This window comes from Amaranthus tricolor, chromosome 13, assembly GCF_026212465.1.
Source record: "Amaranthus tricolor cultivar Red isolate AtriRed21 chromosome 13, ASM2621246v1, whole genome shotgun sequence".
NCBI classification, from domain to species: Eukaryota; Viridiplantae; Streptophyta; class Magnoliopsida; order Caryophyllales; family Amaranthaceae; genus Amaranthus; species Amaranthus tricolor.
Window position 1 is genome coordinate 13,229,540 of NC_080059.1, and position 53,115 is coordinate 13,282,654.

A 53,115-nucleotide genomic window follows, 5' to 3' on the forward strand; every position below is an offset into this window, starting at 1 on the left:
TTCAGCATAATGACGTATTCTATCCTCTAAGATATCTTTCTCATCTTTTAAAATCTTTTCAATTTGAAACATATTAAGAAGAGTTGTAATTAATTCATCTTTTGAGCAGGTGTTAAGATAGTCACGTACCTCTTTATGGTTTTGATCTATGTAATCATCATTATTAGCCATAAGACATACATGAGCTTGTCCATCTTCACTTTCAGATTCGGATGATCCTTTCGAATCACTCCAAGTTGCAACCATCGCTTGTGTCTTCTTGTTCTTTTTGTAGGATTCCCTTTTCTTCTTAGGACAGTCCTTTACAATATGTTCTGTAGATCCACACTCAAAACACGCAAGTTTGTTAGTCTTAAATTTTGAATTAGAATTAGAAGACTTACCTTTATTTCTGGATTTAAATTTTTTAAATCTTTTTCGCATCTTCATAATTCCTTCAAGACCTTTTGTAATCAATGCAAATGGATCTTCTTCATCATCGCTTTCTTCATCATCACTTGAAGATTCATGACATTTCTTAGCTTTTAAAGCAAGATTTTTCATGGAAGGTATTACATCATTTTCTCCATCATCATGTAGCGTAAGTTCATGAGTTGTGAGTTTTCCAAGGAGATCGTCAAATGATAGAATTCTCCAGTCTTGAGCTTCCTCAATGGCGGTGACTTTTGGACCCCATTTGGATCTTGGAAGACACCTCAAGACTTTCTGAACCTTTTCTGCATTAGTAAAATTTTTGCCAAGAGAATTCAAACTGTTAGTAATCAAAGTAAAACGAGTAAACATTTCATTTATATTCTCATCATTTTTCATCTTAAACATTTCGTATTGATGCATAAGGATATTGATCTTTGTTTCCTTTACTTGACTTGTTCCTTCGTATGTCACAACCAACTTGTCCCATATTTCTTTAGCACTTGTACATGAAGAAACTCGATTAAACTCAGTACCATTTAAAGCACAACATAATTGATTCATTGCCCTATAGTTTTTGGAAACCCATTCCAAATCAGTTTGTGAATATTCGGACTCAGACTTTAGTTCATCATTTCCTTGAGCGTCCTTTTTCATAAGTATCTTAGGTCCTTTAGTTATGATCTCCCAAAGTTCCATATCTTGATCAATCACGAACATTTTCATCAAAGTTTTCCAATGTGAGAAATTTGTACCGCAAAACAAAGGTGGTCTTGAGCACAAACGTCCTTGAGCAAACAACCCTTCTCCTATTGGATCCATCACAAGATATTACTCTTTTTATGTGAAACTCAGCTCTGATACCAATTGAAAGTTAATAGGAGGTTGAATACTCTCTAGAGAGGGGGTGAATAGAGAGTTTGGGCTATTTAAAATTTTGTCTGGAAACGTGTCTCAAGAGTTTGAGGAGTCTGTCAAAAATGTTTTCTGGAACAGTTTTGAGTCAATTCGTAAACAATAACGTATGTGCGGAAAATAAACTTTAAAGTATAACACACGATATGTTAACGAGGTTCGGTTCTAACCAACCTACTCCCCGCCTATGGGTTCTCTTTCAACCCGTAGGATTTTAACGCCTTTTATTAATCCGACTTTAATACAAACAAGAAGATCTCACTATCTCCTCACACCACGTTCTTCCCCTTGAAGAACCGTATTACAAGTCCCTTTAATAAAAGCAAATCCCAAATCTCACAATAGAGATTCACAAGTTGAACACTTTGAAAAGTATTTTTGGTTAGGCGTATTAAACTTAATCTAACTCTTTTTGAACTCTTAAGCCTATTACAAATGTAAGAGTTAGATGAACTAAGAATTACAACTCTTAAAAAACACTTAGAGAATTTCTAAAGAAAGAAAGTTATAAGAAGAGGTGCATAGAGATGTATCCTTAATTCTGAAATGAAGCCTCATATATATAGTGTTACGCCTCAACACATCTTGAAAAACAAGAAGGCTCCTATCCGTTATTTTCTGTTGAAGTGGTCATTCTGCGCCTGTCCTCAAGATCTTGAGCTTACCATCAAACTGACGTGTATTGAAAGCTAAAATAATTTCGTTATTGTGTGCTGTAATTTGTCTTTAATATCCAATGCTATGTTACCACGTTAGTACTCATACAAGATATTGAAAACTAAACACAAACCAGATTTATCAACGTTTAAATAATCATTCAAATTAATTCCTATTTTTAGTATTAATTCAAATAGTCATTTTCTATTTTTAGTGTTAATTCAAATATCATCTTATTAATAGAAAACTCTATAATTTGCATAACAACTAATTAAACATCAAATATAGCCGTGTACTATAATTAACAAAACATGTGTACCTTGTACTATATTTAATCATCAAATTAATTTAAGCACATATTTAAATTCAAGTTTAAATATAAAACATTTGAACGTTTAAGATAAAACGTGTAATGAAACATTCAAACTTAATTTCAAATAATATCAAAGATAATTTTAATGAACCTTGACCTATTAAAATATTTCAAATATAATTTCAAGGAACATTGACTTGATTATAAGCGTAATTATCTTCAAGACTTTGAAACGTATTTCAAGACTTATAAAATCAACTTTAAAATAAACTTAAGTTTTTTAAGCATATTCCAATATCTTCGAACTTTAATATATATATCACTTATCAAATGTATATCAAATATGATTTTAGACTTACTTAAACAACTAAATGTAATTACTTAATTTATTTGTTTAATCAATATGTGTTTTGAATTATCATCATTTAAGAGAATTGATTCTTCAAATTCCCCTTATCATTATTTAAGAGAGTTGAGTCTTCAAATACATCACAATTCACCAAAATATACACAATAATATATATAAACCAAATAAATGCAAGCAAACAATATATCAATTTTAACCAACACCAATATACATAATCGAACGGTGCTTCAAAACTAGTTTATACATTATCCAACACACTATATCGATATCCCGTATATATTATATAGAAGTACATGTATAAATGAAGTAGTTCATACATAATCCAAAAATATCAAAAGACATCTTCGGTTGGATTTAATATTCCTAATCTTTAAAAGTTGTCATCTTTTTCATTGTGTTGCCAATTTTTTTTAGTAAAATTAATAAAATGCCTTTAATTCTACTTTTAAAATTATAAAATCAACCATTATTATTATTATTAAACTAAAATTACTAATAATAATTAAATTAAAATAAAAATATTAATTTTAAAAAAGAGAACAATTTTCAAAAATCGGAAAATAAACCTAATCACACGTTTTGTACTGAAATTTGATACATATTCACTCTTTTGACGATAACATGTGATAGAAATATCACATTAATGCAACTTTTACGGCATTAGAACCTAGACTTCAAGATTTTTCCAATGATATATTATATGCCCAATTCCGATAACCGAGCGAGAGTTGATGATCATTTAAAGTTTGCTTGCGCTAAAATTTGATACATGTTCAATGTTTTGGCGATAACTTTATATAGAAAAATTGCATTAATGCAAGGTTTGCGACATTAGAAACTTCAAGAGTTTTCCAATGACATTATATGTCCAATTCCGATATGCGAGAACTGACGACCGTTTAAAGTTTGCAGTGATTTTTAGTACATTCAATGGCGTAAAACACGCGACCAGACAACGTTAAGTCGCGGAAAATACGTGACTCCACCATGGTCCGGTCACGTATTATACGCGACTCAACCACGGTCCGATCACATGTTTTACGCAACTATACAGTGGAGCGGTCAAGTGTTTTACGCGACTAAATATACTAAAAATCGCTGCAAACTTTAAACGATCTTCATTTCTCATGCAGTTATCGGAATTGGGCATATAATATATCTTTGGAAATATTTTGAAGTCTAATTTCTAATGCCGTAAATATTTCATTAATGCATTTTTTCTATAAAAAGTTATTGCCAAAAGATTGAATATGTATCAAATTTCAACACAAGCAAACTTTAAACAATCGTCATTTCTCGGTCGGTTATCATAATTTTCCATATAGTATATCATTGGAAAGATCTTGAAGTCTAGATTCTAATACTACAAACGTTGCATTAATATGATTTTCCTATCAAAATCTATGGCCATAAGAGTGAAAATGTGTCAAATTTCAACCCAAGCAATTTATTTTTGAAATTAAAGATCGTTATCTATGCTTACCGAATCTTTTTAGTGATCATTTTCATTTTCCATAGTGTTTCGATATTGAATTATAGTTCGCTTAGTGTTTTTACAGAGATGTTAAAGAGATAAAGTCATGAAAAGTCATTAAGGAAAAACTTACAAATTCATTATATAAAGGATAACGACTGTAGCAAATCAAAGTCCATCAATGTTTCAAAATTGGGAGAAAATTTTATTTATGACTTGTTTTGTCCAAAGACATCAACAACATCATACTAGGACAGCTTTTTTGTGGATTGTATCTCAAGCCATAACTCAATCTTATTTGCAATGCTAGTTCATCCTCAACAATGTTGGCATGGGTGCACCTTCCTCACAGAACAAGCAATCTTTCAATCCACCCTTCAAAGGTAAATCCTTAGTCAAGCAATGTCTTAATCAAATTTGAATTTTAATTCTTAGCTCCTGGTTGTGTTTTTATTTTATGTTTATTAGAGTCGGTCCTTTTATATTTTCAGTATTTAATTTTAATTAAATAAACAAAAAAATGTCATGTTATTTTTAAGTATTCTAAAAGTCATAAGCAAGCAAGTATGGAAGAACAAGTTCAAGAAAAAGCAAAGATGGAAATCAAGTCAAGCACGACAACAAGGAAGTTTTTTTCAGCAAGTCACGGGCCATGATTAGGCGTGTGGAATGCATGCTCAAAGTCATCACCTTTTAAGTCCTTTTTAGTCCATATTAGATAGGTAGTTATTTTATGTAATCAAATAAAAAAAATCAGAAATTTAGGTAGTTATTTTTGGGTAGTTACTTTCGGTTTTTATTGTAAGTTGCTGGAAGTTTTCGGTTTTGTACTAAACAATAATGGGACGGAAGTTACGTGAGAAGTTACTAACGTCATGGGCGGTTACCAAGAGGTTACAACCAGCCAAAGTGGTAACTACCACATGCCAAAACGGCCAGTGATAACCCACGACTCTCTAGTCGAGTTTTTAGTTAGTTTTTTTCGCTTTGCTTTCGTTTATAAATAGTTCAATATGTATTATGTTTTTCAGAGTTGAATTAATGATGAAGAAAAAACCGAAACAACTTTGTTTCAAAACCTCGTTGTTTGTATAATTCTTGGATTAGAGTCGTATTTGCAAAAGTTCTTATGCTTAGTTTAATTGGCGCCTACACTTGTGTCTTAAGAGCGTCGTTACTTGCTACATAGATTTATAGTGAGTATCGAATTTAGCCATTATCATTTCCTTCTTTGCTGTTTCGAAAATCAATCAAAAAAAACAAAAAAACAAAAATTAATTTCCTTCCTTTCAAAATTCACCATTAACATTTCTTTCATCGTTTTTTCCTTCGTTCCTTTGTTAAAGCTTGTAAGAACCCTTAAATTATAGACGATCTAACATCAATGACGCAATGAAATGAAAGCGACTTTTAATACTGCCCTTAGTTTCACCAAATTACTAACGCCCTTAGGCTGGGGGGCCTAGCAAGAATATCAAAAGAAACGTTTGGTTTTGACATGTGACGAAAGGGGTTGGGGTTTGACCGGTTCATTTCCATGCAGGGGTTTGGGTAAATCAATGAGTTGGGGGTGCTAAGAGCTCGGAGCTAGGTGCTAGGTGCTAGGTGCTAGGTGCTAGGTGTTAGGTGCAGCTATTACTCGATCCTTTCATCATTTTCATTGTAGGGCATTTGGAATAACCACCATGATCCTGTGTTTCTTATGCATGTTTCTTCCTTTTTAGGGGCTGCATACTTCATTCCTTAATTTCATAGGTAACCACTTTTGGAACTAAAACAACAAAGAGCTTTGAAAAAAAATCGATTCTTATTTGTCGCCACTTTTTTCATTTTATCGCCACCCTTCGAATGAAATTACGAATTTGCCCTTGGAATTTAAAAAATTACAACTTTGCCATTGGACTTAAAATTTCTTATTTTTATAATAATAATAATAATAATAATAATAATAATAATAATAATTAAAAAAATAAATTAAATATAATAATTAAAACAAAAATAAAAATTTAATAATAATAATAACAATCACAATAATAATAATAATAATAATAATAATAATAATAATAACAATAATAATACAAATAAAATTAATAAAATTTCTTGAAAAAAAATAAAAAAATAATACCAGTAGCACAAAAAGTGCGACTGCACCTAGGTCGAGTCACACAAAACGTGCGACTGTACCTAGGTCGAGTCGCACAAAACGTGCGACTGTACCTAGGTACAGTCGCGTGCAACTGGTATTTTTTTTTTTGAATTTTGAATTATTAAATTTCTTTTGTTTAATTAATTTATTTTTTAAGTTACTTTTATTTAAATAATAATAATAATAATAATAATAATAATAATAATAATAATAATAACATTTAAAAATATAAATTAAATATAATAATTAAAACAAAAATAATAATTTAATAATAATGATAATAACAACCACAATAATAATAATAATTTTAATAATAATAATAATAATAATAATAATAATAATAATAATAATAATAATAATAATAATTATTATTATTATTATTATTATTATTATTATTATTATTATTATTATTATAACAACAAAACTAATAATGCAACTGGTATTTTTTTTTTTGAATTTCGAATTATAAAATTTCTTTTGTTTAATTAATTTATTTTTAAGTTACTTTTATTTAAATAATAATAATAATAATAATAATAATAATAATAATAATAACATTTTAAAAACTAAATTAAATATAATATTTAAAACAAAAATAATAATTTAATAATAATAATAATAACAACCACAATAATAATAATAATAATAATAATAATAATAACAATAATAATATAAATAAAAATAATAAAAAAATTAAAAAAAATACCAGTGGCACAAAAAGTGCGACTGTACCTAGGTCGAGTCGCACTTTTTGTGCGACTGGTACTAATTTATTTTTTTTTGAAATTTTTTTGTTTAATTAATTTATTTTTTAAGTTATTGTTATTTAAATAAATATTGTAATAAATTATTTTATTGTAATAGTGTTATTAACTCCAATGACAAATTTGTAAATTTTTAAAATTCAAGGGCAAATTCGTAGTTTCATTAGGAGGGGGTGGCAATAAAATGAAAATGGTGGCGACAAATAGTAATGCCAAAAAAAAAAGCCACACAACAATTAGATCAATATTGGGTGTTTGATGAATTAATTTTTGGAAAATTTTATGGGGTGACCTTTATTTTTTGGCTTTTTTATAAATATTTTTAAATTTACTTGGTGATCTTGAGTTTTCACGTTTTTCATGTAGTAAACAAAATGTTAAATTTTTGGTTGAATTAAGTACTTATTCTAGTTAATTTTGAAATATGTGGCCAATTAAAGTGGTCAAGACGTTTGTTTTTTTAAAAAAATGTCATTATGTTGGATAAAAATAGTGTAAAGTTGATAAAAAAAACTTCCTTTTTATGTAGCAAGTGAAAAAGTTAAAAGGCCAAGGTCACCACGTGGATTGAAAAACATGTTTGTCTTAGCTTCCACTTAAAAAAGCCTAAAGTTCAGAGTTACCACATGGATTTCTCCTAATTTTTTGTTAAATTTTGGATTTTGGCTTATAGATGGTTAAAGAGATTTTTTTTAAAAATAGGCTTTAAGTTTGTTAAATAAAATTGAATCTTAAGGCAAAATAATAACAAAAAAAATAGTCTTAGCATGTTAGTTTTTATCATTGATTTTTTGACTTGTTGGTTTAGTTTTTTTTCCTTAATAAACAAACAACAATTAATACTTAACTTTACTTTTTAAAAAGTTGATTTATCCAATTAGTTTAAAAAGCCAATAAATACAAGAGTCATTTTATATTACCTCCTTCTTATTGGCAGCATCCCTTTTCATTGGTTAATCATATAATTTATTCTTGTATATATATATTTTTTTTAAATATACCTTTTTGATCGTACGCTACCGTATGACCACACCATAAAAAATAATATTCACAACCGAGTCACCATAATACTAGTGAAGTTAAAATGATGAGGAAACAATAACTTTTTATGGACTTTTAGTGTCAAGGATCAATACAACATGTCCTAATAATGTTAAGTCAATCGAGCAATAAATTGAACACAAAGCTACAATCGTCCTTATTGATGGTATCGTAATCACCTGGGAATCAGTATCAAAATAGTCAATCATTTTCTTTTAGGTAAACTCTCTAATTACGATTCTTGCTTTAAACCTCTAACTCTATGCTTCTATGGGATCTTATTTTCTTTGTTAATATCATCTTGTTAGATATTCAATTAGACCTCCTAAGTAGATCATATAACTCCTAAGTATGATTAGACATCATCATAACATATTGTAGATATAATGTAAAACGACACATATCTTTTTTCTAAGACTCTTATTATCTGAAATTATTTGATTGGATATCATTGCTTAAATATAGTATTTATTTAAGGAATTTTTTTGATTGGACATTAGTCTAATGCGCCAAACTGTTACCACATATTTAAGATTTTTTTTTAATATGAAAAATATTTAAATAAGATATTTAAAAATAATTATTATAGCGATAACTATGTGTGAATGGAAACATTTGAATAAGATAAAGATAATATTTAATTGGATCATGAACCAAAACTAATATTTTTTATATTAATTTATATTAAAAAAATTATGCGTTGCTTGAGTTTCCGTACTAATACACTATAATTCATTGTTAATAGTCTCTTTTCAACTTGATTACACTACACAGTGTTCCAATTACTACCGTTAAATATCAATAAACGTACGTACCATATAAATGTTTGTTGCTTTTACAAGCCACACATTATGAGAACATAAAAACTTTATATTTGTAGGGATGAAGCCATAACACAAAGTACTAACAGCTTGTTTGGTAAGTAGAAATAAATGGTAGTAATGGAAATGAAAAATAAGTGTAATTTTGGTTGAAAAATCTCTTGATTACTTTGATGATCATGCTTGTTCAACTTTAATCATCTCATTTTTTTTTCATAAAATTCATTTCAATGCATTTCTATTGAGAGATGTGGTAATGAAAATTTATAAACAAAATTTTTTTTACAAATTTTCATTACAATAGGAATGATATAAAATTTTTGATCAAATTTTATCGTATAAATCATTTTCATTACCATTATTTATTACCACTAACAAAAAAAATGACGAGTTTTCAAATAAATATTAAGGACAACTTAATAAGGGATGTGGTTCAGTAATGGGCGGAAGGGAATAGTAAATACTCCAATTGGTGGACATTAATGTAGGAGATGGTCCATCTGAAAATTAATAATCCTATTAATAGGGCCTTAGGGCTATAGGCTACTACTGACTACTGTCTACTGTCTACTGTCTACTGCCTAGCTAGTTTGGTGCTGTAAAAAAGGACTAAGCTAGTCTGTGGACCGCTAAAGACACACTGCTTGTTGTGGTTATAACTTATAACGTCACAACTTGACTTGCCGGTGGATTTGGTTACAAAACTTTGGTCTTAGTTTTCTAAGGAAAAAGGACAAAACATACTTCATCATACTATTATACTATCATCCATTAAATTACATTACATGCACACCAAAATCTTTGTTTCTGCCATTAACTGACACCTCATCATCTTTTACCATTCCTATATTTTGTGTGGACTTAATTTACAATATTTTAGTGTATACTAAGCTTAAAAAATATTAAAATAGTATGTGTTTTTACTTTATAAGTGCAATCATTGGTAATTAATTGAAAACGACGATGTATTAGAGTTCGAACAATGTGTTTCAAACTCCAATATTACCAAGATCGAGTGTATGAGGTTTTGTGACAAACAAATTACGCTATCAATAATATCGATTTTGTAGGAGAAAATAAAGCAATAAAACGACACAAAGATTTAACGAGGTTCACCCAACTAAGGCTACGTCCTCCAGTGTGTAGTATCTCTTATATTATCAAAAGGAGTTCAAAGAACTCTCAAATATGGAGAATTACAATAGAGAAGAGATATAGGCTAGTGTTTGGCTTGGGGTGTATTTTGTGGATGATTACAATGTGATTGAGAGCTCTCTATTTATAGGAGAGATCACACTAAGTTACATTAAGTACATTAAAGCTATGATTAAATGATAATGAAACATCCCTAAGTACATGAAGAGTCATAAAACAACATTCTAGAGTATCAGAGATTTCGCTCGACCAAAACAGGAGTTCGCTCGGTCGAGCGGACTTCAAGAAGCTTCTGGTTGCATTCTGTCTGCTCGCTTGACCCAACCTGGAGCTCGCTCGGTCGAGCGGCTCTTAAGAGACTTCTGACAGTATTGCTCGACTTGCATAGTAGAGCATCTTGAATCAACCTTTCCACTTCTTCATTAAGTCCCATAACTCTCACACTTCATTACCTTATTAATCCATACTTAATCACCATCATAAATCAATCATCAAAACTTAACTTAATATACCCACATTAACACATTCATGAGATTCCATCCCAAAGGTCACACATGAATGCACCTCATCAAATGTGCACTCAAGTCACACCAATCACAACATTAATAATTATCTTCTATTATTAGGTTGATACACTCTCAAATAGTACTTCCTTCAATTTTTATTACTTGCAACTAAACCTATTTTAGCATTGTTCATGATTTTATGATATTATATATATTGCGGGTATTATAAGAGAAAAATATGTAGTCAAGTGAGATCTTATTTTATTTATCACGTCGCATATTTTTATCATATTAAATTTTTATAATTTTTAGTTGTGTATAACTATAGAAAAATCGGACGAAGTATGACTTTACATGGTAGGCAACTCTATGATCGAGACGTACAAGATTAAGCTAACATCCCATTTTTCATACACATCACAAATCACATTTTTCTAAAATGAGTAAGCTAACATTTTGAAATTAGAATCGTGACAATCTAAAAGCTTTACCAAGCTTAGTTCCTGCAAAATGATTTGAGACTTTATATTGAAATGAAAAAACTAGTGTAATTTTGGTTGAAAAATCTCTTGGCTATTTTGATGGCCATGCTTATACAACTTCAATCATCATATTTTTCTTCATAAAATTCATTCCAATACATTATCATTAGGAGAAGTGGAGTTAGATGGTAATAGAAATTTATAAACAAAAACACTTTTTGTGATCAAAGTTTCATTACCATGGGAATGATATGAAACTTTTGATGAAATATTACACTATAAATAATTCCCATTACTACCATTTAGTACCATAAACCAAATGGGCCGTTAGAGGTTTAGCAAATGAAAAACTGTTCACATAAATTTATCTCAATGAGTGAGTTACCGCAAGTGCACGGTGCTGTAGCACATACGGGTCGAACACAAGGAGCAAGGGTATGCTATTTTCTTTATGTATTTGTCGAATATAAAAGGGGGTTGTTAAAAACAATAACAAAAAGATATGAAAAAGAAATAAGTTTTAACAATCAATGATAAAAAGTGGGTTGGGTTAACTCATTCATGGTGACTATTCAATGGTGATACACTAGCTTTTAAGGGTAAATAAAAGGTAGCGAATCGCGCTAAGGAGAGCAATCCGATCCTTGATCGTGCTTGGGATTGCCTCCAAGCTCTTCACCATCCTCACTCTCGTGAGTGAAGATGAAGGGCTCGGGCTATAAATTATCCGCTACTTGCTCATCCTTCTCTTCTCTCGTAGATGAAGGATAAAGCCTTTAGATGAGAGGGTGGGTGCAAGGTTCAATCCTCATTGATCCCTCACACCCGATTATATCCGTTGATCAAAGATTAGACTACCCGAAATCCAACTCTCGCTAGTATATTAGAAGCAACCATGACAATCCTTGACCAATGGGTAGAATAACCCCTTATCTAAGCATTTAATCAACCCAAAATCAACTCGAGTTTCATCATCATCAAGCCATCACAAGAGTTGAGTTAATCCCAACCCTAGAAAAATATGCACTACTCATTCTAATAATTAAAGACATCACTATGGGTGATATATTAAAATATTGAATGTCAAATAAACACAAGAACAAAAATAACAAAGCTACTAAACAAAAATAGTAAAAACCAAAAAAAAGCATAAAAACAAAAATAAACTATCAATAATAACTAAGAAGTATTAGAAGATACCTACAAAAGATGAGAACAATTGGAGAACAAAGATAAAAAAGAAAAAACCTACAAAAATATTGAAGCTTAAACCTTCAACAATGAAGGTTGATGAAGAAGAGAAGCCCTAACCTGCAGTAAACCAATAGATTGAACAACTATATAACTAAATTAAACTTTAATTGAAGTATGTTTGTGATTTTCAATGTTGATTGTAGAAGATAAAACCCAGGGTTTAAGAACAAAGAAGAAAATAAACTAAAAGCATAAAGATGATTCTTTAAAATAAGCTAGAACAAGTAATGTAAAAGTTAAGGTAAAAGATAGAGTGTTCTCATATTACAAAACCTCTCCGTTATATAGTAGTGCTCAAAGATGAAGGGACCTAGGTCTTCCAAACAGAGAATAATCCCTTAAATGACGTAAAAGGGCCGTTAAGAGAGCAGTGAAGCCAAAAAGCCCATCTTCGAAGAGAGAATGATCGGTCATTCCATATTCTGATCTATGTTGGCTTCATGGTGCTGATGCAGTTGAGGGAACTATTGGTCGTTCCCTTGGGAACGATCGGTCGTTCAACATTTTAAACTCAATCCTTTAAATTGTTGTTCAAGTTTGAGGGAACGAGTGGACGTTCTCTTGGGAACGGGTGGTCGTTCTCTTTTCTGATCTTCATTCTACAACTTGTGGCTCAAGGTTAGGGAACGAGAGGTCGTTCCTTGGGAACGGGTGGTTGTTCCACTTTTTGATCTTGCACAATAGAGGACGGGGTTGTTATACTGGAAACGGGTGGTCGTTGTCTTACTGAAATCTTGTTTTCTTCCTTATCTTGGCTTGGATTCTATCTTTTTATAATCAGCTCGATCTCATTCCTCCCTCGAGACCTTCGGGGTTTAGGAACCACCATCCCTAGCATGCTTTGGCTCGAAAATATGTGCAAAACCTGCAAAGACATGGGCAAACACATGCTACCCTCGAAGAGGGTGGAAATCCAACAAAAAGACATATAAATAAATGAAAATCGAGTGCAAACAAGCCATAATAAGCTACAAGGCAAGGGCAAATTAAGGGTTTATCAACTCCCCCTATGCAGGCGCTTGCTTGTCCTCAAGTAAGAAGTGCGACTAAACAGGAGACCAAATTAAGCAATGTTGATGAAAAAGAAAACTGATAAGAAACAATCATGGTGAGTGATGAGATGATCATGTAATGCAACTTGCAAGAGTTAGCTAAATAAAGAAAAGATGAATGATGAGATGCCCAACAAAAGGCCACAAATGAGGTGAAACGATGGGTACACTCTAGGGTTCATGGATCCATTGACTTGAAATGAAGACTCGAAACGTCTTTCGGCTAAACTATAAGGGAACCACACACTAAACCAACAAACCAAATTTGAGCCGAAGCTCCCAAGCCAATCCAATGGTTCCAAACAGACCTCACTCTATGGGATGTGGAGATTACACTCCGTGTTTCGGTTGACGCTCTACACTCCAACCTATGGCTTGTTGAGGGGAAAGAGCCTCTAACGCAAGAACAATTCTAAGTTTTGCACCTCGGTACCCCTAGGTCTCAAAGGACAAAAGACTTCTTTTTGGAAGGATGGACAGTCCTACAAGGATTAGGTAAATGGAGGTTAAAAATGGGGTAAGGTGAGTGTGAGTATGAAGTATAGAGAATAAGAGGTTTCTTCCTTGAAGCATGAATGCCAGAAGGAAAGGGGCTTCAAAATAGGATTGCAATGTAAATTGATTGACCCAAATAATGTCCAAATAACACATGCGTCACACACTTGGCATTTACATAAGCCCTAAATTATTATTGTTTTTGTAACTATATGTATGTGGATAAAACTTTCCTTTTTCTTTCTTTTTATTTTCTTTCTTTTTTGTTTTTTTTTTCTTTTTCTCTTTTTTTTTATTTGAATAAGCAAAAGGTGCTACTATAAAACAATTGCTACTTTGAAGGTGAGTAGCAATGACTCTAAGGCTTTTAAGCCAACAAATTTGTGCTCAATGAAGGAACAAAACACAAAAGGAGAACTACAACCGCGTCACCATGTTTGAATACATAATTGATGACCAAATATATGAACAGAGATAACATCAAGAGAATATATGCCAAGTGTGTTAAGCTTATCAAACCAATGCAAACCATCAACCAAACTAACTTCCATAAGAAATAAAGGGATGTAGATGTAGTGGTGGGAGGATGAAAAATGATAAGGGAATGAAAGGAATGGGGGAATAAAAATGGGCTATGAAGGCAAAGTGGGGTAGGTGTCCATCGCAAAGCAAAGAATTCATACATTACCCCAAGTCCCAAGGATCATGCCTAGTACGCTACCCTTCCTTATTCCCATCAAAACAATAAAGCACAATTGAGCAAAATTATCCAAGGTTCGCTTCCTTCACTAGGTTGGGGTGTCTGTTTGGCCACCAAGGCGGCGTCACTATCCCAAGCAAAGTATGGTTCCACAAGTAGTTACCTCGGATTCCACTTGCTCCAAGTCAAGGGAATGAAGCCGCAAGTCATAGAGTGATACCCATAGAACCTCAAGAACCTCCTAAAATCCTAGCCTATCTAGACATGCATGCGCCACCATTAGTCCATTTTTGGGCATCATAAACACCCCAAAACAGCCCCTACCAGCTGAGTATATCCCTTTCCCATGTCCCTTTAATTCTTGCTCATCCTCCCTCCTTAATACACACTTAATGTTCATGCATGTGAAATTTATGAATTTCTATTATGTAAAAATGCGTAAAAAGGGTGTTTTATTATGTTTTTGTAAAGTTTTTGTTGTGAATAAATTTTGTGTGGGCTTAGGAACTTTAGGAGTATATTTAGTATGAATTTACAGTAGATAAAAGTTAAAAAATCATTGAGGTTCATTTCCATAAAATTATTTCATTTAAATGGTCATTTATGGAATTTTAAGTAATAAAACTTATTCTAATATATTAAAAGTGGTTAAATATATTATTAATGGTTAAATTAGTTAATAAAATAATATTATTATGTCTCCTACAAGTTTGAACCAGAACATAAACTTTTGGTATTTTTCTATGATTTTTTACTAAGTGTTGGCTACTTACCGAGAAAATGCGAAAATGTTAAAATATAAAATAAATACTAAATGGACCATTTTGAATTTGAAATTTGATCATTGGATAAGTTTATAAGACCATTTATTGACCCTTGTGAATTTTAAGTAAAACGGTAAATCCAAAACCGATAAAATATAAAATAAATACTAAATGGACTATTTTGGACTTGAAATGTTTATGAGACACTCTCATATACAGTAGGATTATATGAGGACCCTTGGAAAAATTTCCGTGGACATTTAAAGACATTAATAATTTTATGTCGGTTTATCGGTAAATTGGACAAACAACTTCGTTAAAATGCATAGGCTCGTTTTTCTTCAACTTTCTGGTCTAAAACTAACTTGATATAGCTTTTGGACCTCTAATATATTTTTGTAATATTTTTATTGGTCATTATGAATTTTTAAATAAATTTACATGTTTAATAGATGTATAAAAATTTTTCCTTAAGTTTTATAAGTTTATATAGTCTTGTAGAAAACTTATACAGCCCTTAGAACCTTGTCATAATTTGTAGAATTCTCTTTATTTGAGAATCTCTTAATTATTGAATAGCAAATGTGTTGACTTTTCCTTAAGAGGATGTTGGCTTGGAGTTTGACCAGACTAAGGTTTACTAATAACAATGTGAAATAGATAACATAGAGTCTTCTTTAAAATTATGTTTACTTGAATGAATGACTCTGATAGTAAGGAAATGTCGAACCACGGACCGGCGTGTAATCTGGCACCTGTGTTTCCCGACACGTAGAAATGCGGGGTTAGACAAAGGGTTTGAGAGAGTCCCATCCTGTAGAAGCTCGAGCAAAAAAATTGGTGGAGTGACGGCTCCCATCACAGTTAGAGTGTGGAACATGTTTCTCCTCTAACCAAGCCCTTACATATATCAGATAGTCATGATTATATGTGTTGTGCAAATGTGATTTTTGGGTCTAAGTAGATCTATTGGATGAACCTTAAAGTTACCAGGTGTAGGTAACTGTAGTCAATATGTTATTTACATTCATGTGATAATGGTGAAAAATGGTTGAAAATATTCGAAAACTGAAAATGAGAAACGAGAACTGAGGAATTTAAAATCAAGGCTTGAAATGTACTTTTGCGTATCTTGTGAATTTATTATGATTGTCATAGTATTATATTGTTGAGGAGTTTGTACTCGGCGTTAGGCGCTGATTTCGATTCAAACGGCTGTCATTCCTACCATGGAGAATGCCGCAACATTTACTGTATATCGAGAACTTAGCTGCTTTTTTGTACCCTTCATGATGAATTGATGATGATGTATCTCTTTTTATTTTAAACAAACAATATTTCTTATCGGATGTAATATTTTACTGTTTTATTTTAAACAAATTTTAGTTTATATGATTTGAAGTTTTTTAACAGTTCGGCATTTGAGACTTCCGCAACATTATTGTATTAGACATTATTATTATTATTATTATTATTAAAAGTTAATCTTGTATTGAGAATGCTGCTACTATTACAGTTATAATACAAAAAACCAGATTCAAGAATACATGTATTTGATAAATCATTAAACCCAACAAAGCCATTTAATGCTTAGTCTTCTTCTTGTTACTTTGAAGTATAGTTTGTCAAGGAACCATCTCAACCAAAAGCTTAAGCTTATAGTTAAGGCCCTAGGATATGTTATATACTCTAACACGCCCCCTCACACGAGAGCCCATTGGGCTAGAAGTGTGGATGCGCATAGGCGCTGAATATTACACTTTAAATGAGCTGCCTGAGACGTATTCTATAATTTTGGACAACTATGGTTTATGTAACTAGGCAATTCGCAATAGTAATAACAAACTAAATTCTTATAGAGTTAAAGTTTCAAAACAACTAAATTAGGTAGATCAAGTAAAATAGAGTTACATTTTGTAGATGATCCCTTAATGATAATGTACCTGACACCACATATGAAGGCTGAGTAAGTGTTATTTTAAGAGTGATTTGTTTGTCATTGATCGACTTCGTCATGCATAAAGCTTTTAAATTTCTCCATAAACCCAACGACGTATCTTGAACAACAAATTCTATGATAGTTTGATTATCAAGACTCAATAATATTGTAGAGTGTGATTCCTCCTTCATTGTCCTGAATTATGCATCAATAACACCTGATTAAGATTACCCATCTTCCTTATCACCCTTTTTCCCCCGACAATTTTACTGTTAAGCCTTCATCTTTATGCGTCATAACCAAAAACTATTATTGCTAGTAAATTTCTCAATTGTTGGTTGATCTACCTGCCATTATTTCCTCCAAAAATTTACCAAACAAAACACTCAAAAAAACCGCTTTAAAAACTAATGCCAATTGTTGTGCGAATAGCAACAGTGTGACCGAGATCACTAATTAAGAGATAAATAATAAAACAGTAATCAACCATGTAAAAGAGAAAAGCCACAAAATTGTACAAAGTGATTTCTTATTTTAATATAAAAAATAAAAAGCAATCTTAATTAACAAAAATAGGATAATCAATCCTAAAAATAAGAAACCAATTCTAATTAGAATAGAAAATCTTAATTTCCATCAATGTTATGATGTTGCAAACTTTGAATAGATGAAAGTATTTTTTTTTTATTAAGCTAATCTTACTAATTATGAATCAAATACTATATATTATTTTTGTAAATTAGGTGGAAAAAAGATAATATTGTCATCATTGAAATGTTTCGTTTTAGTATATTAGTATTGTTGTCTTATTAAGATGATGAATGCTGTGACATTTTAGTGAATGCAGAATTTGAGTATGTTTAACATATTTGATTATAGGACCCCAAGAAATAAGACGCTTCAATATTAAATTTTATAGTATATTATATTATATGTTAAGTGTCTAAAGATAAAAAGTTGTTGAAAAATATTATAATTTCGGAAACCACAGTGACCTTCAAAGAATTTGTCAATTTTTGCTCCTCTTGTGATTGTGGTCGTTATAGTTGTTGGTAAACTTTTATTGAATTTTTTTTACATTAATTTATTGTGATTTAATACGCCATCTGTTATAATAACATATAAAGTTTTGACATTGTAGTTAGTATCTAGTAACATCTTATTGTTGGTCAATAAATTTTGCACATTAATGGGAAGTGAAAACGTAATGGAAAAGAAATTGATAAATAGGGGTACGGGTAATGGTAGGGGTTATGGTTATTTGTTTTTTGGTATAATTATGTAAGGAAAACACTTTTTTATGTTTCCCTTACTTATTGTTTGGTTTTGATATGCTTTTTATGTTAAATACTTGTTTAAATTCTTATAGTGACATTGTAATTAAGATAACAAATAAACAATATATATCAAAAATAAACTATAGCCCCACATTATCCAACTTTTTCCATGTATTAACCACCGTTTCCTTGATAAAATTCAACATAATTCAAGTCTAAACAAAATTAAACATAACTACAACACTTTAACTAACAAATACTTTGATTTTCATAATGCAAAAGTGTGTAAACTAGAAAATAAGCACCTAACCACAAGCACAACCACTAATGACAATCGTTTTGCTCATGTCTTTTTAGAAGACCGTTTCACTTTCTCTTAAAAACATCGAGCACATACTATTTCTTGAGGTTTGAATGGGCTTGATAAAAAATATGGAGCTTGTGTTCTTCGGCAATGAGAATTTTAGCTACCTCCAAAGCTTTAGAGGGTGAGACGCCATCTAATTACATAACCTTTTCCAAAACTTTGTATACTTTCTCATCCATCTTCTGCTCTCTCTCCTCAGCTTTAGCCCCCGCTATAGCCATCATGCCAAGATTAACATTAATGTTATCAATAATTTCCCGAAATAACTTGTAGCATCATGGACAGAAGAAATCAATCATCAATGTCACTTTCAAGAGTATTCTTTCCCTTAAATTCCTTGAGCTTGAGTTTTTTCAAAGATGTTGAATTATCATTCTCTTGTTTAATCGAGCGCTTCTTGGATTGTACGGAGTGAGTAGTCGACTAACTTCTTGAATCTGCATCATCCTCATCACTATCTATGAAAATTGACTTCTTTGCAACTTCAACATCTATGTAATTAATTGCTCCCACAAAAGACTCACTCTGATCACCCGTGGCCTTACCTTTAGCATAAATCTCCTCAAGGATGTCATAGTGTGAAAAGATACTCCATACAATCCTTTAGCTTTCTTATGAACCTATTCCAAAACAAGAATTATAAAGTAAAAACTTTGGCATAATTTATGTTTAAGCTTAATATCATATTATATGGTATAATTTCAGGAACAGCAAAATGCAAATCTCTAGCAGAAGGATGTCATGGCAATCTTAACAGTTTTACATCAGCCATACATTGTTATAACAATTGTTTGAAAAGGTATAAATCAAGCAAACAGATTAATCCAATAGACCAAATTGCACCGACTAGTAAGCCTATGACACAATAACATAGTAGCCTAGAAAACTTTTACCTTTGCCCATTCATCAAACAACGCTTTCCCTACTTGCAACATCTTCTTGTCAACATCCCACCAAAAACCCGAAGTAGATAACATCTCAGCTAGTGCGCTGTACTTCTCTGACCAATATTTTATTCTTGATTCAATGTGTGAAAAAGCCTTCAAACCACAACTAGGAAGCTCACCATTAATCAATTCTTCCAACCTATTCATGTAATCATTTTTAAAACCACCCTAACCTTTCCACTTAGGATGTCTAAAAGCACTTGATTCTTGGTGTAAATATTTTATTCGCATCGAATCTTCTTAACATGTCCAAAGCGCTTATTCTTGTTCCTCCCTCTACTACATCCCTTTTGGCTAATGGTATTCGCCTCCATATCAAGTACCTGCAAAATCCATATAAAGTGAACACAAATCATTTGTGTATGTCAATTCACAATAATTAGGATGTAACAGTAAACTAAAGTTCAACACATAATTATCAGTAAATCTATTGGTACGATTGTGTGGCAGAAGTAGCAATCAAACAATCAAACAATCAAATAATCACTTAGTACAAACCTTGTTAACTCTTGCCCTCCAATCATCAAACAAATCTTGAGCTAATGTATTTGTATAATTAGTCCATCGATCAGAAGTAGTGATTGTAGTAATATATTCAACTTCATCATCAGAATCGTCATATCGTCATCACCCAAACCCTCTTCTTCTACATCATTTGTAGGCATCACTTTCCTAATTATATTATGAAGTAAACAACAAGCCATCACAATGTGACCTTGAGATCAAATTGGGAAAAAAAGGGGCTTTCATCATCCTTTAAGTAGCCCAAAACACCTTTTAATTACATTTCTTGTTTGGGCATGCTTCATATTGTAATATTCTTCTGCAGTTTGCGGTTGTCTATCTGTCCACATCTTAACATGATATAGTTGCCCTCTATATGGAGCAAGAAAACTCTTAAAATTTGTATACCCCCATCAACCAAATAGTAGTTACCTTCAAATTTTTGAAATTAAACTATTAAAGTCTGTTTTATTAACTATATAATTCTTCTTTTTATACACATAGGTTATATTTACCTCTAGGAACCCTAAAGCCATTTGGCCTAGAAAGAGCATTGCGAAGGACACGAACATCATGAGCAGAGCATTCCTAACCCGAAAGAACGTAGATAAATTGCATGTTGGGTGTACAAACACCCAACAAATTCATAGCAATAGTACCTTTTCTTGTTCGATATTTTCCACGATCTTGGGAATGCACTGTTACATTTATAAATACACATAACATTATATTTAAAGGCCACAAAATACATTAAGTCGGGTACCCAGAGACCCGTTAAATTAGAAAAAAAAATTATTTCTCTAAAATATTATTATTTTTTTGGCATGTTAGTTATACTTAGTAGGAACCAATTAACAAGTAAAAAACTTTTTAAAGAATCCTTATACTTAAGTCTATAAACTTATTGTGTAATTAACTCACTTATTACATTAGTCAGTTGCTGATCATGTCCTCCCTTTTAGATCTGAATCTCAATCTTGCTTCGATTAATCCCAATTATGACACAAAATTTTCATTTGCTATATTAAAAAAAAATTATGAAGCAAATAATGCTTAATGTGGTGTTGCGTAAAACTCAACCACAAAAAAAAAAAAAAAAAAAAAAAATCAACATAATTAAAACCGGCTATCCGCAGTTACGACCTGATCATATTGAAGTCGACTCACTCACTTGGGCTTTTTTAAATAATGTTAGGCTTTGCGAGTAAATGTCTAAGAACTTAGGTGGGTTTCGTTGATTTTTTTTTGGAGAAACTCGTATTTTATTACCTCTCAAAGGCACCAAGTGATTTCAGAACATTTGTAAGGAAATTAAATTAAAATAAAAAAAACCCTTTTATTCCCTTCTCACATGAAATCCCAAGAGGCCAAAACCCACACTGTATTGTAACATATATTAAAGTATTATAAAATAACAAATGACATCTCATAATAACTTTACCAAATGTTATTTTTTAATAGGATAATTTATTTTTCATACATGTCATTTTTTTTTAACAAAAAAAAATTACAAAACAATTGATAAAATTAAGATGTAATATTTCTTAAAATCTTTGGTTGAACGTTAAATTAGCAATAATCCATTTATTTTTAGACTAAAAAAATAGATCACAAATTTTAATAAGTATGATATTCAATATTTTTGTGCAATTTTTTTATTTATTTTCGAAACATAATAAATAGAGTAGCAATCTTGCAGTGCAATACTGATTATTTGAAATTTATTTGTGAAATTTATCCTTGATGAGCAGTATTTACTTTTGGAAGTAATTTACAAAATTTTTTGCACGATGTTTGTTAAGATGTAAAACAAGTAATAACATCATTCTTACTTATTTAAAATTAATTTTCTGCAATTTACCCATATCAATTGTATTTATTTAATAAATTCAAAGTTGTATTATAAATCATATGTTATCAATTATTATGAACCCTGAAAGACATTTAATGTTAAAAATCAAACCTTGATAATAATATAGACTTGTACTTTTATTTAAAAATAACATATTTTACATACGTAAACGTTTAGAATTCTTTGCATTGCACAAATTTCTACACTAATAAGATTATATTTTGTATGATTTCTTGAAAACTTATTGCAAGTGAAATGAGGTGTTCATTCACTAAGTGGTACAAACATGAACAAATTGATACAAGAACAAAGACTCTACATTAAGTAAAGGAACAAAATCATTCACAAAACCTCACCCCTTTTCATAAACCTCAAACTTTCTGTAAATGTGTACAAACTCAATTTATTTTATAATCTATCAACAAACAAAACCAACACATACACATACATATCTCCTATACAAACATTCTGAAGCCTCACTCTGAATCTTCATTCTTCTGTGTGATATAGAATTCATCGGCTCTCCTCCTTCGATCAAAATACTCGTAACATTTCTGCACTCAAACCGACTCAGACTTAGCCTTCTCATTGGTGATCGAAGGCCCATCCGAAGATTCTAAATCGTGTCCTTCACAGTTAACAAACTTCAAGTACCGTTCAATTTCACTATTCTCTGCACTACCATGTCTAAAGTGACGAAACCACCTTGTACGCGCCTTAGGTGGCCTGTCACTGATGGCAATTGCTATGTCATTAGGGAACAGATTTCGGAATACAAAGGCGTGTAGGAGAGTTGACACAAGCAAGGCTGCAACTATGAGTATAGAAAGAACAGTTAGTACAATGGACAAGGCTTTTGTCATCCAATTTGTGACTTCGTTCGAGTATCTAATAGTTGCAATGGCTATCGCGGTCATAGGGAAAGTGTACGCCCACCATGATATTGAGAATTTGAATCCTCGAAAGAAATTGATCCGAACGACCTGTTTCAAACATGTATAGGGGGGGGAGAATTAAACCCGAGCAAAAGGAGGTTAAAATTACATCCGTTTAGTTGTACTAGTTTCGATATTAGAACAAATAGAAAATAACTTACCAATGAACATAATAGGAATAAGGCAATGAAGTAAGCAACCCGAGAGACATAACTGAAAGAGCCTTCGATCCTTGCCCAAGCCATCGATGCAACACTAGGTGCTGCGATGAAGAGGAAAAACACTGGGTGTAGTTCTTTAGGAAGCGTGTTGTTTGTAGGAAGTCGTTGGTAAAGAGTAACAAATAAAACCAAGTAGTGAGCTAAGCCAACTGCGAAGAAAAATATTGGACCTTCCTTAAGCCCCATAGATGCACCTAGTAATGCTCCAACGAAGTTTCCAACGACAGCCAAATAGTTCACAGGGCTTGCCACTTTCGATAGTCTACGTTGCCCTCCTGACATCCATTGGCCATAGATCTTAAGCTCGAGGCAGAGGATTGGAAGCATAAGAACATACCACAGAGCTGGGGGAAGGTCTTTAGTCACCAATGGTGGGCAACCAAGTGCTAGAAAAAGGAGGGATATGAACGGAGCAAAGAAGAAATTCACCCTAATTGGGTGATAATACTCGCGCCTAACTGCCTCAGAGTAGAAGAGTAACTTAAGCGAGTAGATGAGAGTAACGACAACTACTAAGGCCACGGAAATGATCCATAGGACAAAGTTTACCCAAGGACTAACTTTGAGAAAAGTTGTGGAGGACGAGTTTGCAAGAGTTTTCCACAATATGGCTTGACTACTCACACCAAGACATATACCAAATGAAGCAATAGGAAATCGTAGAAGGAAAGGCCAAGACTTGTCGTTTGGAAGCATCAACTCCTCCGATGGCTACAAGTAAATACAAGATATCCGTTAGCATAAACAATTAGCTCAATAAAACTTGTAACATGGTATAAGAATCATATAAGATGGACTACTTACCCTAAGAGTGTCCAATTCTGGCCCATCCAGTGCATCGAAATATCGATGCACTGGCAAAGCCTCGCCTTGTATTTTATCCTGAGGCCTAGAACTTGGCTTAGGCTCAACTGGGTTTCCTCGGAGTTGTGTCAATTGCCTCTCAAGTTTTCCCGACCATGTTTTGAAAGAATTGAACCTTGTATCCTTGAGTCGCTCTATACGAGGATTTTGGGCTTGTGGCCCTGAATACTTGGAGGTGTATGGTCCATAGGCACTACCCTCAACATATGTTGCAGCTCTAGTCATTGGTTGGGAATAGAATTTGGTATCAATGGTAGATTCAAAGGATGGAGAACCATGTGGAACAACTTTGGCATCATCATTAAAATAAACCTTTTTTGGAGTTTGTGATTGACTTGCAATAGGAGATTGTATGCTTTTTGTTGAAACAGGCTCAATTCTTTCATGCTCATTTGAAGCATTGTCATTTGTAACTTCAGTTTCCTATTTGAACACATATGAAAATGAAAGATTAGCAAACAACTAGCTTATCAACCCTACAAAATTAGATAGAAAAAATTATCCAGAATAATCCAACTTACTGATTTGCCTACAATAATCCCAACTTTTGATTAAACACGAACAATTTCATTTATAGGAGGTGCTTGCTAAAAATCAATTTTTCAAATTAGATATTATAACTACTATTAATTCCTTTCTAAATTACTATCATTATCATTAGAGAAATCATTGTCAACAAAATTAGGCTCACTAATACCTTTTCTTATCACTTAATACAGCATAAACATTTTATTACCGAAGATGTAAAGGTGTTCAAAACAGATTCAACGACCCAACCTTATAAACGAATCTGACTTGATTCAAGTTCAAAATAAATTAATTAATCTTGTCAAATCAATGTGAACATAAGACCCGATTTAGAATCGACTCGAAATCGATCCAATGACCCAAATAAACACTCTACCCTGATGTTATACTGTTATTAATGGGCCTATGAAGGTCGGACGTGCAAATAGAACTTACTGAACTTGGGAAGGCATCAATAGTATCAAATCCATGTATTTCCTTAGATGATATGACAGTTAACAAAGGTGGAAGCTCTTCAATAATCTGCTTTGATGAACTTGACATCTCACCCATCTCCATATATAGACAATGTTAAATAGCCTATATCAACCAATTAGTGTATAAATCATCGACGAGAAACGTAAACATAATAGATTTTGCAGTCTTAACAACTGTAATGGAAAGAAATTAATACCAATCCTATACAGTCAAATACATAAATTAAAAAAAATTAAGGTGGAAAATCATTGATAACATAGATTAGCAGTCTTAACAACTGAATTATACTTTTCAGAAAAGATGTAAGCAAAAATAATCAGAGCTATTGGATACAAAGTTGTAATTTGTGTAGCATGATTGACAGTAAACTTACTTTTTAAATTCATGTATCCCTTAAAATGATCTTAAAGTAACCCAAATTCGACCATAATTTTTTTTTTTGAGTCGTGAAGACGTTAGTGAAACATGTGATCGTGATTTTTGTTGGAAAATAACCCACATGATCTCACGTTGATGAATGAGAGAGGTTGACCAATATTAGCATATAAGTTTGATGGACTACTACTACTATCACCAATTGGTTTTAGGATGAAGTTTCATCGAGTTTGTGTGCAATCAATTCTCTTCGTGCGCGGGTCTTGTTATATAAAAGTCAAATAACAAAGTTATTGCTACTCTTGTGAGAGATTGTCTCTCAGTGAAACGACCTCAAAACAAATAGCAGGTATGCAAAATAATTGTATTACTTGGTCTATTCAGTCTATATACGAGAGACATTTCACAGTGAGATTTTCTCAAACAAGAATTTATGATTCTTATATAAACAAAACTAGTCAACATGTGAAATCGTCACAAGATTAACAAATGACAACAATAATGCAAAACAACTCAACATAGATAATGTAGAGCTGAAAGTTGAAAAACATACACCAATCAAATATTTAATGAAATCAACATATTCAATAAAATCATACATAAATCAAAGCAAATTAACGTAAAAAAATCAAGAATAACAAAGTTTAACTGAATAATACTTGAAAGAAAAGATGCACCCAAAAATCACAGCTCACTAAGAAGAACAACAATAAAACTAATAAAAATGAACATTTAATTTAATAGATGGCAAAATGTATGAGTTTGAAAGTGTTACCTGAAAAAATATTGAGCTGAAAGCTGAAAAACATATAACGTGAATGATCTGAGATGAATTCAAGCTGGAATTCAATTTGTGGGGTCCAACCGAAAAGAAGCCGGCCAATGCCATTGATTATAGCTCAGAATTAGTGGTTTATATATCAAATAACGCAGCATTTCGGTGAGATATTCTTCTGGGAAGTCACATCCAATTCTTATTTTATACAATCAAAGATATAATTATTTTTTCTTGTCTCACTGTCTAAAACTCTAACGTGTTCTTTTTTTTGCCAATTTTATTTTCAAACTTATTTAAAAAATTTATTATTTGGGATTATGATTCGGTCAGCTAAATTGTAGAAGTTTTTGTCAGTTGTCAAAAACATAATACGTTGACTAATTTTTTTGTTAGATAATATGATATTGTTTATAATAAACAGTCCGAGATCCATGGCATGACAATTGGCTAGGTAGAATCTTTTAGGTTGGGTTACATATAATTCAACAAGTCTTATATGACACATTTTCATCATGAAACAAGTCTATATAATTAGTTCATTACTCTAACCATTCGTTTGGTTTGTGGTACTAAATGGTTGTAATGAGAATGATTTGTAGTGTAAAATTTCATCAGAATTTTCGTATCATTCCCATAATGATGAAACTTTGATCAAAAGAACGATTTTTGTTTACAAATTTTCATTGCCACGTAATACCACCTCTCCCAATGGTAATGCATTGGAATGAATTTTATGAAGAAAGATTGAAATTGGACAAGCATGACCATCAATATAGCCAAGAGATTTTTCAATTAAAATTAAACTAGTTTTCAGTCCCATTACCACCATTTATTACCACCTATCAAACGGCCCGTAAGAGTTACTCTTGTGTGAGACTATCTCTCGGTGATTGACGTCAAATAAGGAGCTTATAATCTCATAATATACACAGAAAATCTTCTGTGAAATCGTTTATTCCATGTGATTAGAGTTGTTCAAAAACATGATGACTCAACATTCAGTTGACCTTGTTATCAAACCCGATTTGACCCGACTTAAAAATGAATTTACAATTATATGTAAAAACCAATGTCGACACAAAACCCAATTTTACCGACTGGAAACACCTGATCCGAAATCAACCCGATGACCCGAATGAACACCTCTACATGTGACCAATTGAAAAGCCCATCCCACTTCATTCATTTTTATTTTTTTTTGAAAGACACTTCATCCGATTTAAAAATCCAAATATACGCCTTAAGCCAAACCTTAAAATATCAATTTTTAATTTTAAAATGCCAATTTCAATACTTAAATTGTCAATTCTAAGCATTAATATCAATAAACACCCAATCAATAATTTATTGATTTTTTATTTTTTATATGTAATTTTATTTTTTCAATCTAAATTTGAGACTTAAAAGGCCAAATCCAAGATAACGTTGGAATTTGTCTTTTAAGCCTTTGGTTTTGTCTTTTAAGTCTTTTAATTGAAAATTTATTTTAAAAGTTATAATACTAAATTTAAGAATTAAAACTGAATCAATTAATGTCTTTAAATTGGTCTTTAAAGTCTTCGATTTGGCCATTTAAGTCTTGAATTTGATCTTTTAAGTCCTACATTTACTATATATAAACGTATTTTAAAAAATTGAAAAATGAATGGACCACGGCCTATTTGGCCCATATATGGGTGGTTGCAACCATTGCATTAAAGTTTTTATGTAATATGTATGATACGGACAATTTAACATATTTATAAGGGGCATCTCTCAATTAGACTGTCTCAAATAACAATCAGCTAGCCTATTGAGAACCTGTCTCTTTGAGAGACGTCTCTCAAACCTAATCCGTTAAAACTTAATGTCTACTCTTACTCTACATTTTTTTATGGGCTAACCCAATCACATTTGATCTCTCAAAGAGACTGTCTCTCACTGAGAATTTGTGTTAAAAAATATATAATGGACCAGTCGAATTAGAGATGGTCTCTGAAAGAGAACGTCTCTTACAAGAATTTGTGAAACTATAATAACTAATCATTTTAAAACTGTAATAGTTATAATTTGTTTTTTATGGAAAAAGTTATATTTGATCACTTTAAATTTATAAGTAATCGCTTAATTTTCAGATTATAAGTATATATTGGAACAATCCAATAGAAATGATTTCACCGTAAGACCATATCATATAGACCATGTCATATAAAAATTTGTACATGAAATTTGATTACATCATATAATAAAAGTTCACTAATTCTTAAATGAGACGGTCTCACGGTAAGACCATTTGTCTTGGGCTGGCCCAATATACATTTTTTGTCTTAAAATGATCACTTATAATATTAAAGTGATCACTTATAATTTTAATATAATTACATTTTAGTTTTAGAGTGATTACTTATAACCTTAAAACGATTAATTATAATCTTAAAGTAATCAATTGAAAAATGGGCTATTATATGGGCCCGTTTCATGTCTGAAAATTTGAAATGTATAAGACAAATTTTCAACAAAATGAATGAAATAAGATAAATTTCAACTTATTTTCAAAACTAAGCGTGTAATTCCCAAACCTGTGGTTTAGAGCTGTTCGCAGTTAGTCAAAAAAAACAAACTAACTGTTTTGACTTTTTTTGACTTGAGAATTAGGGAAAATGAGAACGAAGGGAGCTGCTGTGCGTATTTGTGGAGCTAGCTGTTTGCAGTTAGTAACTACGAACAGGTCAAAAAAAGTCAAAACAGTTATTCGCAGTTAGTAACTGCGAACAACTAGTTTGTTTGTTTTTTGACTACTAACTGCGAACAGCCCCAAACCACAGGTTTGGAAATTTCACGCTTACTTTTGGAAATAAGTTGAAAGTTATCTTATTTCGTTCATTTTATTGTTAATTTATCTTAATCATTTTAAATTTTCAAACAATCTCATACAAGACGAGTTGATAAAAGTTTGCAATTTCGCTATTTGAGGTCAAAGATACAATAATGGGCCAACCGGTGACAAACGAGGAATTGAAAATTTGAAAAAAATAAGATCATTTAACAACTTATTTCCCAAAATAAGCTTCGTGAAAAATTTATTCCCAAAATAAGCAACCGTACATCCAAATCTAGAATCGGTGTAAAATCGCTGTTACTAACAGCGAAAACAAAAAAAATAAAAATTAGAAAAGCCTTAAGTCGTTGTTAGTAACAGCGACTTTATGCTTATATTTTATTCCAGTTTCCTTCTTCCTCCTTTCAGTTCACGCCTTTTGTTTTCCTTTTGCGACACTTACGAGATCTCCCTCTTCTTTCCACCATTACAATGGACTTCAATCCTTCAACTAAACTCATCAAATTCCAAGTTTGTACAACTAATTAGTTCTGTCATCTTCCTGCATTGACCTAAGGTACTATTTTTTTTGTGTTTTTTTCCATTTTTGAAAAATTAGGGTTTACTAACTTTTAATCAACTTTCACATTAATGTAGGTTCATAAACTTGCAATTTACTAATTCTTGTTGATCTACAGCTTATTGAGGTACGTTTTTATTATAAGTTTTTTTATTTGTTGTTGATTTTAAAATGTATGTCATGTATAGTGGTCATTTACACTTAAACTCTATGAATATGTCGAATGTAATTGTTATTTACCTTAATCTTCATAATGAGGTTGTTTGTTCGTGAATTTTTTATTGAATTTAAAATGTATCTCATCTATAGTGGTCATATATTTATGAACCTGATTTTGATGTTGATTTTGTATGTATTGTTGTAGAAATGGATTCATTTCGTATGACTGTTGTATGCTTTTGGAATGGTTCAATTCAATCAAGTAGTAACAATGTTAAGTATGTTGGGGGAAGACGTAAACTGTTTACATGCAACTCATACATGAATTTGAATGAATTTAAACATTTTATATGCTTTAAGATTGGCATTGACACTACAAGAAGTACTATTAATTTAAGTTTTAAGTACAATATGAGTGGAGATTTGTTAGCTTTTCAGGTTGAGGATGAGGAGGCTATAGATGCAATGTGGGAGTATTCAAGGTCTACCCCTACTCCTTCTTTAGAGTTATATGTAGAAGAGGTACCCCTAGGGAATGAAGATATCAATGTTGTGGAAACAAATGCATTCTTGAATATAACTTCTTCTGCTCCTTCTTATACGCCCTTCCCTACCCAAGAAACCCAAAATTCCTTTATGCCATCTTCTTCTTATCCTTCTAATGAACCCAATCAACTTCAATTTCAAGTCACAAATGAGATACTTTTAACTTATAAGATACAAATGAGCCGTGGAGTGATGTTAATAGTGAGAGTAATGAATTCGTAGAAGCTCCTTCTGAGGACGATGTGGGTGTTGACGAGGAGGCTCTAGCTAATGACATGAGCTTAGGAAACATTCCAACAATCATTGCTCCTACACCTTATGCACTGGTTCCCCCTCTAGATGAACACGTTGAGGACAACTCTTGGAGGTCTTGGGATTGTGACACAATCTACACCGATGAAGGAGAGTTTCAAAAGGGTATGATGTTTGATAACAAGGATGCCTTGTTGGACGCTGTTAGATTGTATCATATTCGTAGGAACGTTGAGTACCGAACTGAGACTTCAAATCAAACCGTGCTCACCTTGAAGTGTAAGAGAGGGTGTGCTTGGAGGCTTAGGGCTAGGAAGAGCTCCTATTCACCATCATGGGAGATTGTTACATATAAAGAGAAGCATGGGGGTTGTGTATTAAGTACTGAAAATGTGTCAGGACACATTCATTTGACATCTTCCGTAATTAACAATCTTATTAGAAATTGTGTTGCTCAAGACCCATAAATAAAGGTCTCTGTCGTGTGTCAAATGGTGAAAGACCAATTTGGTGTCAAAGTGACCTATAAGCGGGCATGGTGTGCTAAATAGCAAGCCCTTCTCTCCATCTATGGTACATGGGAAGATTCTTATCCTCTTCTTCCGCGCTTCTTGAAGGCATTGTAAGTTTCTAACCCCGGGACTGTAGTTGAGTGGTTCTTTAAGGAAGATAATGATGTTGGTGTGTACGTCCGTCCTAGTATTAGAACTTTCCAATGTGTGTTCTGGGCTTTCCAACCTAGTATTGAGGGATTCAAGTATTGCAAACCCCTTATTGCCATTGACGGAACACATTTGTATGGTAAGTATCGTCATACGTTGTTGACTGCAATTGCCCAAGATGGGAATAAGGGAATCTTCCCGCTTGCCTTTCCTTTGGTTGAAAAAGAATGCATAGCCGCGTGGTCTTGGTTTATGGCGTGTGTTCATAAGCATCTGATGTATAGTGTAACACCCCGTAATCCTTTAATTATAGATTTTATATACAAAGATTTCTAAAATGAATTATATTTTATGTATGATAATATTCTATGACTTATAAGAGGATTGAATACTTTTCTTTTATATATGAAAATTTTCTCTAATAATCCTTTAATAAAACTCGATCCGCAAGCTTCCCTTAATTTCAAATCCGTTTTTAACTGCCTTCTAACATCCTGGTTTGACTCGGACAATATATACTTGTTTTTAAAAGGTCGTCTTCTCTTTTCGTACGATCCGAGTTATTCCGAGATGTTACATATAGTCCAGGGTTATGTGTTATTTCCGATAGACATGCGGGCATTCTAGCAAATGTGTAATGTGAAGCTGAAGAAGATGTATGGTAGGACTGCAGAGCAAAGACAACCACATAAGGTCATCGAGGGATTGAAGGCTATTGGTGTTGCTAATCGAGAAGCTCTTTTTTGGATTGATCAAGTTGGTGATATGTGTAAATGGTTAATATGTCATGATGGAGGGTATAGGTATGGTGTTGCTAGGGCGTATCTCTTATATCTGATTGGTGCTGTCTTGTTCTCCGACAAGACTGGCAACCGGGTACAACTATTGTACTTGACGTTGCTTGATGTGCTATGGGAGGTCATCTCCGGGTACAATTGGGGTTCCGCAGCCCTAGCGTATCTGTACAGGAGACTTTGTGAAGCTTCACAGAAGAAAGTGAAAGAGATCGCTGGGCCCCTGGTTATTCTGCAGGTAATACTAACTTTACATGTTACCGCTTTGTTTCTTTTATTAAATGTTTTTGTGTTTCGTTTACTTACTTATAATTGTAATTCATAGCTTTGGGCGTGGGAGCACATTCTCATTGGTCAACCGATGAGGAGTGTGGGACGTGGTGCATTTGCGCCACCAATTCTTCCACCCCCACATGTGCCGTATGGATCGCGGTGGTCCTTTGATAAACGAACAAGGACCCACACAGGATCGGGCGTGGGGTTCTATCGCGATCAACTCGATCTATTACGAGCTGACCAGGTAACAACTTCACTACAACTTGTCTTGTAACTATCACATTGCGTAATTTATTAATCGAATTTTCACGTTTAGTTTCGCTGGAACCCTTACCCCGCTGAGGCATACGTTGCATTGCCTCAGCACTCAGGCATATTGTCAGGGGCGTAGAAAGCATCTGCACCTCTGATCTGCTTCGACATAGTCGAAGTGCATCTCCCTGAGCGCGTACTGCGCCAATTTGGGATGGTACAGGGCATCCCGCCGCCATGTGACACAAAGGCGGAGCTCCATCACTCTCGCAAGGGTCGGGAGCCCAAGAACTGGCTCGAGATCAACATGCGCCTTGTCGCTCGTTGGGAGCACAGGCTAGAGCTGCTGGCCCAAGGTGCACCGATCAAGGCTGTAGGCGCACCTACTTCGGCGGATTACATGCCGTGGTTCCTCTCCATCACTCGTCGATGGATGACACCACTAGGTATTATCGCGGCAGCCTAGTACGCTCCCGCAGCACCGACGATGACACACTTTGTAAGTATTCTTCAACGTTGATTATTATCCATAGCACTTACACGTTATACATTTCATTAATACTTAAGTCTTAATGCAGGCACAGGGCATTGCAACTGTCATCAGCTCCACCCAAGAGGAGCCTGTACGGGAGATTGCCCAAGGCATACTCCTAGGGACGCAGTTTCAGCACTTCATTCCGAAAGTGACTGTGCCCGACACCACTATGTACGAGTACGGGTCATCTCCTCATCATGCCGACGTTCATCTTGAGGAGGTTGACTTAACGTGCCCCGACTACGGTGCCGGGTCCTCACAGGGTGCCACATCATCACAGTATCAATCACCTCCCCTACCCGAGCGTCATGCGACGGCCTCTTACTATCGTAGGAGGCGTCGTAAACCGTCAGAGTTAGACAGGGTACAGGAGGAGGATTAGCATTAGTATACTGTTTGTATATATTGAACATTAGGGACATTTTGTATATATTGAACATTTGTACATATTCAGTATTTGTAACATTTGGACTTTTGTGTATAATTTATAATACGGATATTTCATGATATACCACTGAGTTTCTCCGAAATTCCCCATATACCATGAAAAATGTTTTAATTCACCATATATCATTGAGTTTTCGTCCGTTAGCACAGAATACCATTAATGACAACTGCCGTCAGTGTGTCGTTTGTGGTAAATTATTAATTCACAATATACCATTACCTTTTTTTTTGAGAACAAATATTTCCAACGGCTGATTCTACCACCAAATTTCATGAACCCACTTTCTTCCTCTTTAAAATTTTACCTTAAACCAACTTCCCTCTTTTCAAAGTCTCATAGATTCCGCTTCTTTTGCACTACTTCACACCATGTAGAAAACACCATTGAAGTAATTCAAGCTCTCAATGGAAAACCCAGTACTAAAACTAGTACTATTTCAAAAATTAATTCCCAAATACTTAAAGAAAATTGGTTATCTTCACTCTCAATTAATGGAATAAATAGCAACAGAAATGAAGAAGTTGAAGTAAATGGTGGGTTGGAATGGGTTATTGGTGTTGACCCAAATGTTTCTGGTGCTTTATCTCTGTTGAAATTTGATTGTAATGGTATTATTTCTGCTCAAGTAAGTAACTTTTAGCATAAATTGAATATTTTTTTTCAATTGGGTGTTTTTGGTTTGATTTTTTTACTTTTACTTTTCTTTTTTTTTTTTTTGCAAATTGGTTTAATTTTGGTGAGATTGAATTATCATTTGGATAACTTTTGTTTATTGTAAAAGTTTGATTTTGATGCTTTATATGGTTTATATGTATTCTGTACACTAATTAATTGCAATATACACTTCCTTGAGTGCCAAAATTTGGGTGGAATTATTCCATTTGGTTATTCTGCTTGATTTGTGGATGCTCTACATTAGATTTTTTTACTAGTGTTGTTATTGATCTATTCTACCTTTCCAGGTGTTTGATTCTCCATATGTGAAAGTATCTATTGGGAAAACATGTCGGAAACGATTGGATGCGAGGTCCATTGTTCAATTGCTGCAGAGTTTTGATGCTCCTTTAGGTATGAGATCATTCTTGAACCTCTGATGACTTGGAACATACTATCAGACTAACATATGCCATCATCTATTTTGGATTAAATGATATACAATTTGAGGTGGGTGTCAATTTTTTGAAGACATATGTTGTGTTTGGGGAAGTCAACCCTAACAATGGTGCCAGTTGAATGCGTAAGGGCATACTGGTAATTTACCACAAACGACACACTGACGGCAGTTGTCATTAATGGTATTCTGTGCTAACGGACGAAAACTCTGGTATATGGTGAATTAAAACATTTTGTGTGGTATATAGTGAATTTCGGAGAAACTCAGTGGTACATCATGAAATATCCGTTTATAATATATATGTAGATGTATATATTTTTATCGTATTATCACATGTTTATTATGAATGAAATGATGTTAGGTACTCAGAGTTTTCGGCGATGAATCATTCCGCCAAGAATGCAGTATGAATTTAATCAAAAAAACAAACAAACAATCATATTCAAATAGGGAAAATGCTCTCGAAAATTCTACACAATTTCATTCATGTTCAACGAATACATATCAAATTACATAGTTCATTCGTTAACTTAAACCACCGACGGTAACTAAGATTGCTTCTTAAACTTTCTCATAATCGTTTCAGTCTCTTCTTTCCTATGTGCCATATCATCTATTTGTCTCTTGAGATTAAAATTCTCATCTTTAAGCTCTTGTTTTTCTTTTTCAAGCCGTTTTATTAGGTATCTCTGCCATTTGGTACCCTCCGGATCAATCTATCTAAAGTATGTGCATCCTAATCCTTCAACCAAGTAGAAAGGACAAGCAACAAAATCACGCCCAGGATCGAAGTCGCTCCAATCTGTATTAATCTCAACTTCATAACCACAATCACAAAGCTCTTCAATACAATGCTCCTTTGACATCTACGGAACACATATAATATAGTAACGTAAATATACATTCAAAAATAATATTAACATTTATAAATTGAGAGTAAGACTAACATAATACCTTATGTTACCTTTAAAAATTGATTCAATAGAACAAGAATGATGTAGATTAGATATAATGAAGTAGGGAAATGATGGAGTTATTTATAGAACATCATTACAACGGCTATTTCAAGTTCGTAACGACTATTTTTCTAATTAACAATGGCTAGTTTAATTCGTACAAAAAAAATAGAAAAGTCGTAAGTCGTTGTTACTAACAGCGACTTAAGGAGTTAACTCTCCTTAAGTCGCTGTTACTAACAGCGACTTAAGGCTTTTCTATTTTTTTTTTTTCGCTGTTAGTAATAGCGATTTCACATCGATCCTAGGTTTGGATGTACGGATGCTTATTTTGGGAATAAAGTTTTCACAAAGCTTATTTTGGGAAATAAGTTGTTAAATGATCTTATTTTTTTCAAATTTTCCGAGGAATTGGCTTTTCTACAACTTGATCTGTTGACTGAGCTCCTTCACACATCCAAGACAAAGCCCAATCAACCTATTGACGCATGAGGCTTCCCTTCAAAAGTCCAAAACAAAACCCACTTGTCAACGAAAATTTAAATACAAATTATTGTGAAAGACGGTCTCTAAAAAAGATCATCTCTAATGGGCCGGTCCATTGATAAGCTTTTATTATATAATTTGCAGGTTTTTATTATATGATTTGCAAGTTTTTATCATATGAATTTTTATTATACGAAATGTAGGTTTTTATCATATGAAATAAAATGTAGGTTTTTATCATATTAAATGTAAGTTTTTTATTACATGAAATGTAGGTTTTTATCATATAAAATATACGTTTTTATCATATAAAATAAGAGTGTGTGTATATATAATGTAGGAATATATCATATTAAATGTAAGCTTTTATCATATAAAATGTTGGTTTATCATATAAAATGTAGGTTTTTATCGTATCAAATGCAGGTATATATTATATCAAATGTAGGTTGCTGTAGGTGTTTTTGTTTTGTATTGTAGGTATTTTTGTTATGTGTTGTAGATGATTATATGTCTATTTCAGTATGCAAAAATACTTACTATAACTAGTTCAAAATGCCTAAATTAACTATTCAAAATGCCTAGTTTAGTATGACAAATACCTACTCAAACTAGTTCAAAATACCTATTAAAATTATATGTAAGAGGTATTTTTGTAAAATTCATGTGCGTAGTAGATGTTTTCGTGACTAATGTTGGAGTTTGGGAGCCGTCTCTCAAAGAGATGATCTGTCAACAAACCTACTAAAATTTAAAATAGGGGAACATCTAGTCTTTTGAGGGAACGTCTCTATAAGAGATGGTCCTCAAGCCCAGCCCAATTTATAGCATTAAACATTCTTTAAAAAAAAGAGAAATTAAAATTCACCGTGGTTTAAGAAAATCGTTCCATCTTCCCAAAATAAATAGCATGCTCTTTCTCCTTGAAAAATATCATTCTAATTAATGTGAATTTCATTTATTTTTCTTAGCAAAAAACAATCCATTAATAAAAATACATTCAGTTAATACAAACTAACTCATGCAATAAAAACCTACGTAGAAACGATTCGTAAAGTGAGATGGAAGAAATGATGATTGAATATGATATTCAATAATAAGGCATCGAATGATAATATAAGTACTTCAAGTAATTCATTTCTATTTTCTATTTTATGATTGATTTCCAATTCTTAAAGAATATTTTGTTGATGATGAATAGAAAATTCTATTGAGAATTTGAGGCTGGAGTTTGATGTTCAGAATATAGATGTTAATGGAAAAAAACATTGTTATTTGCTTGGAAGAAGATGATTAAAATACCTACTATAGTATATCGAATAACCTACTATTCATATGACATGCGGTATGCCTACTATTAGTTTATCAATGCATACCGTAAGAAAATCAAGTAAATTCTCTTATTTTGATATCATAGTATTGAACACCTACTTCATTAATTTTGACACTTATTTATTTATTATAACACCTACTTTAATATGAATAACTAGTATTAGTATAAATACATATCAACTTTAATTTTACGCATAATTAATATATGTTAAATGACTATTGTTATATTTTTAACATCTATTTCATTATCATAAATGCCTATCATTCGTAATTATAAATAAACCCAACTAAAGACATTCTAATAACACACTATCACGTTTTTAATATCTACTATGAATTATTTTTACACCTACTTTATATATGATCCACATACAAACAATCCACAAGCCAAAACAGCCAAGACAGGCAGTGACTACATTTGGGAGAATGCACCTGGACTTGAAGATGAAACTGAACTCGAAGATCTTCCTCATGGGAATCACATATCACCTAAAGATGATGGGCCTATGAACACAACCCAAGATCAAGAAGGGAATAAGGAAAGCCATGCGAGGCTGACTACTCAATTCAGTCAAACAACATCAAAACAGACAGCCCAGCAGACTGCTTGCTAGCCATCTAAACAGAGCGCTTAGAGGTCACGTGAGTACACCCAGGAGTTGTACAAGTCAAGGGAACTCACCTCTATACATGGGCCAAGCAGCAAAGGCCCAAGGAAAGCCCTGATGGTTCACACAGAACCCACAAGCTCAGCCACAAAGACCCAAGTCAGACAGATCAGCAATTAGACACTGATCTCAGAATGTATTGATTTGTTTTATGTTTTTCCCTTGTGTACTGCACGTGACAATTAATAAAGGGTGTAGAAAGGTAGTTAATTTGTTAGGATCCAAAACTAGCCGTTAGACTCCTATATACAGGGGATCTCCTCACTTGTAATCATTGATTCAGATTTTTTCAATAAATATAATTCAGAGTAATTGCTTGTAATTGTTCATGGGGAATACAAGTGTATTCTGTCCTGGGTGGGTCTTTTGTGAGTGAAGCAAGAGAAACATTTAGTCTTTCCACAAGAATTAAGAGATGAATCTTAATTTAAGTGTGAGGAAGAGGCCAATTGATTGAGTGAAGATCGTTTGTCTCTATCCAAGGCACAAAACATTCCTTGGAATTGTTCAGGCCAACCTTCTGTTTTCATTCAAAACAGAAGGCTTGTGTGTGTATCTCTGTGCCAAGAGCAGTCTTGGTAGTGTTCTTGGAAGGATTTATCAAGATCTTGAAGTAGTCAACCCCATACTCGCATCAATATATTATGATTGCCTATTTTGGAAGGATTTATCAAGATCTTGAAGTAGTCAACCCCATACTCGCATCAATATATTATGATTGCCTATTATCAATGGTGGATTTAGGATCGAAAAACATTGGTAGCACTAATATGCAGAGTCTTAATGTTAATATAAGAAATTAATAAAGGGTGATGCTATTTTTCGCCACCCCTTTTTATTTTATCGCCACCCCCTGTAAAATTACATTTTTGCCCCTGTATTTAAAAAAATTACAAAATTGCCACTATACTTAAAAATTAATTAATAAATGTAAATCACGCTTAATAACACTAATAAGAATTTAATGCGTAAGATTTGTCTATATATATGGAATTCTGAGATGCGTATGAAATACGAATTCAAACACGGTACTATCTCTCTAAAAACTGGTATTATCTCTCTAAAAAGTGTTAAAGAAGTGGTAACCCGTAATTGGTTAAATATGGCTAACGAAAGCGACTATGAGTCGGATGCGGTACGTAAAGTTGTCGTTGGAAAATTTAAAAAAAAAAAAAAAAAAAAGGCGCACAAATCTGGGCAGCTGAACCATGGTTCAGGCGCACAGATCTGGGCGCCTGAACCATAGTTCAGGCGCAAAAAACTGGGCGCCCGAACCATAGTTCAGGCGCACAGATCTGTGCGCCTGTGAATTTTTTTTTTTTTTCGTATTAATTTTTTTACAATTATTATTATTATTATTGTTAGTACTATTTTTTATTTTCCGTATTAATTTTTTTTTATTTTCCGTATAAATTTTTATTGTTGATAAATTTAAATTTTTAATATTTTTTTATTTACGTAATGTTTTTAATTTGTTGTTGTTGTTGTCATTATTATTATTATTATTATTGTAGTCATTAATGTACTTAATTTATATTATTTATATTTCAAATTTGCAGGAGTTTGAAAACTTTGGAGACAACGTAGACTACTCCGGTAGCTTTGTTACGGATAGGGAATTTATCTCCTTAGATGAGTTACATAGTTGGGCCGATGCGATAGCAATAACAATCGGTTTTCAATTTACACGTGCTTCTTATAAAAAGAAAGAAGGACGTTCTAGAGTTAGTGTCTATTTAAGATGTCACCGCTATGGTAATATTAGGGGTGATGTACATAATCTAGATAATACTGCCCGACCTGGTTCTAAAAGTAGAAGTTGCGGGTGTAAATTTATGATTGTAGGAAGTAGTCGTAAACCACCAGAAAGACCTTGGACGGTAAGGGTGTGTCCTGGTGAAAAGGGAAAACATAACCACCCGTTCTTGGTGTACAGAGATGGTCATGTAAGGGCAAATAGGATTAATGTAGACATTCTGGAGCACATACGACAGCTTAGTGCAACCGGAATGCAACCGGCCTTTATTATGAATTCTATTAGAGTAGAACATCGTTTAGCGCATCGGACATATCCTTCAGTCCGATGATGGACTCCACCGGTCTCTTCCTAATACGGCATTCTAGAATCGGAGGCGTACGCTCGGAGCCGTCATAAATAAGTTTAGCTATGTGCCCGCCATAGCTAGGGATCAGTCGCGTATCTGTCGGCCCACCGGGCTGGGGTGATGTCACTAACCAGTCCGTGTTAGTGGACTGTGAGGGCTGATTATCGACAAAACTACGTCCTGCGCGCTCAGATGCGGCAGAAGAACTCGGGCCGCCCCGCGCAAATCTGCCGTCGGGGCCGCGAACAACAGCCCAGTCCACTTGGCGACACTCAGTACCTTGGAACTGAATATCATCAGCATCATTATCATCATCACTATAAACCCCCCAACTACTCTGGAGGCTGTCAGCCTGGTCATCAATAGGAGTACGCACTTGGTTCAGCGTACTCGACCTTTGGGCCTCACTGTGTCTGACAGCCTCTTCATGCCTAGCCCTCCTAGCAGAACCCGTCACCCCCCTCTCATGCGGGTCCCCTCTAAGTAAAGTAGGCCTTGAACTATTACCTCTCAACAATTGCCTAAAAAAACCTTTTCCTTTTTCTTGATTACCAGCCATTTTCTACAATTTTTACAGTTTTATTCAAAGATAAATAATAATTTAACAACAAAAAAATTAACATACAAATTTACACTAATAATTTAAAAAACAACACATGAACATATTTATAATAATAAAAAAAATAACAATCACATTAATAATAACATAATTAATTATAATAACATTAACATATATTTAATAAAAAAAAATACAATCACAATAATAATAAAAATAAAATTAATAATAATAACATTAACAACAATAATAACATACTTCAAAATTTAAATTAATTATTCCTAAATATAACGAAAAAAAAAAATTAAAAAGGGAGGCGCCCAGATCTGGGCGGCTGGACCCCGGTTTAGCCGCCTAATTGGGCGCCTCCCTTTCAATTTTTTTTTTCTTTTGCATTCAAAACAATATATAAAATTTACTAAAAAATATAAAAATTACACATTACAACATACAAATTTACAATAATAATTCAAAATTTATATTAATTAATCCTAAATACACGAAAAAAAAAAAAAAATTCACAACGAGGCGCCCAGATCTGGGCGGCTCTACCCCGGTTCAGGCGCCTGATTTTGGGCGCCTGAACCGGGGTAGAGCCGCCCAGATCTGTGCGCCTCCTTTTCATTTTTTTTTTCTTTTGCATTCAAAACAATATATAAAATTTACTAAAAAATATAAAAATTACACATTACAACATACAAATTTACAATAATAATTCAAAATTTATATTAATTAATCCTAAATACACGAAAAAAAAAAAAATTAAAAACGAGGCGCCCAGATCTGGGCGCCTCGTTTTGAAATTTCTTTTTTTCTTTTGCAACTAATTAAATTAAAAATAACTTACCTCGATTAATAATTTGGGGATTGTACTTAATTTTTGCTCCGAAATTTAGCTTTAGTGAGTTGTATTTAGTTGTAGTGAGAATAATTTTAGGTGGAGTGTGGTATATATAGGAATTTCACCCTTAATGGCAATATTGTTAATTTTTTATAAAGTAAGGGTAAAATGGTAATTTACTCAGGGGGGTGGCGATAAAATGAAAAGGGTGGCGGAATATAAGGATTGGGTTAATAAATTAATATTACATTTAAAAAATCAAATAAAATAACATAATAAAACAATTCATAAATAGTATAAAAATAAGTTATAAATGTAATCAATATTACTTTCATTATGTTTAACAAAATTAGCAAAACACTTATAAAAATTCAAATAGCGTAAAACTCAAAATTATTTAGGATCTAACATTATTGTGTATAACAAAAATAGATGACCACTTATAAATAATATAATCACATAAAAAAATTAACAATGAGAAACTAGATTAACAATGAGAAACTAGTTTATTATGTTAATATATTATTTTTAGGAAAATTTGCTCAAAATAATCCCAACTATCATTCATTGGCCAAAAATAATCCAACTATCACTTATTTTTTAACAATCCTAACTATCACCATAGTTTGTTTATAGCATACCCCCCTCCTTATTACTGGTTACAACAGGTAAAAATGATTTTGATTTCTTTTTCCTTTTTTTGATTTGTTATAGTCTTTAATTCATACTTCCTTATAATTGAGTACTCATCGACTTTCCCATTAATTCCCTCCATAATTTCACACCTAATTCCTTCCATACTCTCAAATCTATTCCTCCCTAAAACAAATTTCTAACCCTAGAAACCAATTCTTTCGAAGCAAAGAAGATCAATTGAAGCATAGAAGAACAATTACGCTGTTGGATTGAGGTCCTTCAATGATATGTTCATTGATTGCAATTACATCAAACAAACTTCTACAATACTAATTACATCAGATTTCTGTGTAATTAGTTTCAAATGCAATGTTGGTCCAAGACTTATGGCAATTACATCAATATTCATAATGCATTGCAGTGCATTGATTGCAATTACATCAAACAAACTTCTACAATGCTAATTAAGAACAAATACAAACACAAACAAGATAAACCATGAAAACACAATTAAAATTCCTAAGGCCTTCACTATGATTTTTAGCTTTGCATTTTATACTTTGAGTGATGTGACAAGCCCTTCCATAGTCTTTCTTTTGCTTTAATGTCTGGATTTTGTCAAGTAAAGCTCCAATTACAACCTCTAAGTGTTCAAGTTTGTCAATCTCGTTTTCTGAATTTTTCAACATCATCTTCCCACTTGAAAAATTTACAGTTAGTATCCTTCAATAGTTACACAACCAAACATTAATGATTTATATTTGGGAAAAAAATTAAATTGAAAATTTTTCAAAATTTTATGCATTTACAAGCCAATTTGCACAACCATAAAATTTGTTTCCCCACCTAGTACCTTGTTTGGAAATTCGCAATTGTGCAGGAAGACCATGGTAGCAAGTCAAAGTTCCTCCATAAAGTGAACCCCTAAATTTGGGGTTTGAAAACTTAGAAGAACAAGTAGAATTCATTTTTTTGGGAGAAAGTGAAAAAACTAAGATAATTAGACAACTTATTTCCAAAAATAAGCTCCGTAAAAACTTATTTCCCAAAATAAGCGTCCGTACATCCAAGCCTAGCCTCGGGAAGAGTCGCTGTTAGTAACAGCGAAAGTGAAAAAAAAAAAAATTAAAAGCCCAAAGTCGCTGTTAGTAACAGCGACTTAAAAAAAATTTAAAAGCCCAAAGTCGCTATTACTAACAGCGAGTTAAAAAAAAATTTATTCTTTTTTTAAAAAAAAATTTTAATAGTACTGAACTTGAAGTGATCGTTATGTGTAATGTTCAGTGAAAGAAATGGACATAGATATGCATGAAAAAGAAGATGATATCCAAGGAGCAAAGGCTACTGTTAACCATAGATTAATATGCAATGACTTTGAGAAACCAGTGACAAACATTCCATGATGCTCGTATGCAGTTTTCATGCAATTATCAATGAGCTCACTGGCAACGATGATATTGTATATAAGATCTTTAATTGCTAGATCTCCGGAACTGCAATCTATCAAGGTAATGTTTTGAAGCAATATATCTTGCAGGCACATTGTCAATGGAAATGGCAGAAGATCCTGCTCAGGTGGCAAAGCTACGCTCTGCTCTTGAGTCTGTTGATCACAAGAGACGAAAGGTTCTATCATAATATTTCTGTTTCTTTAGACTATTCTGACCAATTGCTTTACTAATTGGGTATATTGTGTACTTGCTGTTTGCTAACTTTGTATGAGCTGTGTTTCTTATGGTAAATTCATAACTGACAAAATAAACAAAAAAAAAAGGAAAAGCAGCACCCAAACAATCAGCAAAGCGAAAGAAACAACTTTCACATAGCGATCATTTCAAGTTCAGTACTATTAAAATTTAAAAAAAAAAAAAAAAAAAAAATTTTTTTTTTTTTTAAGTCGCTGTTAGTAACAGCGACTTTGGGCTTTTAAATTTTTTTTTTTTAAGTCGCTGTTACTAACAGCGACTTTGGGCTTTTAATTTTTTTTTTTTCACTTTCGCTGTTACTAACAGCGACTCTTCCCGAGGCTAGGCTTGGATGTACGAACGCTTATTTTGGGAAATAAGTTTTCACGGAGCTTATTTTTGGATTAAGTTGTTAAATAATCTTATTTTTTTCAATTTTCCTTTTTTTGGAGGAAGATTTTCAAGTTTTAAGAGTTTAAGAATTTTGAATTTTGAATTTATATTTTTTAGCGTTTTAAATCAATGGAGGGAGGAGTAATGTGGAAGAAGAAGAAGCATTTAAATAAAGGGTAGAGTGGATTTTAACAATATAATTTTAACCGGTTGTAACCGGTAATAAAAGGGATGGGCATGCTATGAAAAAACTGTAGTCATATTTGGGATTATTTAAAAAAAAAAGTGATAGTTTGGATTATTTTTGACCAATGAGTGATAGTTGGGATTATTTTAAGCAAATTTTTCTTATTTTTATTAAGTTGGTAAAAATGGTAGTTAAAATAACAGCAAAACAAAAAAAAAAAAGCTAATCAAATAAAATATTGCTGATCCATAAGCTTAAAGGAATTTTGATTAAAAAGTTATTAATTCAAGATAAATACAATTACAAATTTAATCCTAAATGAAATAAGTCAAATAATACAAAATTAAATAATGAGAGGCACAAAACAATAATAAATCATTTTTATCATTTAATACAAAAACTCCCACATCGTCATACTGTAAAATTGTTAACTATAAAAAATTATGTTATTAAATGACAAAAACAATAAAGAAAAAAGATATGATTTTGACAAATGTTATATTCCCTTTGTCATCTTCTCTTTTCCACATGTGTTCAAATCACTCGAACTTAAATTATGTTTTATTTCTACTTTATAACATATAGTTAAACGAAATTTTATTTGATTCTTTTTAATGATAAGTTTTTTAATTTTTATTTTTTACTATTTTTTTTATTAAATATACTATAATTATAGATGTTAAGAATTAAAATGATAATTTATAAATGTGAGGGATAGAATTTAGCAATTAACAAGGGACAAATAATATAAAGCTAACAGTCTAGATCTTTGGCACTCCATAACAACAAACCATAAACAATTTAAAAAACCAAAATACAAGTAAAAATATAAACTAACAAGCAATGGCCCAAAACAAAAGGTTAACAGGCCCAAAAACACATAACACCTTTTCAAGGCTCTTCTTCAACCTTCATTTTCTAACAAATACATTAACTCAATCATGGCTGCCTTTAAAAAAAAATTTCTGAAATTTCAAGGGTAGCACATGCTATCCTTGGTTACTTAATACATCTGCCAATGCCTATTATCATGTATTTAGACACTAACCTATACATTCTTAATAGCTAATCTCTGTTGTTTTCATACCTACTAACTTATAAAAACGACTTAAATACAATTGTATTAGTATATTAATAACTAATTTATGTATTTTAAACGTCTACTTTAGTTATTTTAAATGCCTATATATATATATATATATATATATATATATATATATTGGTATATTAATAACTTATAAAAAATGGACACAATAAACGAGTAAAAATTAGATGGTTGAAAAATATCTAAGAGTATTCAAGTGAGGGGGAAGAATCATCATGAAGTTCAAACCACATCCAAAAAAAAATCAAACTTATTCCAACAATGAGTAGTGATTGTAAGGCTAGGATTCAAATAGACATAGATACTCCTAGTGGATTATACTATATAAAGCAACATATAATACTACATACACATGCTTTAACAAGGGTGGAAGGACAACATTTGTATATGTCTACGAGACATGTTTCAATGGTGGAGAAATTTGATGCTCTTAAGTCTTTTCAATAAGCAAACAGTAATTCTGAAACGCTTATAGATATTTATCACATGAGGCGGGAAGAGATGAGTTTGTTGAAGATACTCTTTCAAATCATATAAACTTTGATAATAGGTAATTAAATTTCCTAATTGCTTACTTTCATTACGTAATAATACCTATTATATATAGGTATTATAGCTACTGTATTAAGTAATAAAACATACTGAAATATTAAATATTTAAAATTTATATTTCTTACTTCATCAATTTAAAATACCAACTACGTTTACTAAAACACTTACAAGTTTATCCCTTTTTTACATACTATAAAATTATATAACACGAAACAAGATCCTACATTATTGATTCGATTCTTTTTTTAATGCATATCTATTGAATACCTACTATAAACAAATAAATATCTACTTAAAAAACAAGTAGATACCTACTAATATTATATAAAATTACAAACATATTATTTTGAGGCTAAGGATGAGGGCAATTAAGGGAGGGGATGCACAAAATATTATTGAGAAACTAATTGAGGAAGGGGAGAAAAATCCACAATTTCATTATCGTATACTGTTGAAGGAGGATGGACAGTTGACAACATTGTTTTGGTGTGATCATATGGTGAGGGAGGACTATAATATTCACGGAGATGTTGTAATATTTGACATAACTAATCGAACAAATTGATAAAACCTCATATGTAGACCAATTGTAAATATTAATAATTATTAGAGTACGGTCAAGTTTAGTTGTTGTATATAGCCAATGAAAAATAGAATCATTTGAATGGGTGTTTTATAATTTCAAGAAAGTTGTAACAACCCGGCTTAGTGGTTGACTAAATAAGACAGGTCATCACGAGGTTTACTAACCCAAAGAACTCAAATCTCAATCATAGCTCGTAAAAGGCTCACAAGATCTAAAACATAAGTACAACAACTAATCTTAAATCCAAACAGCTAAACCAAAAGTCCAAAATAATCATACAACCAACTATGAAAGTCTAAAATAGTTAACGTAACCAAACCCACTACACACCTACTAATGCCCAACATACAAACTATAATTTCTATACATACTCAAATCAAAAATGATATCCAAATATACTCTAATCACCTCTAATATCCTTTCATTCCCGGCCGGTACCAATCTGTAGGAAATCTTAAAGATGAAAACAACAGGGAGTTAAATTTAACTGAATGAGCAGAAGCAATCCAAAACAAAACAATTATGAAATCAAAATAAAAGAATTAAAAGCAACATCATTTTCCTAGATCTTTGTGCGCACAGGGAGTCTAGTTTGATTGGTGCCCCATAGTTCCAAGGCTATGTCGCTCTCGGATGAAGCTAGTCAATATCTGAATGACAACTCGCCTCAAAAACAAGTAGTAGGAGAGGATGTCCCACCGCTCTGTCAACGGCTAGCTCGTAAGCCCGATCCATTGACCCATATAACAATATCATCATAATAAATCACAACGAATTTGTCTCAGCAATTAACAATTTCAAAATAATTTTATTAAAACTATTTCAGAAAAGTAGTCCGACCAGACCCTTTAAGGGACTGCTACTACTCACCGATAACGTCACTTCAAGGTATTGAATCCAGTTCACCGCTATCAACTAGAAGGAATCCATAGCAAAAACGTCTCCTGAAGCATAACAAAATCACACATCACCAAAGAGCGTTCGATACTTCTATACTAACATATAACTTATTACATGTCATCCTAATACTGCCGCTTAATTTATGTGTTCATAAATTTTTATTTATCTGTTCATACATTTGATACTAATCATCAATAACCCTATGAATAATAAACATTTTTGACCAATTTTCTTAATTTATATGTTCATACATTTGATACTAATCATCAAGATCCATCAAACTCAATCCAACATCCATTATTTCTCTATATAAGTTTCATCAAACACAAAAGTAGACATTTAAATTCAAAATCAATAATCTTCCAAAGAACCTTATAAAACTTAGTTTTTATTTAAATTAATTTTTTATTATGAATCTTGAAATCGGTTAATAATGAGAAGGGTTCTTTGATGAAAAGGAAACAATTAGAATTTAGAATGACATAATATATAATGTATATATGAAAATTCAGAATTTATCAAAAGAATTTGACTACCTTCCTTGAAGAATTTAGGTGTCGGTAAAGGCTACTGAACACGCCTGCTATTGGCTTGGCTTGTCACATTTGAAATCTGTTGAAGCTTGCCCTGTTCCTTCGAAAATCGAAGGCAAAGAAGGAGGTCAGGACTATGTGTTCCAGCGAAAAATTAGAGGAAGAAGAACAAGATTGAGAGAATGGGGCTTCAAAATTTCCAAACAACAAGAGGGCATTGTTGTTGCTTGTTTAAGGAATCGAGTGTAGTAAGGAGAAGCCATTGTTGTTCATTTGTGTTTTGAAATTTCGGGGGAAATCAAAAATTGATTTTGCTTGCTGTGATCTTCTAAAACTTCAGAGAAAAGAGAGGGTTCCAAATGGTAGAGGGAGAATAACACTGTTGCTCGAAATTTTGAGAGAAGGAGGGAGAAAATCTGGTCTTTTCCTTCTAACGGTGAGTTAGGGTTTAGGACCATGAAGAAGATGATGAATGGAGGCACAAAACTGTTTTTCTGATTTTTTTTATTACTAATTACTATTTTTTAAAAATTTTATTCTTACATGACTCATGGAAGAATTCTTAATGGTTCCAAAATCTATTCACAATTTCATTTAAATTTGGCCAAATTAATTGATTCAACTCAACTCAAAATAATTTTCATTCTTAATATTTATTTAAAATTCTCAAACGTTGCAAAAGTTATTCGTTTTAATATTCACTGATCATGACTTTTCGCTAGCAAGTGCAATAGAAAAGTTACGATGCATAAATAAATTTTTTTTCATAAACTTAGATTATTATTGTAATACTTTTCGCTGATAACAAGTCAGGGCCTTGGCAAGGTAGTTAGGGCCTTGAAATGAAAAACAAAAATGTGTTTTACGGAATAAGTTTGGAACTTGGTGGAGCACATGAAAAAAACTAATAGTACAAAAATAAAGAACACAATGAATCATAGAGTTTAGTCCTCTAATAGGACTTAATAATTGCCCTTGAGCTTTTCTCTAGCTCATATGATTTGGGTAAATACTCTTTATTCACTTTCACCTAGAGTTCTAGGTACAAGTCTTAGAACAATGTTACACTTATCTTCTAACATTTTCCTATAGCCACAATGCTACCAAATTAGAACATTTAATCCGAGTGAACTAAAGATATTTCTTTTTTCTTTCTTAGAATGAATAAGGAAATTACACAACTTAAGAACGAAACTCTTAGAAAAATACAAGGCAACCTAAAGAAAGTTTTCTTGAATGTAGAGTTTGAGAGTAATTCTCTATGTAGGATTCTTTTTGAAGACTTGAAAGACTTTTTGTAATTGAGAGCTTGTTGATCGTTGTTGGTTGTTGTGTATTAGTTGTCTTTTGTGCTTCATTCTTCAGATTAAATAGATGGAGAAGCTTAGAATCCCTAACGGTCATTTTCCCAAACTAGATCAGTTGAGGCCTTGAAATAAGTAATCGTATCTTTGTATCCAAGGAAACTTTCCTATAAAAACTTGTTAGCATAATAACATATATAGAAGTAGGGATAAACCAGAATTCTTCCTTATAATAATTAATCACTTGCTTATTAGAACGATCAAATCGGTTTTGGTAAGGATTATATTCCAAGATCAATCATCTCTTCATATATGGCAAGTATGGGAATGAAATGAGTTTTAGCGTATATCCATATATTTATAGATCTTTCCCAATCAAACATAGAAAAAATTCATACCTTGGTTGATCTTGTATAGAGCCATTGGAATATGATGCAAGGTAAAATATGTTTGCCATTAAAAATAGCAATGAACTATAACATAAGGTCTAATGAACTTATGTTTCATGCTACGTAGACATATAAATCACAAAGAATAATATCATATATTTAATCATTAATAAACATAAACTTTTGTCTTCCATCATAAAATGTAACCACTTAATTTGATTAAGGGGTCAAGTCAATAGGGGTTTTGATCCGAGCTATTCATGGCGTGGCATTTGAAGTGCCAAATTTCTCTTGATATAAGGTCTTGACTAGAGGGTGCGTACAAGCCTAAACATAGTTGCTCTCATAGATATTGAAAGAGTTATTTGGCTTGAATGGATCATTCTCATTAGGAGTAATGTCAATATATACAATATTACAAGCTATACTTTAGGAAACTAAATATTTACCTAATATTCTACACAATCATATTGATTATACAAAATATTTTAGCAATCAAAAGATATTATTCTAACACACCCCCGCAGTCGAATCGGGAGGTTTACAGACGCTGAGACTGGAACGAAAATCATCAAATAATACTTGAGTAAGACCTTTGATGAAAATGTCAGCAATCTGATAACGAGTTGGAACATGAAGCACCCGAACATCACCGCGTTTAACTTTTTCACGAACAAAGTGAATGTCGATCTCAATATGTTTAGTGCGCTGGTGATGCACTGGATTACCAGCCAAATAGACAGCACTAACATTGTCACAATAGACAAGAGTAGCTGTAGCAATAGGACAGTGAAGCTCAAGAAGTAAATTACGAATCCAACAAGTTTCAGAAACAGCATTAGCAACACCACGATATTCAGCCTTAGCACTGGATTTGGAAACAGTAGGCTGTCGTTTAGCGGGCCAAGAAATTAAATTATCACCCAGAAAAACACAATAACCAGAAGTAGAGAGGCGAGTGTCAGGACAACCACCCCAATCAGCATTGGTATAGGACAAAAGAGTCGAAAGATTAGAACGATACAACTGCAGACCATAGTGAAGAGTACCTTTGACATAGCGAAGAATGCGGTGAGTAGCAGCCATATGTTCAATTATAGGATCATGCATATAAAGGCAAATCTGCTGAACAGCATATGAAATATCTGGGCGGGTGAAAGTAAGATACTGCAAAGCACCAGCCAGTCTACGATACAATGTAGGATCATCACAAGAAGAACCAGAATTAGCACAAAGTTTGCCAGAGGTAGCAACAGGTTTACATTGAGACATGCCAGCCTTTTCAAGAATTTTAGAGGCATACTGTTGTTGAGAGAGAAAGAGGCCCGTAGATGTACGATTAACAGCAATACCCAAAAAATAATTAAGAGGACCCAAATCCTTCATAGCAAACTCTGAGCTAAGTTTGGACATAAGAGACTCACAGAGTAAATCAGAAGAAGTCGTAAGAATAATATCATCCACATATAACAACAGATAAGCAATATCAAAACCATGACAGTAAACAAAAAGAGAATTATTAGAAATGCTGTTAGAAAAACCAATAGTAGTCGCAAAAGTGGCAAACCGGTGGTGCCAAGCACGAGGAGCCTGTTTGAGACCATAAAGAGATTTACAAAGAAGACAAACATGATCAGGACAAGTAGGATCACGAAAACTCAGAGGCTGATGCATGTAAACAGTCTCAGTCAAGTGACCATGAAGAAAAGCATTCTTAACATCTTTCTGATGAATAGACCAAGACCTGGAAAGGGCAATACTTAAAACAATGCAAATAAAAGCAGGTTTCACAACCGGACTAAAAGTTTCATCACAATCTATGCCTTCCCTTTGAGATTTCACCAACAAGACGCGCTTTATAGCGCTCAAAAGAACCATCGGACTTGGTCTTGACATGAAACACCCACAAAGACCAAATGATATTAGCATTAGAAGGACGAGGTACCAGATCCCAAGTGTGATTCTCAATTAAGGCATCAAATTCCTCTTGCATAGCTAACTTTCAGTTCGGGTTACGAAGGGCATGAAGGAGAGATTTGGGTAAGGATGAAAAAGAAACGGATAAAGCTTGGGAGTAGTATTTGGGATTGGGTTTGAAAATACCATGTTTACTACGCATAACCATGCGGGGTGGTGATGATGGAGAGTAGGGAGTAGAAGAGGAAGAGGAAGAATGAGGGTGGGAATGGACTGGGCTGCGTGAGGCAGGCCCAGTGAAAGTTGGGAGAGCAGCTGGGCCGAAATGGAAGCAGGGAGAGAATTCTGATGGGCTTAAGGGATCAGTAGACCCATTAGGAGACTGGGTTGGGAAGGATTCTGATGGGCTGGAGGAAGGGAAGAAAGTTGATGGGCTTGTCTACTGAAGCTGGGTAGGGGAGGAGTGAACTGCTGGGCTGGGCATAGGAGCAGGCCCAATAGGGGGAGGATTTGTATGGGTTGTTTTGAGCAAACGAAGGGGGATATTATCATCTAAGAATTGGTAGTTTTGGGGAGACGGTGAAGGAGATTGAGAAAAAGGAAAGGTGGCCTCATCAAATAGAACATGTCGAGATATAAAGATTTTACGGGATGTGAGATCATAGCACTTGTAACCTCTATGAGAAGGCGGGTATCCTAAAAAGACACATGGAGTGGAACGTTGGTGGAGTTTGTGGATAATAGTAGAGGGAAAAAGAGGAAAACATAAACACCCAAAAACCCGTAGATGAGTATATGTAGGAGACTTACGATAAAGAAAGTGAGTGGGAGTGAGATTACCAAAAAGTTTAGAAGAAAGAATATTAAGGAGATAAGTAGCCGTGTTTAAGGCATGAGGCCAAAAAGACAGAGGAAGGGAAGCATGACATAAAAGAGTACGAATGATGTTATTGATGGAGCGGATTTTGCGTTCGGATTTGCCATTTTGAGAAGATGTGTAAGGACAAGAAAAACGAAGAGTAATGCCCCGACTAGTACAAAATTGATGAAACATATTATTGTCAAATTCACCCCCATTATCACATTGAAAAGATTTTATGTTAAGCTCAAATTGGGTATTAACAAAAGTATTGAAATTCACAAACACATCATAAACTTGAGATTTGTGAAATAAAGGAAAAGTCCACA

The 53,115-nt window shown here is 32.8% G+C and overlaps 1 protein-coding gene and 1 long non-coding RNA gene across 4 annotated transcripts; both read right to left on the reverse strand.

Annotated features, from left to right (window-relative positions):
- Positions 1-22,375: 22,375 nt before the first annotated feature.
- Positions 22,376-26,635, reverse strand: LOC130798087 (S-type anion channel SLAH2-like). Of its 3 annotated transcripts, none has more exons than XM_057660951.1 (5): positions 26,379-26,635; positions 25,187-25,330; positions 24,164-24,646; positions 23,300-24,070; positions 22,376-23,186 (listed from the first exon to the last, which is right to left on the reverse strand). In XM_057660951.1, exons 2-5 carry the CDS (start codon positions 25,307-25,309, stop codon positions 22,764-22,766), a joined length of 1,800 nt encoding a protein of 599 aa, XP_057516934.1. In that variant the 5' UTR covers positions 25,310-25,330; positions 26,379-26,635; the 3' UTR covers positions 22,376-22,763. The 3 variants fall into 3 exon arrangements, with proteins under 3 accessions (XP_057516934.1, XP_057516936.1, XP_057516935.1); XM_057660953.1 differs by having other exon boundaries at positions 26,263-26,380; XM_057660952.1 differs by lacking the exon at positions 26,379-26,635 and adding an exon at positions 25,602-26,244.
- Positions 26,636-47,039: 20,404 nt separating this feature from the next.
- On the reverse strand, positions 47,040-48,830 carry LOC130798088 (uncharacterized). The gene is made up of 2 exons (XR_009039014.1): positions 48,321-48,830; positions 47,040-47,828 (listed from the first exon to the last, which is right to left on the reverse strand). It is a non-coding gene; the product is annotated as an uncharacterized LOC130798088 (long non-coding RNA).
- Positions 48,831-53,115: the final 4,285 nt, after the last annotated feature.

Excerpts from the sequence above, each read along its gene's own strand:
- LOC130798087 (XM_057660951.1), bottom strand. The coding sequence starts at position 25,309 with ATGGAGATGGGTGAGATGTCAAGTTCATCAAAGCAGATTATTGAAGAG. Across the intron at positions 24,647-25,186 it reads TTGATGCCTTCCCAAGTTCA|GAAACTGAAGTTACAAATGA; the intron begins GTAAGTTCTATT and ends GTGTTCAAATAG. Across the intron at positions 24,071-24,163 it reads CAGAATTGGACACTCTTAGG|CCATCGGAGGAGTTGATGCT; the intron begins GTAAGTAGTCCA and ends ATTTACTTGTAG.